The 68,691-nt window shown below is 40.3% G+C and overlaps 2 protein-coding genes across 2 annotated transcripts; one reads left to right on the top strand and one right to left on the bottom strand.

The window, feature by feature from the left end:
• Window positions 1-13,369: 13,369 nt before the first annotated feature.
• On the top strand, window positions 13,370-51,884 carry LOC124151260 (sodium-dependent multivitamin transporter-like). Its single transcript, XM_046523644.2, has 16 exons — window positions 13,370-13,604; window positions 22,800-23,162; window positions 24,633-24,701; window positions 26,642-26,693; window positions 27,327-27,394; window positions 27,905-27,985; window positions 31,987-32,060; window positions 32,677-32,814; window positions 35,332-35,461; window positions 36,253-36,341; window positions 36,953-37,065; window positions 38,067-38,137; window positions 41,834-41,920; window positions 45,547-45,764; window positions 47,627-47,727; window positions 51,432-51,884. Exons 2-16 carry the CDS (start codon window positions 22,827-22,829, stop codon window positions 51,485-51,487), a joined length of 1,683 nt encoding a protein of 560 aa, XP_046379600.2. The 5' UTR covers window positions 13,370-13,604; window positions 22,800-22,826; the 3' UTR covers window positions 51,488-51,884.
• Window positions 51,885-54,779: 2,895 nt separating this feature from the next.
• LOC124142193 (kyphoscoliosis peptidase-like) lies at window positions 54,780-65,608 on the bottom strand. Its single transcript, XM_046510503.2, has 5 exons — window positions 65,276-65,608; window positions 61,322-62,218; window positions 60,321-60,436; window positions 58,654-58,776; window positions 54,780-58,115 (listed from the first exon to the last, which is right to left on the bottom strand). Exons 2-5 carry the CDS (start codon window positions 62,207-62,209, stop codon window positions 56,777-56,779), a joined length of 2,466 nt encoding a protein of 821 aa, XP_046366459.2. The 5' UTR covers window positions 62,210-62,218; window positions 65,276-65,608; the 3' UTR covers window positions 54,780-56,776.
• Between the last annotated feature and the right edge of the window lie 3,083 nt (window positions 65,609-68,691).

The following is a 68,691-nucleotide window of genomic DNA, read 5'->3' as shown; positions in this document are numbered from 1 at the left end:
ATTGCGTGGTGGGAAGGAACACCGCAGTCCGAGACTACACCAGAACCCACAGATTACAGGTCCACATACTGACCAGAACGGACCCACATATTTGCAGTACACAGGGGATGCTTCTAAAACCAATCCAGGAGGGATCAAACATCGTAAAATGCAAAAGAAAAAGGTCCGCGCCTCTGAAAATATCGAACACCCAGAAAGATGCTACCTTCGACTGTTTGAAAAATACAAGTCTCTTTGGTAAGTTTTCGATTTATGCCAATTTATCATATTTGCTCATAACCACGGTATTAAGAAGTACGTGTAGCCTATTTGTGAATAATCGGAAAATGCATGTTACTTCACTCCCTTGAAGAAAACGAAGATCGGAAAATGGTATCTTGAATCGAAGCTAACATCAGTGAGCTGCAGATATGTGAACAAACAGGTATGTGGTGGAAGATAAATGGTATGCATGTCGGATAAAACCATTATCCAGTCTGTGCTGTATGAAATAGTATGGTAATGCTAACTGATGGTAAGAAATCAATGTCTAATTATGACACGAATCTTCATTCTGAAAAGTATGAAATAATAAAATTACTGATTATATTTTATCGCTGTCAAAAGTGATGACATTTGAATCTCCATTTGAATTAAATTAAAATTTGCTCTTGAACAAATTTATACCAAAATATATACTGAACAGCATTGAAAACGCACCACCATGAAACTGGATGTATTTTTATCCGGCCTTAAGTCATATGAAAATATATAAGTGAATGAGTAATATACGACGTTCTGGACGAAGCATGAAGAACAGCTCGTCAAAACACATTCCTATTTTTTTTGTGAGCAAAATCGCAAAAACGCAACAAATTGCGTTCACATCATGGAAAACGTGTTTTTTCACGGGAAGCATGCAGAATAGGGCTATAAAAGACATACTTTTAAAAGCCACATCACTTGTTGCTGCAGACGTAAAGGGTACTGACACAAGTGAGTGAGTATGGTTTTACGCCGCTTTTAGCAATATTCGAGCAATATCACGGCGGGGGACACCAGAAATGGGCTTCACACATTGTACCCATGTCGAGGGAGGGGAGGGAATGTCATGGTGTGGGGCGGCATCAGTCATAACCATCGAACAGAGCTCCATGTTTGTCATTGAAGAGTTAATGCTCTTTACTACAGGAATAACATATTGGCATATCACCTCATCCCATTCTTTCATCAGCACCAGGATATGCACACCTTCCAGCAAGATAATGCAAGAGCGCACACAGCACGTGTTTCAACACATAAAAAAGGTATCTGGAAAATACCAAAAAAATTGAAGGTATCTGGATGCAAATTTTCTTCATGTCTTGTTTCTGGTAAATAATGTTAGCCTGTGCATAAAAGATAACTGTTTTAATATGCTGTGTTACTTTAATAGTAAATATCCTCCTAAAACTGAGATCTATTGGCGTGCATTTTTGGAGAAGACAATTGTTCAATTTCATATATTGTTCTTTTTATTTAATGAACAAACATCAGTTCGGCGACGGTCTGTAAATAATCGAATCTGGACCAGACAATCCAGTGATTAATATCATGAGTATCGATCCACGCAATTGGGATCGATGACATGCTTCAACCAAGTCAGCGAGTCTCATCACCCGATCCCGTTAGTCGCCTTTTATGACAAGCATAGTCACCTTTCACGGCAAGCATGGGATGCTGAAGACCTATTCTACCCCGGAATCTTCACGGGTCTATAACTGTTACTGACAATATCCCACTGCTTTGAACAGTATTCCAGATATATCACCGCCTGTTAGGGCTTTCTTCCCACATCAAGCTAAGTGATGCAGATCTTTGATGAATCCCACGAGCATGGGTTTAACGCTGACAAACCTAGCAACATAATCGGGGCGAACCAGGATTTGAAACCATGACTATAGCTTTCTGCTAAGCCCAAGAGATGCAACTCTGCGCAGCAAATTGTAGTGCCTTAGTGCCCACACAGCGATAAGGAACAAACTGAAGAAATATTGGCACAGAATAATTTCAAAATATTTATCACTCACTGTTGCTCTTCTCTTGTTCCTCATTGCTTCTCTTCTATGGTCTTTCTTTGCATTGATACTGCACAGATGACCACCCCTTTTATTCATCCGAACATTCTACAAACATAAGTAGCATTCACATCACAGAAATGTCCAAACTGTACATGTTGTACATTTGATTCAAATGAACACAGCAAAAAAAATGCAGTTTCCGGTATCCGGATACCTGCCGGATACCACCGGACACTTACCCAAAACGCGTCCGGGTATCCGGTGGCAGATACCTTGCCGGATACCAGATCCGTGGTATCCGGCATGGACACCTCACCTGAAAGTATGCCACCTGGAATCCGGGTATCCGGCACCGGATACCTCACTGGATACCTCAATCTGGGTGTCCAAGGATCCGCACCGGATACCAAGAATCCGGCACCGGATACCTCATTCTGAGTTTCCAAAAACATGTAACAATTTGGGGGTGCATTTTGTTCAATTAAGTGTGAAACACCTAAATATATATTGGAAACTAACCATGAAAATTGAACATTGCTGAAGGTATCCGGCAGGTATCCGGCAGGTATCCGGATGTAATTTTTCGAGATGTCTTATTTCTGGTAAATAATGTTAGCCTGGGCATATCAGATAGCTGTAGTAATATTCTGTGTCATTTTAGTTGTAAATATCCCCTTAAAGTTGAGATCTATGGCCATGTACTTTTGGAGAAGACAATTTTTTTCAATTTCATCTATAATTCTTTTTAGATGTTAAGCTGTTTAATGAACAAACATCAGTTCTAATACATGTATGATGATATCCTTAAATTTCATGTTCAGACTTCCAGATTATTCTGAGTGAAAGTATAAACTCAGCGACTGTGTGCTCACTTGGGCCTTTGGTCCTAGTGAGATGATAATATGATTATTTGTAAAGGTACAAGTACTTGTTATGAGCATACCAGCTTCATTTAAGTTTGAAACACAATATGCCTCACTCTGAGGGTGACATGTACCAGATTTCATCACACTACAGAGAGCTGTTCCTCAGTTACTGTGAACATTTTTACTGAAAGACATTGAAAGCTAATTTGACCTTCAATATCAGTTGCGACTATTTCAAAAACAATTGTAAAGTGCTTCATTCAGTGTAATATTGAGAAACATATGACAATGATATACAACTATGTGTATAAGAGTTATTTAGACTTCTGCGGGAAAAGGCACATTAGAGAACAAGAGTCATCAGAAAGATGACATATCCCCCCGGCAGCTGTCTGTAAAGTAACCACTAGTGCATTTCTGTATGTAATGAGTCAACAGTTGAATGTTCTTTCAGAAGCATACATTGTTTACCCACAAAAGATCCACCATGGTCGCATCCATATGAATGCCAAGTTTCGATCAAATACATTGAATGTTTTTCGAATTCTGCCCCAGAAATGAACCTCATCCCCAATTGAGTCTATGTCCAACTTGATTCCATTAAAAAAAAAAAAAAAAAAATTAGAAAAATCCCAAAATTTGAAAGGCACCACTTCAGTATGTGCATGATAGCTTTGCCAAGTTTCGATCAAATACACTGAATGGTTTTCGAATTCTGCCCCGGAAACGAACCCCATCCCCAATTGAGTCTATGTCCAACTTCATTCCATAAAAATTTTAAAAAATAAAAATTAGAAAAATCCCAAAATATCAAAAGGCACCACTTCAGTATGTGCCTGATAAGAGTTGCCAAGTTTCGATCAAATACACTGAATGGTTTGGGAATCCTGCCCCGGAAAAGGAAATGATTACGGACGGACAGACGGACAGACAGGCTGATCACTATATCCCCCGTATTATATGCCGGGGGATAAAAAGTAAGTGTATGACCTGTTGCCAACTTCTATCCCTGCCCTAAGGAAGAGTTTGGCCATTAACATTTTTTTTGTCTGGCTGTGACATTGACCTTTGACATAGCAGATCAATGTGTTATTCCAAAGATGTCCAAGCAATGCATGGTTTTATACGATAACTGTGGCTATCAAACTGAGGCAAAATATTGGAAAATCCCCATTTACACAGCTGGCTAAAGAAACAAACAACAAACAAATTATCAATTTCTTTTATTTATATGCATATATCACACATTGAACAGTGTTCATATAATGGTTCCTGATGCAGTATGCACTTTCCTCCTATTCTTCAATACTCATAACAGAGCGGGATAACTGTTCGCTTGAAAGCATCAGCAGACCATGCTCACCAGTTCAGAGTTACTTGCCCTCAAACATCCTTTTCCTTCTATATTGCCATGGAAAAACAGGAACCAGGATGAGGGGAGGCCAGATGGGCTCTATCCCTGTTGCATTGTGTAAGTAGAATTGTGAACATTCTATTTGGTGTTTGGGTCCACATTTATAGACAAGTAGTCGCAAACATCATTCCTTTCAAGTGATTACCACATGGCCAAAGACAATAATTTCTTCAACGTCCTTGAAGGATCCCACTCCGACTTGGCATTGGTTGGTCTTCTCACATTAGCCAGACCACCCTTTGTGAGTGTGTCCCAGTGTCAACTGGCATATAACTTCTCGGTAGGCTCCCATTGAAATAACAGGACTCTCCTCATCGCTGTCTGCCAATCACTTCGGATATCTGGAAGGGTCCTTCCAGACTGTCAACCTGTCACCCGGGTATCTCAAGCTGGACTTCAGTTTCTGCAAAATTATGTATAAAGATTGTAGCAAAAGAAAAGAATTGTTGCAACATGTACTTACAGATAAAAGGCAGCAAATTCACTTAATTTATCATCTTTGAGTTTTGTTATATACCAAACATTTGAGATATATATTGTTCCATGCTGATGAGTTGAAACAATCATTAACTGACATCTCTTAAAAATGTTCCTAGCAACCTATGCTTGCCATACAAGCCAAAGTAATAGATGAGGTAGCAAGTGGGCTCATTGAAAGCTCGTAATCGTACCCAATAACATGGGATGTTGTCCATAACAGTCATCATCGGTGCGTCTGGATCGAGCTCATAACATTAATCTCTGGTTTGTCTAGTTGAGATTTGAGATTTGATTAATTTATAATCCTTGTCATTTAGCCGAACTATTGCTGGATGTGGTGTTAAATGAGTGAATTGGGTTTAACGCCTCTTTGAACAGTATTCCAGTTATATCATGGCATGTAAGCTTGATGTGGGAAGAAAGCCCGAAGTGATGCAGGTCTTACATGTTTACCACTTTGATGAAACCCACAAGCAAGTGTATGATGCTACCCTCGATTCAAACCCACGACCATCGGTTTCTGTCAAGCCCAAGAGATGCAACTATGCACAGCAAGTTGTAGTGCCTTTGATAATTAGGCCATCCATGCCAACAGGTGATAAAGAACAAGCAAACTGAAGAAATATTTGCAGAATAGCTACATGAACATGATGAACCAAACAGAATAATTTCAAATATTTACCACTCACTGCTACTCTTCTCTTGTTCCTCATTGCTTCCCTTTTTCCATTGATGCTGTGCAGATGACTGACTCATTCATTCATCCAGACATTCTGCAAACATAAGTAGCATTCACATTAGAGAAATGTCCTAACTGTACATGCTGTACATTGAATTCAATTGAAAAGGCCCCAGTTGAGTTTCCAACTTAGAACTGTCCTTATTAAAATATTTCATCCCAAACATTCAGAGATAAAACATAACCCCATATTTAACAACTGTCAAACAATTATTTGACAACAAAGCCAGGGTCATTCAACATACACTTTACATAAGGAATCACTTGTTGCAAAAAAGATCCTCGCCAAGGTCAGAGTCATTCCATGAAATATTGAATGATTAAGTTATGAAGCTTATACAAAACAAGGACATAACAGTGTAATTATAACAATATCCTAAGCGTTAAAAAAATAAAGTCTTTGGTGGCCATTATTGTAAATTATAATCTGTATTAGCATCCCACGAAAGTTAAGAGTTAATAATCGTTCCTAGATCTTGGTACTTTTCTTCATTATCCATAAAAAAGCGGATTTAATTTGGATCATCTTGTTTTGACCACAAATCCATTACGCCTCTTATGCTAACAAACAGTTGACCATAATACTAAAAAAAGGACCCTTGGCGTTTACGGTAAAGTATGTAGAGCAGGAAAATATCTACATCAATCCGTTCCATAAGATCTCTGCACAGAAATCATAAGGCCTCGAAGCCCTGCTACGTACCTGGCAATGCCAATCGCCTTTCCAAATACTGTTGACTTCCGCGTTGTGGATGGCTGAGAGGAACTTCGGCCGGCATTTCCGTGGTGGAGGTGAATGAGAACAATGTATCGATACACGAGGTAAGCTTATCGTAATCAAGAATCACAGTGTATATCGATACACGAGGTTTGTTTACATCCATGTTCTAAAATGGCGCCCTGGACCGTAGGGGAATATGGGTAAAATGGCTTGTTCCGGGTTAACACCAAGCTGGGCCCCGTCTCTAATATCACATTATTGTTTGGCGCAAGTTGACGACGCGCATAGGGAGCCGGGAACCAGGTTAACACGACATAAGCTGGTCCCCGGCTCTCTATGCGCGTCGTCAACTTGCGCCAAGTTATATTAGAGACGAGGCCCAGCTTATACACTGAACACGATCGGTCATTTCGTCAAAACTGGCCAAATATTGAGATTGCAGCTGAGGTCATGCTGGCAGCTGAAGTGACACATTAAGGTAAGGAATATGTGAATATTACAATGATCACGTATTAAAGTAATTTACCACATGTAAGCCTGTCACATGTGACACATTAACTTTTATAGCCAACATGTAAGTAAATGTATAATTATATTTTTATATGACAAGTAGCCTGTCTATCATATGTTAGTATTTGCTTATGAATATAATGTAGAAATATGTTTACTTTAACTGGATAATTTGTATGCTAATGTGACTCACTGTCTTATTTCATATACTCCCTGTACTCTGTGAGAATGATTAATAGCCTCAACATATTTTTCCAGATGTGAAGAATCAAGAACAGCTTTAATAACAGGGAAGTTTTGCATCAGAGATCATCGTGAAGTGGAAGAAAAGACATTTTAAGGGTATGAACATTTTCACTTGAACTAGTTGAACAATAACCATGATGACAACTTTATCATGGGGGAATTTTTGGTGGTGGGGTAGCCTAGCGGTTGAAGCGTTCACTCTTCGTGCTGAAGACCCAGGTTTGATTCCTGCCACATAGCTGCGATATTGCTGAGTGTGGCGTTAAACATCAAACAAAGCTAACAGCCGCATACTTACTCACGTGGGGATTCCAGGTTGAAGTTAGTCCCCATAAACATGATCAACCTATGCTAGTTGTGACAGATAACTTAATGGATCGGGTGATCAGGCTCCCTGACTTGGTTAATCCATGTCATTGTATCCCAATTGTGTGGATCGATGCTCATGATGTCAATCACTGGATAGACTGGTCCAGACTTGATTATTTACAGACCGCCGTCATATAGCTGGAATATGGCTGAGTGCAGAGTTAAACAACAAACACCAACATGATTCTACAACATGCTCTTGTGGATACCATTTTGAAGATCCTACACATAACTTCTTTTCGGGTCTTAACTATTGCAATATGTTCTACATGTGTTTTAAACATATATTGTTTTTATAGTGAACTGGATTTGCAAACAAGCCGATGGCTTATCTAAATGATGCTGAAATACAAAATAAGTATTAATAAAATACTAATTCTATACTATTGCAAACTATCAGTTGAGCAATAATGTAATCATCTGATTATAAGTAGATAATGAAGGAGAAGTCCATATTGATTAAATGTACCAGATTCTGAGATAAATGCACGTATTGATTGATTTATTTCAATGTTTTCCTGTACATAATTTTCAACAATTCCATATAAAGCTTTCTTATATCATATCCATGCTGTATCATAATACCTATTATTTCTAATAATAGCATAATTTGGACACACAAATAAGTAATGAATGGTATTTTTATAACAGGTCCCACACATGCGGGATAGGTCATTTGACATGAATCAGTTTTATGTGAATTTAAATCACTACAAGCTGATCTGAGTCATGAAAGGATATGCCTTCGATTCTGTGAAAATGGAAATGCTAAAACATCTCCCAATATTAACCATGCTATTACAGAATCTGTTCACTTGTTTTTGTATGTAAAATATTTTTGAAAGATTACATCCATCTAATGATTGTTTGTATGTGTGATATGCCAGTAGAGGTATATGTGTACAAGCATGTGCATACACATAAAAAAAATTATGTTTGTTTGGCTAGGTACCAGTATATGAATAGGTTGTTTAGTGCGACTTGTATATAAGCATCATCATAGTTTCAACAGACAGTTTATGTATATCAAATGTTAAATGTCTTTGTAGGGAGAATTGCATATCAAAACTGTCATTATTTTATTACTTATGAGTAGAACTTTTTAAGTATCTGGCATGATACATTTCCTTGGTCCACAGACACATGTTACCAGTAAACTGGCTTGATAAGTAGCATAACAGTCAGTGTGGTTGGAAACTAATTAAGCCGTCACTACTCAATTAAGTAATTAACAGACAATTGCAAGTGATAATACCCACCTGACACTAATTGCCCTGTTAATCCCTAATCCACCATGAGTTGACATTGAGCTCATCTTGCTAATGAGCTGTTGTGAGCGTAACGTGATGATAAACATCAAAGGTGGGGCAGGCTTTGATCAAGTGTTCTGTAGAAGAGATTATGTCACTTGTTTAATGTTTATTTAGGATTAGCTACATCCCTTGATGCGACCAAGACCATACTTGAGGTTATCAGACAGTTTGTCTGGATACAGCCTGACAATCGAGTTTTTGAAATACTTGACGCCCTCGTTCGGGAAATCCGTGTTAGAGGTGATTGAGAACAATGTATCGACACACGAGGTAAGCATATCGCAATCGAGCATCAGGTGTACAACGATTACACGAGGTTTGAGTGTTTGTTTACATTTGTGTTCCAAAATGGCTCCCTCGGCCATACAGGGAGTTATGGGTAAACTTGCTTGTCCCGGAATAACACGAGTTGGTCACGAATGACGAGCGGTCATTTCTGCAGCAGTTACGGAAAGAGGCGAGGATTGCCGATTACAGTTCATACAGGCCATATTGGGAGCCGCGGGGATTTCGACAGTGTGTATTAGGAAGTATACTTACGGCGTGTATGGAATATTTGTTTGCTTACCATGCCTAGATAAGGCAGTGTGACAAGGGATACCCCATCGGACGTAATATTCCTACAGCAGAAATGTTTCACAACCTCGTCAGAATTGGCGATTGCAGGGAGCTGAAGACGTGACTATAGACTATTATATGGTCTCTGATTCAGGTAGGGAATATGTGAATACTATTGATCACGTATTAAAGTTATTTATCATCTGTAAACCACTTATGACATATTCACTTTTATATATGTTAGTAATTGTGTGATTGTATTTTTGTAGGACAAGCAGCCTATCTATCATATGTTAATCCTTGCTAATGTATATGATGTAGAAATATGTTTGCTTACTTATATTCCTTTAACTTGATACTCTACTGTGACATATTTTCTTATTTCATACCGTACCGACAAATCAATCTGTGGTACTCACCAATCTATGAGAATGATTAATAGACTAAACTTACTTTTGCAGGTGTGAAGAATCAAGAACAAATTAAATGACAGAAGTTTTGCAACGGTGAACATAGTGAAGTGGAAGATAGGACATTTGAAAGGTATTGACATTTTCATTTGAACTATCATGTTGGGAATTTTGGCGGTGGGGATAGCCTAATGGTTGAAGTGCTGAAGACCAAGGTTCGATTCATGTCATTGGTAATGTGTGAAGTCCATGTCAGGTGTCCCTTGCTGTGGTATTGCTGTAATATTGCTAAAAGCAGCGTAAAACCATACCCACTCATGTGGGGATTCCGGGTTGGAATTGGTCCCCATGCTAGATGTAAGAGAGGGTTATACTATATAGCGAAAACGGCACCTCCCCGAAAGCGAAAACAGCTACTATTGCCTGGTGAAAACATCACCTAGTTATTTATTTTACCTTAGTTCTGAACATGCCCTAATACATGAAATGAAACTCGCATGGTCACTTGTAAACACAAATAACTGAGAAATGTTCAAAAAGGTTTACATTAGAAACTAGCCTCTACTCGCCGACTCTGATTTGGAGATGCAACTAAACTTATTGTCAAAATATAACATGCTTTGATTACTCTGAAGGAAAAAAAAGAGAAATTAAACTTGCAAACACAAATAATTGTGAAATGTTAATCACCTAAAAACAGTTTACATTAGAAATTAGCCGCTTCTCAAATTTACTCACGATTCTGATTTGGGAGGTGCAACTAAACTAATCACTGAAAGATCACATGCTTTGTAGTTTTAAGTAGCTTTACTCATATTAACTGATGTCAAGCTGAAACTGAGTCTGGCGAAAATGTCAAGAAATTGGACTACAGGTATACTATATATTTCATATTTATGTTAGTAAGTAGGAAATAAATAGTAATTTTATAGAAATTTCATATATATCTCCCCTTTCTGCCAGGAACCAACATCTCAAGAATGTCTCTCCCGATAACAGACAACGACTATTAGTAGCCCTTTTTGCCAAAACAAGGTGCTGTTTCGCCCGAGAAATCAGTGACATTTTGCTGAGGTGCCGTTTTAGCCTCACCCATACGAGATAACTTAATAGATCGGGTGATCAGGCTCGACCTGGTTCATGGCATCTTACAGTGACCATCTGACTGACCAGTGACTGTGACCATCTGACAGTGTGGATTGTTGTTCACATTATCAATCAATGGATTGTCTAGAATCTTGGACCTACCTTTAGAATACACTACCACAAACTTTTCAAACAGGTCACAGTACCCTGTGATGTAATTTGTAGTATTTTATTGCCTGATACACTTGCAAAACATTGCCCTGTGATGTCAGGGGTCATTGGGTGTGCATATATATGCTCTTTTCAGTGGCCATCGTCTCCACATGCTATGTTGTTGCATAAGCCCAGCAATGTTGACAGTTTTAATTATTTGTTTACTAAATATTGCCTGCGGCTGTGCATTTTATAACAAGTGCTTGTTTATGAAAGCACAAGTATTTTTTATATGTTTTTTAGCTTATTTTTTACTTATTCCAGTGGTTAAAAGGATTATACATTGAAACTTAAAATGTGCAATAAGTGGGTTATAGCCAAAACGACACCTTCGCAAAACGTCACCGATTGGCGAAAACCTCGCCGAAAGCGAAAACGGGATTATTACTTGGCGGAAATGACACCTTTTTTTTTTTTACCTTGGTATAATAAATGAATTTAAACTTGGATTGATAACTTGCAAAGACCAATAATTGTAAAATGTTAAAACAAGTTTATATTAGAAATTAGCCTTAACTCCAACTTATCCTATACGCGACTCAATTTATTGTGATAACATGCTTTGAAGTAAAATAAATGGGTTTAAACACACATTGTCTCATACAAACACAAATAGTTGTGTAACATTAAAACAAGTTTACCTTAGAAATTAGCCCCCTACTCCAATTTACTCACCGACTCTGATTGGCAGACGCAGCTAACATATTGTGAATATATTATACGCTTTGAAGTTTAAAGTACTCAATGTTAAGCTGAAACTGTATTTAAGAATTCTAACATGGTGCTGTCAGATCACAATTATTCACAATGGCCTTTCGATGTGTCATTTGAACATGTTGAAAGGTTTTACAAGAGATATTTGTCAGTAGTGCTGATGCTATTTCTGCCCTTACATTACAATAAATAAATCAACAAATATGGAACTATTTTATTGATATGTGGCAACAAACATACTTCAGGCTGTAAATTTTACAAATGGGTCAATATCTATGTCATCTTGTTTCTCCTAATGTCTGAGCAGGTGCTCGCTACAATTTCGGAACGTCTTTACAGCTACAGACAGAAAATACTAGAACAGTTAACTACTACAAATGAAATACTGTATGGGTTTCACTGAAAGTGTCGCCACAACTGAAAATCTTCAAATACCTGTATTTGGCTATAAATTTGACTATGGTTTCTGTCAAATTATCTATTCCTGCCTCAGGTAAGGATGCAGTGCACACATATATCACAGATATACTCCTGAAGTCTATGAAAGTTATTTACAAGTGATACACATAAGGACTTAAAGGAAGAGAATGTATTGATGTGAACTTATTTATTATGAGGATCACAACATTTCGGAGTATATACTTACTCCTTCATTAGGTGAATATTCACGATTCTGCTCCAATTGCTTAGATCAATATTCATATTGTCAATCACTGGGTCGTCTGGTACAGACGCGATTATTTACAGATCACTGCCATATGGCTGGAAGATTGCTGAGTGTGGCGTTAAACAACAAACACAACATGTTTTTACTACCTGCCGTTGTGGATACCATTTTGAGGATCCTATACATAATGTCTTTTCATGTCATAAGTATTGCCATCTTCTTAATAATATGTACTACTATTGTTTTGAACATATTTATTTCAAATTGTAATGGATTTGCAAACAATCTGATTCCCTATCTATATGCTAATCAAATACACAAAAAGTATTAATTACAATAAAGTACAAGTTCAATACTATCAGTAACGTAATAATGTAGTTATTAAATTGTAAGTAGATAATTTAAGTATATTACCATATTGATTAAATCTAACATATTCTGACATAAATGCATGTATTGATTGCATATTTCAATGTTTTCCTGTACATAATTTTCAACATTACCATATTAAGCCATTTCTATATCATATTCATGTGTACAATAATACATATTAGTTCTAATAATGGCGTAATTTGGAGTGAGTTGAGTGAGTGAGTGAGTTTGTTGTTTAACGCCGCACAACACTATCTTTGGTGGCCTCGGATACCTGTTGTATGTATGTACACTATCTTCGGTGGCCTCGGGTACCTGTTGTATGTATGTACACTATCTTTGGTGGCCTCGGGTACCTGTTGTATGTATGTACACTACCTTTGGTGGCCACGGGTACCTGTTGTATGTATGTACACTATCTTTGGTGGACCCTAATAAACAGAGACTCCATCAACTCAGTTCGAATTGTCAGTTCATCGCTTGACTGAACATACACGAAATTTTATTGGCATGACATCTGTTATCATTTGAATCATCCACATAATGTATTACAGTTTACAGATGACACGCTATACAACTCTAAACTCAAAGAAACATCAAATAATGATTATTGCACATGTTGTCTCGTTTATGCGCCAGGCTATAATATACCAGACAGCGATGCTTCATGGTTCCATGCAGATCATTTGTGCTTGGAGTTAAACACATCACGGCGTACACAGCAGAGTCTCGCCAAGCAGTACGATATCGTCACTGCCGCACGATTGAGTGAATTACACGTTGTTGATATTGAGGATTGCTGTCGCTGGACCCGCGGGTGTGTGGTACCATTCTAAGACGTGATCAGCGTTGCTGGTACGACAACAGGAGCGGACCACCTGTAGCAGGTAGGCTTCCTATGTTGTACAGATCAACAAGTGAGTGAGTGAGTTAAGAATGTAACGTCGCATCGGCATTATCTCAGCCATATAGCGACGAGACCAAGTTAATATATTTACAATTTAGTCATTTATGCAAAGTTGTCAAACATATTTGAGCATACTATATTTAGAAACAATTCATGAAACATTCGAGCATTAACAATATTATATAAACAGTTTTAAAACACGGGCTATAGGCCACCAGTAACCAAAGCTAGGCCACCTCGCTGGGGATGATGGGGACTTACAGTACCTCTGCTTCCTGCATGATACCCCAGCAGGATTTACGTCATCACTTTAGCCACTTGTGGTTGTGCACAATGCTAGCCAATATTAAAAAATACTCATCAATGAGTTGGCTTGAAAACACTGGTTGATGATAGTTACATTGATTATGATAGGATTCCGTGTCACACAGGGGGGCATTATTTTTACGGTACTTTAACCTCCTGGACAGAGCCTTCAATAATGTCTGTTAATAGTAGCATGACACCAAAGTTGAAAACAAGCAATTTATTATTCACATACATATTTAAAGTTTATCATTCAGACCAATTTCTTTCAAGTAATTTATGATGACATGCCCGCTGACATGGGAAAAGAGATCTTTTAGATTTTCACTTTGATAATGTGAATCCCTTGCAATTGCAAAGTCCACACAGTCAAGCAATATATGCTTGACGGTGAACCTTTCATCACAAGGGATACACTTAGGATGTTCGTCCTTATCTGTCTTAAGCAGATATTCGTGTGTAAACCGACTGTGGCCAAAACGACATCGTCGTAAAACGACCTCGTCATGTCTTGACTGACAACCCAAGTAGGTATGACCGATTGTTGGTTTCAATTCGTGTAGTGTATTGCTTCCTACTTGGGTGTCCCACCTCTTTTGCATGAGATCCCGAGTATAAGATTTGATAGTTGGTTTGAAATCACTGTACAGGATCAGTAGTGGAAATAACGTTTTGTCAAGAGCTGCTTTGGCTGCAGCATCGGCTTTTGAGTTACCTGTTATGCCTACATGACTTGGTAACCAGCAAAAGACGATGTCACATTGGCCAGTAGAAAGATCATTTTGAGTTCTAAAATGTCAAGGATAATAGGGTGATATGGTGAGACACTTTAGGTGCCTGAAGGCAAGATAACGAATCAGAGAAGATGATGAAATTTTTAGATTGGTTTTGTTGTTGAATATAGGTCAAAGCTGTTAGGATAGCTTTGGCCTCAGCAGTAAAAATTGAACTAAAATCTGGGATTCTTGAGGAGACAGTTCTGGATCCAATGATGATGGCACTTGCAACTTTGCCACCATCCTTGGACCCGTCTGTAAAAATGGACCTGTGAGAATTATATTTGGAGCGTAATTGGTTATATGATTGTTGATATACCAAAGGATTGGTATCTGACTTTTTTAGATTGGTTAGAGTGAGGTCTTCTTCTGGCTTCACCATCTGCCAGGGAGGAGAAGACAGAAGACAGTGAGGTGATATAATATTTAAATCTATTTTAGCTGCATTGATGTGTGGTTGAATTCTGATTCCAAGTGGTGGAACCAGGTTTGATAGATTTTGAAACAGGTTTTCATATTGAGGGTTGAAAACACAACTGTACGCTGGATTAGATTTATTTGAGTGCAATTTAGTGATATATTGCAGTGAAAGTTTAATGCGGCGCAGTTCGAGTGAAGGTTCATCTGCCTCTACATACAAACTGTCCATGGGAGAGGTCCTAAAAGCTCAAAGACAGAGTCTTAGGCCTTGATGGTGTCTAGTGTCCAATTTTTCTAAATTGTTTTTGCAGGCTCCACGATAGACAATGGAACCATAGTCTAGTTTGGAGCGTATTAATGATCTGTACAAGTGAAGGAGGGTGGTCTGATCCCCTCCCCACTCGGAATTTGAAACGACTTTTAACAAATCGAGAGCCTTCAGGCACTTTGCCTTGAGATATTTAATGTGTGGTAAGAATGTGAGATGACGGTCAAATATAAGGCCCGGGAATTGGGCTCCTCTACTACCTTGATAGGAGTACCATCTTAAAATAAATCTGGATCCATGTGAGGTTTGTATTTACGACAAAAGTGAATACAGTTTGTTTTGGATTTAGAAAATTTGAAGCCATTTTCGTTTGCTAATTTTTGAATTTTGTTAAGACAGAGCTGTAGCTGTCTTTCTATTGTATTCATATTCATACCACGACGTGAAATGTTGAAATCGTCCACAAAAAGTGAACCATCAACGCTATTGTTTAATACTTTAGTGAGACTATAAATTTTGATGCTGAAAAGGGTGACTGATAGTATGCTGCCTTGGGGGACGCCCTGATCTTGATCGAAATGATCACACAGGGTAGATCCAACTCGTACTTGAACTTGTCTGTTGTTTAAACATTAAGATATGAACTGAGTTCATCTGCCCCTCCATCCAAATTCATGCAAATCTTTTAAAATACCATGTTTCCACGTTGTATCATATGCTTTCTCTAGATCGAAAAAGATTGATACAGTATGTTGTTTGTTAACAATGGAATTTTTAATAAACGATTCTAAACGCACCAAATCGTCAATGGTACTTCTGTTTTTTCGGAAACAACACTGGATGTCACTCAGGTTATTGGTCTCCAGGTACCAGACTAATCGATTGTTGACGATGCGCTCCATGGTTTTACAAACACAGCTAGTTAATGATATTGGACGGTAGTTGGATGGATCTGTATGATCCCGTCCTGGCTTTGGAATACGAGCTATAATAGCATTGTGCCACGAAGAAGGGAAATTTCTGGTTGTCCATATTTCATCAAATATACTAAGTAACGTTTCCAAACATGAATCGGGCAAGCGTTTCAGGAGCTGATAGTGGATGCTGTCGGCTCCTGCTGCAGTGTCTTGAGATTGCCCTAGGGCAGTATATAATTCATGGAGGGAAAATGTTTCGTTATAGTACTCCCCGTTATCAGAGTTAAATTGACTTTTTTATTTTCCTGCTGTTCTTGAAACCTCTGAAATTGAGGATTATAGTTTGATGATGAGGAATGGTTTGCCAAAGTGTCACAAGGTTTGTTGGCAATTTCGGATTTAGTAGTTAAAAGTGTATTACTATCTTTGAGATGGTGAACTTCAGATTTGGATCCTTTGCCCTTCATCTTTTGAATCATGTTCCACACCTTGGACATGGGTGTGCGGGAATTGATTTTTGATACAAAGTTCCTCTAGGATTCACGTTTATTCTGTTTAAAGGTACGTCTCGCTTTAGCGCCCGTGATTTTAACGTTATTCAAATTGTGGAGAGTTGTATGTCGTCGGAAATATTTTTCAGCTTTCTTCCTATTTTTCCTAGCTCGTTTACATTTATTATCGAACCATGGTTTACGTATATGAGGGTTTGCAGAGGACTTAGGAATGCTTTCGTTTCCAATAACATTCAATATACCTGAAAAAAGTTGTATAGGATCAGGAACATTCCTGAAAGTGTTTGGAATAAAGACCAATTGGCCTTTGTAAAGTTCCACCTTGTTGACGGTAGATATATGATATTACCATCATTGAAGATGCATAAATCATTGTTTGAGATAAAATCTTCAAGGACTTCTCCCTTATTATTTGTGTCAGTACTCCCCCATAGGGGATTATGACTGCTTGAATCGACCATGATGATACAGGGCTTCGGGAGCTGATCGTACAAAGTCTGAAGATCTGATTGACGGATAGTTGAGGAAGGTGGAAGATACAATGAACATAATGTAAACACTATGTTCAAAGTAACACGGACAGCAACAGTTTGTAGAGTAGTATTGAGTGGAAGAGGGCTATGGATAATGTCCTGCTTCACCAGGATAGAAGAACCTCCTGTAGCTTTATCACCAGGAGGGGAAAACGAACTGTACTGATGGATATCAAATAGATCTGTGTTTTTTAGATAGGTTTCTTGGAGACAAAAAGCTGACGGTTTAAAATCTTGGATTAAAAATTGTATTTCATTAAAATTCTTCTTAAGACCTCTTCAATTCCATTGTATAATGTTTTGTGGATTCATGGTGGTGCTTCCACAGGAGAAATGTCACGCGAACGTGAGGAAGACTTTGTAGTACTCCTATCGGTATCATGTGGAGATGGAGTTACCTCCATGTCCAGAGGTCCAAAGGTGTTATGGACCTCTACTGGGATATCTAAAGGAGAGGTGGCCTTTGGTGTTTGCAGCTGTTTTTGCTGCTTCTTTTTCAATAATTTCTTTTCCCTGTTTGTAAGTTTAGTAATTTCTGGTTCTGGTTCTGTTTCGGGTTCATGTGTTGGTTTAGGAGTCTGAGATTCAACATTTTTAACAGTTTTGTTTTTGGGAGGAGTCACAGACGAGGGTGTCACAGCTGGTTTATGGAGTAGCAGTAGGAAGTGGCTGAACAGACTTGACCCATGTCAGATCAGTCTGGCAGTCGATAGAGGCAGTAGTGACAGGAGGACGAGAGACAGCAGCAGAGTAAGAGAGAGTGGAAGTGGTTGTGGGAAGACCCACAACCCTCTTCTTAGCTTCGTGGTACGAGACATTTTGTTGTGTTTTGACTTTAATGAATTGGGACTCGCGTTTCCACACAGGACAGGATTTTACAGAAGCTATATGGTTCCCACCGCAGTTTGCACACTTCACATCCATCCTGCAGTCAGTGGTCTCGTGTTTGTCACCGCAGCGGTAACAAACAGCGGAGGCATGGCAGGGCTTGGATCCATATCCAAACGCTTGGCAGGTGTAGCACCGGAGGGGATTGGGGATATACACCTCCACTCCGATGTTACAATAACCAGCTTTGATAGATTCAGGGATAGTCGTTCGGGCGAAAGTGAAGAGGTAGGTGTTGGTCGGTCAGACCACACCATCCCTACAGTGAATCGTTTGACAGCTGTGACGGACTGTTGGTCAAGTTTCTTGGCTATATCGTCTTCGGACATGTCGGACAGGCAGCGAGCTCTGTCACGGACAATGCCCTTACACGAGTTCAGTGTCTTGTGCACTGAGACAACAACTTTGATATTGACAAACTCATTTAAATCGAGAAGATTGATAGATCGTTGCCTCCGTGCACATTCTACAAGGAGAGAGCCAGAACGATGCTTTGTGACATTTGCCACCTGACCGCAGATACCAATGATACCTTTGGGGATAGCAAATGGATTCAGTTTGATTTGTTCTTTGTCTAAAGCTTCTATAACCAAGAAACGCGGCCAATAGTCGGATCGAGTGTGCGTAGTGTATTCAACAGTCTGTACATGTCGTCTTTTTGAACCAGGTTGAAGCCATGTCGAAAGGAAAATAATTCAGCACCCCTTTTCCCCACCCACCATGGAGTGTCTACAAGGACAGTCTTATGCTGTAGCGGATCTCCAAGCTGCAAAGACTGGGGATAAAGGGGTGGTATACTCCAGCAAATTTGACATGAAGAGCTATAGCATTCTACCAAATTAAAGGTCAGGCTGGTTCGGCCCTTGACAATCAATTGGAGAAGTACAGAACTCGGAGGTCAGCATCACCAGATTGGCCCATGAGCCACCGCCTTCTGGGCATAAGACTCCAATCAACTTTTATACACTGATAGATATGATATAGACATTTAGAATACATATATTTTTAAATACCAAAATTGTGCGTGAAATATTTAATGCACAGGGCATGACACGACCAGGCGATTGATAGAATCGGGCCCATTCTACCGCCCGTCTAGGCAAAGTTAGGGTCGAAGTGGTGTGTTCGACTAAGGAGCACTATTGCCGGCTCCGTCGCCCTCAACCACCAGAATCCCTTCCTCTGCCGACACAGGGTCGCAGCCCACGCCAAACAGGCTGCCCAATTCGGTCGCCTTTCACGACCAGCATTGGGGGCTGAGGACACATTCTTGTTTACCTTCCCCGGGTCCCCACAGGGACAGATCAACCCGTACCATCTCAGAGTAAATAATGACGGCAGAGCGAGGCGGTTTCCGTTACAACATGTGAGCAGAAACCAGCTATACATCCGGGCCTTTACAACAACATGGTTGAGGAGAGGGTGTTTGGGGGCATAGATCTTTATAATAACATACACGTAATGGATGAATGCGTCAGTCCTGTACACCCCTGGAATCTGTTCATGTATGTAAACAACAAATTCAATTACAGATTACAAAATGCAAATTTGTGGTTATCACAATATTCAAAGGATGTGTGGCAATACATTTCGTGCAGATAACACGATAGATATCTACAAAGAACAGGCATTTTATGTTTTGGGGACAAGAGATTTGGGAATTGGGCACTGTTCTATAAACGACTGTGAAATCATATATTTAGCGTCACAATGAGCGATATGACGTCATAATTGCGACGTGCGGCATTGGAAAGCTCGCTTAGTTTTCTTTAGTGATGCCTACCTCATGTTAGCTTACCAAGCTGCCGTCCTTATATGCTTTCAATCTCTGTCATATGTTTGAGTGAATTACTACGGTGTAAACAAACTGCTTGAGCATATGCAGCGCCATATGTTGTTTAAAAGGCTGTTGTCGGTGATTCCATACTTCAAATCGACAACCCACTCATCACAATGGACTCAACCCATGCCGCTTCATTATGAAAACAGTATTTTTATCTCCTAATCAGTAACATAGCGCTTCAGTAAACGAATGCATACACTGGTGAAGCAGTGATGCAGTGATGGACGCATACACATGGAATACACAGTGAACAGCTCCTGAAGAGGACACTGTCGGTATAACGTCCTGCACGACAATCAGCGGTAGTGGAATTAATTTTCTATTTTACTCTTGTGAAAAGTATAAATGTGACCATATTGAGAAAAAGCAGCTGTACGAGGTTAGTGAAATACAGGAAGAGTTCACAACGAGATGCGCGAGATGTAAGTACACCTGCGAGACAATATTAATGTATCAGACCGAGGTAGGATATAAGTTCACCTACGAGACAATGTATCACCTTGATGTAGGATACAAGTACACCTGTAACACAATGTATCACCTCGAGGTAGGCTACAGGTACACCTACCACACAATGTATCACACTGAGGTAGGATACAAGTACACCTGCGAGACAAAGCATCACCTCGAGGTAGACTACAAGTACATCTGTAAGACAATGTATCAGACCGAGGTAGGACAATATATCACCTCGTGTCAGGCTACAAGTACAACTGCGAGACAATGTATCAACTCGATGTAGGATACAAATACATCTACGAGACAATGTACCACCTCGATTTAGGATAGTACACCTGCGAGACAAAGCATCACCTCGAAGTAGGATACCAGCACACCTGCGAGACAATGAATCACCTCGATTTTGGATACAAGTACACCTACGAGACAATGTATCACCTCGAGTTATGCTACAAGTACACCTGAGGGACATTGTATCAAACCCAGGTAGGCTACAAGTACACCTGCGAAACAATGTTACAATAGACAACCTTTGACAGAGAAAATCCCTATGTCTCTAGCTTCCTTTATAACAAATTTATAACCACTTCCGGTTTAGTAACATCACTTTCGGTTCAAGAAAGCATTTGCCCAAATGCAGTACAACTTTGAAACAGAAAAGCCTTCGCCTGTAGCTGCCGCAATAACAAAGTTATTTCCTATTTTAATTTAGTTACCTTTGCCTCCAATCTAAGCAATGAGATTCCTAGATATCATGTTCATCAAATTTCAGGTATAAATATCGTGTACAAAATATTTAGAGGGCGTCTGCTTCATACCGAGTGACCTTGACTCTCCACGACATCCAATCAAAATTAGTTGCTTAGAGTTCATCATAACTGATTGCAGAAACGTGTGATATGTAGCACTTTGACTGAAAGTCAACAATGAGCTTATACCATGGCCTGGTTGGCCGTCGTCGTTGTCGGCGGTGGCATTATGGGAGCATTTCTGGGATCCCGGTGTTACCATATATACTCAGGCGAGTAAGCAGAGATATACGGCCATAACTGGGTCGTTGACAAGATTTAAATGTACAAGAAAGGTGTTTGCATGACATGCAAAAACAGAAGCGTTTTATCTGAATCACCTTCCCATTAGAAACATAACATGAACCATTTCACCACATCCGGTGATAGGTGTTCTCACACATGACTAAAACAGTACACTTTTGACAGAGAAATTCCTGTGTCTCTACCTGACACTTCCCCAGAGATATATGTGCAGCTACTTCTGGGCCTAATCATATAGGTTTCAATCCGTGAAGGTCCAGGGTAGAATAGGTCTTCAGCAATCGATGCTTGGCGTAAAAAGCGACCAACGGGATCGGGTGGTCAGGCACGTATCCCAATTGCGATGCCCATGATGCCAGTCAATGGATTGTCTGGTCCAGACTCGAATATTTACAAACCATCGTCATATAGCTCTAATATTGCTGAGTGGGGCGTTAAACAACAAACAAACAAACATCATATAGGTTTCGGTATTTGCAATATTTTTATTTTACATTGTGCATTCAACTTTGCATCATCAACCGAAACTTTGTACTGCCATGTGTTTTTCAAATTGTAATGCAAATTGGTACACGTGAAATTAGATGTGCGGCTCCGTTGGTTGCGATAAATTAAATATTTGACGTTTATTTGACACTGTCGTCTACTTCTTCCCACCAATGAAGACACCCAAATATAAGAGGTTCGTGTCCGCCACAGTACCCATAATGAAAATCTATTATTCTGTCCTGTTAAGCGTTCACTCTTCACGCCGAAGACCCGGGTTCGATTCCCGATATGGGTATGTGTGAAGCCAATTACTGGTGTCCAACGCCGTCATATTGATTGAATATTGCTTAAAGAGGCGTAAAATCAGACTCACTCACTCAATGTTGAAAATGATACGAACATTGGTCTATGATGGAGGAGTGGAGAGCACTTAATTCTCTCAATATGTGCTTCAGGCTGTGTAAACACCATCTCCCCAGTTTGCCGCACTCAGCAATATTCCAGCTTTATGACGACGGTCTATAGATAATCGAGTCTGGACCAGACAATCCAGTGATTGATATCATGAGCATTGATCTGCACAATTCGACATACATAAACCAAGTCAGCAAACCTGACCACCCACTATTTGACCTTACAGGAGGCTGCACAATTAAAATGAATATTCAGGTACACAGATATTTTTCTGCAAATCTGTTTCTGGGTATTTCAGTACAGATACAATCCCGGTTAAATCATCATGAACAGCTTCAGCATCGTCGACTACGTGGTGTTCGGCGCCACCATCCTCATGTCACTTGGCATCGGTTTGTATTTTGCCCTGTCTGGTGGACGTCAGCGATCTACATCAGAGTTTCTGGTCGGAGGTCGGAACATGCAGATTATCCCCGTCGCGTTGTCGCTCGTGGTGTCCTTTGAATCATCCATCATGGTCCTGGGTTATCCAGCTGAAGTGTACGTGTATGGCGCCCAGGTCTGGATCACCTGCTTCAGTTCATGTCTGACGGTGTTCATTCTTACTGGTCTACTGGTTGTGCCTTTGATGCATCCACTCAAGATAATGTCTGTTAATGAGGTACGTGCAAACACTACTATATCTAATAATTAAATTGTTAACATAATGTCTATGAGGTACTTGAAGCAGTTTGCCTATTTTATTTGGTCAATGTTAGCTATTATTATAAATATTGCAACTTAGCATGTGCATAAAATGTTTCGTTATGCAAAGGATAGTCTTTTGTTACTAAATATAACATTTGTCAAGTAGCATTGGCCCTTTTCTCAGATAATCGTGACACGAGCTATTAACATACCAAACTTGTTACAAATAATGTTGACATCACATACAAACTATTTCACATGAAGGTCTTACTTGTTGAGTTTATCAAATCCCCTTCACAGAGTCAAAGGTATACTTTGCTTTCTTGTCAAGGTGTCAATCTTATGATGTGAGTGCTTACTTTCTGTAGCAGTGAACAATTTGAAGCTATAAATTTTAAGAATCACCGTGAATAATCTGCATTTTTTAATGAATTAATGTAGAAACTTTATTTCGTATTTGAAAACATCCTATTTTAACAACTTTCGTTTAATATAAAAATACACATTCACTATTATCATAAATGACTGAATGAGAAGAAGGCTGTCTGTTATTAAAATTGTTCAGCAGTCAGGTATAAAGAGGAGGGACTTGATATAATGGATCATGGCCAATCATGCGGAGTGACACAAGGCTTGTCGTCAACATTTTGCATATTCAAAACATGAACAATCAAGAGAAAGCCCTAAATATAGCAGAACTGAATCTCAGGAGCGAAAGTTTAAACGTTCACGTCAATCATGTACAATCTTTGACGAAGGATGTATTTTCTGTTGGGACTATCAAGTGATTCTACATAGATGTTCAATGTCAGATCTTCATGAGAGACTGAGATAAATGGCCACCCTTTTCCAAGATACACCATTGGCCTCACTGCCGGAGGGGATTTCATAGCTACATATCATAATAAGTGTTGGATAGCCTACACAAAATGCTTCAAACATATGGACAGCAAGAGATCAGACTATTCAATTGAATAAGCTTTAACAAATGACAGAATCAAAGTCAGCGATCTAACCCACTTAGCCACCGAGGCTTCCACATAAATGAAAGTCCGACAACTGGTAGTCTAGATCACGTATTTTGTGTACCCAATGTCAACGAGCGTTTAAAGACTACATATGTTTATAAAACACGTTGCTGACATATACTAATGAAATTAAACATTGAACAGTTCAAGTATTTAACTCCCTGTACACCAACAAAAAGGGGTTGGGGGCTGAACAATATTCAGTGTATTCACCATATATAAGACTTAATATCAACAAATATTTATTTGGCTAAGAAGACACTACACCAAGCTATGTCAGACTTCTAAGAATATAAGCTGTTTCGGAGCATGGCCTACTTGAAGTCGGGGAAATCCAGTTGACATAAATAATCAAAGTTTGATATATTTGGATGCAAAATTAATACAAATCGTAAGGCTATGTTCTAATGTTTCAGTATATACAAAGGCGTTTCAATTCCCGTGCAGTCCGCCTCTTTGGAACTTTCGTTGGTCTTTTATACTACGTACGTCATTACATTTATTGCATGCCTGGTTGTAAATGTTATGTCAAATATGCCGGTCAAGGGTCTGTTCCGAGTTGCTTCCATTTCGTGTACCAACATGCACACAACATGTTACATTGTTTTACTTTTCCTATATTATGGATCTGTGACATTGAAACAAACTGTCCCAAATCCGTTATTATGCCATTAACGTATCATAAAGAAATAGTATATTAATTATATATATCCTAACGTGATGTGTTTTCGAGCCCCTACGAAGTATTTCTGATCACATTGATGTCTTCATTGGGCTTTAAAGCATTTACCTTGATTACGTCATTAAGGGCGTGGTCAAATATTGTTAATGGCAAGGGAAACTTTCCTCACAACTCGTGAGACTGTTGATTTGTCTATCCCTATTGTGTCGCCAGTGATTTGCAGGAAACTTCCACTTGCAAAGAAACGTAGGGCTACCAGAACCTGGTAAAATGATTATAAAGAGGCTAATGATAGGTTTGACAAATTTTCAAATATTTCCATAATACTTATATCTACTTTGTTATTTATTTGGCTGCGTTATCATTATGTCTCAGTAAGTAAAGTGTTAATGATTGATATAAGATGGGCATGCTTAAATTAATTAAAAGGTTCTTTTGGCCGGAATCGAACACGCAAAACTGTTCTCTTTAGTGTGCACGACACATTTAGTTTAAGTCATTAGAGTAACTCCCCCTTATGAAATTCATCATGGCTGCCAACGCCAAGTTGAAAACGTATCTTTCTAGAGTGAAGTGAAAGGGATCCATGAATTTACATAACTTTCAATTGTGAAATATAATTACAAGGTTGGTATCATTAGGCTTCATATATGACTTTACCAACAAAGACCAGTGAGATGACCCACGCAGAAGTGCTGGCATTCATTGTAAAGGTTGCCGCTATAAATTTGCCCGATGTGGCGCTATAATTATATGTTTATTTCAAACTAGCTGAGTTTCTAGTGACGACGTGTTAATTATCAAACATTTACCTGTAGTTCAACACTAAGTGCGTGCGATCTTGCAGATTTGGGCTGTATTTCATCTCTCACAAGATCGCAGACGTATCTGATGCTTGCCTTCCCAACTTCTTCATCGCTCATGGATTCGAGGTGTTGAGTTCGTTTTCTGAAAACACGGTCTTTCCTTGTGCGTTCAAACAATATGTTCGCTGCCATGTTTGTTTTTAATGACACGCTAATGATGCCCCAGAACCTTCAATAAGTTAATGACGCGCTAATGACACCACGACGTCATTAAAACGTTAGTACAACTGGATTTAATGATACATTAGTTAATGAAGGTTTAATGACACGTTAATGCATCATTAAAGTTTGATACAACCGGGTTCAGGTCTTATGATTTTTAAAGTGGCATCGCCTCGCCGAGTGAGACGAGTCAGTCGGGCGCCATCTTGTTTCTGTCACATGATTTCGAGCCCCTCCATTACAGTTTAAAATAGAAGCTCAATATGATCAGTCTCATGACATACCGGAACATTTACAAACAACAGCTGATTCATCATCGGTGCATACGATCGTTGTGGTGCACAAATACCATCAGATCAATTTTGATTAAAATGTGCATTAGTTAAAAACTAGATTTTGATGTTTGTTTTCATTACTTATTGAATGTCTCGTGTATCTTAATTCGCAACATAACTTCAGCCCCAATAGGCGAACACATTGATGTCTTCATTGGGCTTTAGAGCATTTACGTTGATAACGTCATTAAGGGCGTGGTCAAATATTGTTAAGGACCTCGAAAAGGATGAGACTCGAAACAAATGACGTTGGGATATATAAATTGCTTTTTTCATACAAACAAAAATATACTGAAATAGAAATATTTTCTTTTAATTCTAAAGACTTAGCACAAAAAGGATTCACTTAATCATGCTCTTACTTATATTTGTATTTGTAGGTATTCTACATTGGAATAGTAGTGTTTGGGACAGCCATAGGTCTCGAAGAAGGTGATTATATATACTCTTTAAAAAAAAGAAACGCAAAGCCAGATTTGTGTGAGGTAGGAAAAAACATTTATAGAAGAAACCGTACAAGGTATTGGTCCTAAATGTTGTGGATATAACTCGTGGTGATTGTAGTCATCTCATGGAAACTATAACACATAAACCTCTTCATTTTGCATCTCTTTGTTCGCTAATTCTGCTTTTATGGCCAAAATATCCGTATAATCTCGTATGTACTGTTATCTATTTATTATTATGCATCAGCTTTAGAATGGCACGCTTGTAATATATAATTGTTTGAAAACTAAACAATACATATCTAATTGGCTTGGTAATAATAAAGCTGTTTTGTGATCAGTGCCTCCATAACGGAAAATTGATTAATTTATAAAGCTTTGTTATTCTGGAAACTTGTGGCATGGACCTTTGTGTTAAAAAAATGTGCAGCATTTTTTTTGCATATAAAGCAATCACTTGTTTAGTTGAATAGTGTGGGTATTTAATTCTTGCCAATAGCTCGGTTCACGGTTGGCCTTTTCATGTGTGTTTAGGAAAGCTAACAATGGAGTTAACATAGCCTTGACTCAAGTAAAACTGTTTTGAAATGATACCCAGGCAAACATATCTCTATTTCAGTGACTGATATACCTAAAGTGTGGTCAATGTTCCTCGCCATCTTTGCTGCCATCATTTATACAGCAATGGTAAACTGTACAAGCAAATCTGTATGGGTAGTGTTAAGATGTGAATGATGAATGTATGAAATGAACATCCCTTCAAGTTAATAATATCAGCGTGAAGTAGTGTTCGACTGTGGACGAGGCTTTACGTCTGCCACTATCATTTGAAACCATGATGCAATGTGAAATATCACACATTATTACAAGTAACCCGTGAAGATCCGGGTTAGAACCCGCAACCCATACGTAATAGGCGACTATGCTTGTCGTAAAAGGCGACTAACGGGATCGGGTGATCAGGCTCGCTGACTTGGTTGATGCATGTCATCGTATCCCAATTGCGTGGATCGATGTTCATGATGTAGACCACTGGAATGTCAACACTCGATTTTTTAGAGGCCGCCATGATCAGCGTCCATTTTCAACCACCATACCCCATGTTCTTTACCCACCCTAAATGTGTTTTTGAGTGAGGCTGTTGCTATGTTAATGAGTTAGTGAGTACTTTGCTGTAAAAATTGTTTTATTGCATAGGGTGGTATCAAAGCAGTTGTATGGACCGATGTCTTCCAGTCGTTCATTATGACCCTCGGGATCCTGGTCATTATCATTAAGGTGAGTTAAACTTCCTGGAGTGTCTTTACACACATGGGAAATGTGTGTCCCAAACGGTAGCACCCGGTCAATGGTTCATGTGGAATCGGTCAACCACACGTGTGCAATCCGTCAACCATATATGTATGCAACCCGTCAACCACTCGTTTGCAACACGTGACCCAACATATGGGAGGGAACAAACCTTTGACAAGTCCAATCTTTTCCTGACATACGAGGTTGTTAACACAAGTGATATAACTGTTTTCAAGAATAAAAGGCTGTGGGTTGTATTTGCTGATTTAAGATGAGATGTAAATAAATTGACTTACGCAAGCATTTACACAAAGTGTGCTCACCGGTTTTTTATATAACGTATCAACATAATGTACAGCTTCTTTAAGGATGTACACACTTTAAAAATATTTTCCCGTATTTGAATAATGATGACTCCCTCAAAAGAATCCGACCTCGGCAATGTCGGACAAGTTCATTTTATGTACAGTGGGTATTGGTATTGGTATTTACCGCATATTCTCACAATCCTCACATCGATTAACTGTACCTTTAATCCCAGTACCGAGTGTCATATCTTTCGCACTTTCGATCCGATTGTTTGGCCACGGCATTTAAACCTATGGGGAACAACTAGGTCGATACAATATACGACGTCATCAAGTTCATATGCGCATGTTCAAATCTTTAGAAATGACGTCATGCCGGAACAATGTTTCATCGTGAACTAAACCACACTTCGTCATTGGTCTTTCCGAATTTTCGCGGAGCTATCAAACTGTACACAACAGTACGAAATCAGTGACATCCTTCTTTTCTATTTTCAAGCAACCAAGAAACAGTAGTTTCAAAGTGGGCGTGGCCTGATTTGTTTTCTGTTGATGGAAACATAAGAAACGCAAAAAAGATTCTTGGTTAGCCAATCAAATGCTACGGAATCACTTGCAGTTTATTTATTGTTGGAAAATTTGAAAGATTTCAATCAATCACATTGTCCTTAATTCAAAGAAAGTCAGTCAAAAACTGTTATTGTGGGAATTCATGACTTGTCATTTACCGGTTATGAGGAAATAGGTACTTAAAACATTCATGGAGTTAGCACAAAGGTGAAGGGCGTTATATTATTGATGTACTAATTGTCTCTCTCAATTGTCTGTAACTAATTAGGCTTGACTTGTTTGTTTGGCAATTTTTCTCGCTGAACGGTGCGTGCTACGTGATAAATCATGGTCAAAACGATTCTTGCTTTCACCATTGACTTGGCGAAGGAATTAACGAAATTCGATTAAGACCATAACATATATTTCGATATTTACTGTGTGATTGTTATAATAATAACAATCTTAATTAGCTCTCCTTTGTTGCACTGACATGCATATGTGTCAATATAAGTGACAAAAAATTCAAAAAGGCAGAGTCCATTATACGATTCCGATTCACACTACATCATGAGCAGATGCTTATGAATCACAAAAAAATATTCAGTACATAAAACCCATTTTGTGCCCAGCTGTAGATTAAATTACTATACTGAACCGCAATAGAAACGTCACCCAAAGTAACATTGCATGAAAAGTTGTCATTTAAATATCTGGGTAATTTTTGTCAAAGTTTCTAAAACTAAACATTTCCTTGTCCGGAAAAATGAAATTTGATGATAAAAAACAAAGCAGATGACAATAAAACCGATCGCCCAAACGAATCACGGTAACGGCCATGGTAACCCGATGCACGTGAGTTCCGTGCAAATTGAAATGCACATACGTTCCCCTATTTCTTGCCCTATAAAAATCAACCCAGATCGGATAACATCCATTCGTTATTCAATTGCTAATTCATGTCAACATTGACAAGAAATCAGCGACACCAAGCCCTTGGTCGATTGCAAGCTGGACAAACCGCCCGGCAAGAAGCCAATGCATTTCAAGTCCGAGTAAGGACCATATACAGGCTCCAGCAACGGTACCAGACCACCAATACCACAGATGACCGACCACGTAGCGGAAGACAAAGGGAGACTACCTGACGTCAGAATCGTCAGATTGTGCGACAGCATCTTCAAGATCGCTTTCTTACTGCTGCGGAATCTGCTCGACAGACCATGGGGACACACCAGCGACACATTAATGCGGACACCATGCGTCGACGATTGACGAGCAGACACCTCCACTGTCACAAGCCACACCGAGGACCCATTCTGACACCACGCCATCGCCGGGACCGTCTTCAGTGGGCAACACAGCACCAGCATTGGCGCCACCAGCAGTGGAGAAGAGTCCTCTTCTCAGACGAGAGCCGTTACTGTATGCCGATGGGAACGTTATTCGGATGCTTGTGTTGTTGAGAGAGACTCGTGGGGTGGTCCGAGCATCATGGTGTGGGGTGAAGTTGGTCTTGCACAGAGGGACAGCCCTGTGGTCTTCCAGAACATCGGTCCAGGTAGAGGCAATAGTGTCACAGCAGCTCGGTACATTGATCTTGAGACCACACGCTATACCTCATTCGGCACGTCGCCGCAACCACGAGTTCAGCATGATAGCGCCCGTGCCCACGCTGCGAGAGCAACAAGAGACTTCCTCCAGCAGTATTGCATCAGAACCATGCAGTGGCCTGCCCTCAGTCCCGATTTAAATCCCATTGAGCACCTGTGGGACGAGATTCAAAGACGGCTGAATGAAAAAGGCCGACAACTTCAGCTGAACTGCGTCAGGCGTTCCTCAGAGTGTGGGCTCAAGTGCCTTTGGCCTTCATCAACAGCCTCATCCATTACATGAAACGACGTTGCACGGCAGTCGTCAATGTACATGGCGGACACACGAGATGCTGACTTGTGATGCCATTTTCTCAGGGAGACTAGAGTTGTGTTTCACTTTAAGAACATTTGACACTTTAATTTCAACCTTGATGATCAGTTTTGCCAGGTTCACCTTTTTAATATATCTCAACGTATGTTTACAGTGTTTGGACAAAAAAGGTTTCTCATATATCTATCCATGGTGACGTTTCTTTTGCGGTTCAGTATACATTAACAGGGATACGGCACGTAATTGATTGCGATATATCCTATTAACACTGGTTATTCCCTTTTGTCAGACAGGCAGTTGTCAGACAGGTGATTAATGAAGACAGTATCTATAACTAGAATAGGGCACTCCTCGTTAGCGGGTTCTACTCAGATGTTCTTTGATGATCAGACAGGTAGACTGTCATTTTCCTCCATCCGATTTTTAATATTTACCAAAACACATATGCCAAAAATTAATAATAAAATCGCTATTAATGTACACATTCAATGTTATTTGCGGTAACCATAAAGATAAGCTAATTCATAATATATTCGTGGATGAACACATATATTTTTCTACTGAACATAAACTACTGATCAAAGTATACATCGACTTGAGCTGCATATGGAAAGGAAATGAGAAAAACATGTACACCTTTAATTTGAAATGTATTTAGAATTTCAATCATTTACCGTACAAGCTAAAATACAACTTGGGTGAATTAACATACTGCAATGAAGCATATGTGGGATCATACGTGTCGCTTTTCATAAAAATTCACAGATGATGAAAAGCTGATAACAAAACCTTTGAACACGTCCATAGCACCTCGGTCGCAAAAGGCAACTAACGGGATCGTCAGGCTTGCTGACTTGATGCATGTGATCGTATCCCATTTGCGTAGATGGATGCTCAAGATGTCAATCACTGGATTGTCTGGTCCAGATATTTACAGACTGCCGCCATATAGCTTGAATATTGCTGAGTGTATTGTATATGTATGTGTATTGTATGCAGCACATCTCTACAGCTGTGTTGTACTCACGGATATTATCTCTTTGTACCCTTGTTTTGTGTATGGGCCGGAGGCCTTAAGTGCAATAAAACCTCTCGATCTTGATCTTGAGTGCGGTGTTGAACAACAAACAAACAAACCACACCGGCACAACATGGCTTGTCAGCTTCAAAATTGTCCTTATTGCACCACGTTTCACTTTCCAGGGTACCTTAGATGTCGGGGGAGTGGTGGAAGTGTGGTCTGCTGCATCCAAAGGCGGAAGATTTAACATGTTAAAGTATGTACATTTTTCTTTCAACCCTACGATTTCAATGTGTAACTCCCTTTCATATACGCCTTTCCCTGCTCCCAAATACAATTGCTTCTCCCTCAAAATAAATAGACACACCAATTCACAAATTGACATGCGACACTTTCAATGAGCTGAACTCACTGGTTGCCAATCAATGTAAGACGCTGCAAGTCACTGTGCAAAGTCGAGTCCCTCGGAAATTAGAAACCAATGATCGTGGGTTTAAATCCCGGTTCTAAGCAATTTGAGGTTTGTCAGCTCCATTCCCGAGGTTGTGGGTTTCATCAACGTGGTCACTTCAGCCGTTCCTCCCTTATGAAGCTGACACGCCGTGATATAACGGGAATACTTTTCACTCACTCACTCACTCATTCACTCACTCATCTGTTATTCTTTTCAATTGTTAGCAATTGTTACCGTATTAGATACTTAAAATTTCCTGTGACAGGTACAGCAGTACAACGGTATGCATGCATGAATATAGAAATAACATGTTGGGAAAGTTTATAACGAACTCAAAATTGACGATTCCTTAATTCCTTTGTGACAAGATCACATCACGGAAGAACGCATTACCGACTAACATCTTATTAATTTACAGCTTTGACCCTGACCCCACTGTGCGCCACACGTTCTGGGGGCTGTACTTTGGGTACCTGGCAAGAGGACTCAGTTTGTCATTCAACCAATCAACCGTACAGCGTATATGTTCAATGAAGACGCAGAGGGGAGCACAGAAGTATGACTTGTTAACAAGGCAATCAGTTTCAAAGATGCCTATCTTTATTAGTAATTAAAGTGTAAGAAATGAAATGCATGTTCTTCGTCGTTGAGATATGATTGAAAGTTTCTAATAATGACAACTATTTGTCTGCCAAGAACATAAATAAACGATAGATAATGACTGGATATATGTTTCTTGCTTTCTTGTTTTCAGAACCACCCAAAGTATTGTATGGTACGGAAATAAGCATCTTACATGCGAGATTATTCAACAATTATTCCAAAACAGCCAAAATTGTGTTCAGAATAACTTATATTGATATTGTCCTGTTAAAAGAATGTATTTTTCTACACGTGTGGGATTATATATCTTCTTCAAAAAAAAGAAACGCACAGATAGATTTTTAGTAAATTTATTGAACCTAATAAAGTCCATATATTTGATTTAATATCACAGATACAAATATGAAATTTAGACACATGTTGTCGTTGTACAAAGGCATTGGAAGCTATTCATTGTCATGTCACATAAGGCCAAAAGTTTGCGCTGAACTCCCCAGGCAGCATACACGGCTTTGCATCTCCCCGCACTGACTGGATGAGTGTACAAATTCTGTCCTGCTGAATTTTGCGCCATTCTGCTTGTAAGGCATTGGCCAGTTAAGGGAGTGTCTGCGGCGTGTTCTGACGTTTACGTACACGTCGATCGAGCTCATCCCAGCGGTGGTCGATTGGGTTGAGATCTTAAGATCTCGACTGCCCGGGCATTACGTTGAGGTTGGCATTATGAAGCGTATTGCACCATGACACCAGCTGTGTGCGGTGGAGCGTTGTCCTGTTGGTGGTCAATAATTGGAAGAAGGTGAGGTTGAAGAATTTGATTCATGGAGCGATTTGCTGTCAAATTTGCCTGACCACAACCAAGTCAGATCATGTCGTGTAGGATATAGGATATGTCCCCCCCCCCCCATATTATGACGCTACCGCCACCGAATTTGTCGAATTCACGTACACAATGTGGGCCAAAACGCTCATTTCGACGACCATAAACACGTTGTCTTCCATCTGGCCGTTGAAGAAGAAATCGTGATTCATGGCTAAACCACACTGTCTCCAGTTTCGCATATTCCAAGGCTGTAAGGTATGGCACCAACCCAAGCGTCGCTGTCGATGGATCTGTTGCAAAACGGGGACGATAACTGGTATTCTGGGTCGGATTCCAGCCTCGCAAAGATGGTTCCTGTCAGTCTGGTCGGATATCCTCCTCAAACCAGGGATGCACCCTGTACTCTACGTAGCTGTGACATTGCGATGACGTAGGTGGAACAGTCGAATGCAGCGATCCTGTGCAGGATCGGTAACTCTAGGTCGGCCGGTTCTCGGACGGTCTGCAGGGTAATTGAACTGTGTGTATCGCTCACAAAGGCGGCAAATGGTGTTGTGGTGGACGTTGAAGTTGCGTGCAACAGACTGCCATTCCTGGCTTTGGATACGTCCTATGGCGATGTCGAATGTTGACAATTGAATGACAAATTATTATCTGCTTGCCTTTTTATAGCCACAACCACGAGTTACGAATGCCATAACGTGCACGTACATTTTGCTTTACTGTTTTCCTCCATGACAGTTTTAACAAGTGTGAAAACAATGCCGTTTAAGACATTGCAAATCGACAATGGCTGTGTTCTGACACACCGTTTGTCGAATATAAGGCCACCAACATTTTCAAATAACATATATTCAATTAATATTCCGGATTTTTTATGTAGTCAGGTTCATACTACATACCACCTGTGCATTTTTTAAAGAGTGTATGTGTATTAGTAAATATAGTGACTATATTATCCTATTTAGCATATGTATTGCACAGCCAATGTCATGTAATCATTGCACCAAAGCACCATTATATATACAGTGTTAATAATAGATTGACGTGTCAGGCTACAGGAGTAAGGAAATGATCATTAGGGAGGGGACTGTCATGGAGAAGAATGGTTCATTGTTAAAAATAACAAACGCACTCACAACGTTGTGGGTTTCAAATTTATCAATATCTCCATGTGGAGATCAACTTCATTATAAAATAATATTAAAACATTGTAATTATTACTTTGAAAGAAAAACAATATTAATAAATTTAACACTGTAGATATGTCGATGTCAACAGTGCCCTTTATACTACGATTGTGTCAACGTGGCCGTGGTCCTTGAAAACAATAACACATGTTTCAGGAAGTCATCGTTTTGAAAACAAAATATTAGTTTTGTTTTCATAATATGTTTGTTTTTTACTTTTATATGACATAACTACTTATACTGAAATGTGACATATTCTCATTCCTGATTCTGAAGGAACCACATGCAAATTACAACTTGTTTTATCTTTTGGGTTACACATGTGTGCTATTTATGACACTATAGGTTCTAGCATTCATAGACAGGTATGCTACAATATTAATTTCTTTGCGTCCTGTTGATCCACTTGATCAATTTTTTTCTTGTAATGACTCTTGTGACATGCTTCCTCCTCCAGAGTTACCTTTCTCGCCGGTCCAATCTACTGGCTGTCTTCTACACTCTCCATGCTCATCGGTATCGAGGGCTATTACGATCATCTGGGGCGCGATCCGCTTGCTTCTGGTCAAATCACCGACCCAACTCAGGTACCAACCTGTTTCCCGTCTAGAACTGACCCATGTTTGACTATTGTGTCTTACTTTCATATTAGGTGTATAGTATGGAAAAACTACGCCAAGGTGTTGTGTTATAAGCACGTAAGCCAACTGCGGAATCACGGCAGATTGTAATATTGCCAAAGGAAGGGAGTTAACTGACATAAAAAGTCCAATTTCCACCCTTGCCAAACTTGGCTGGAATTTCTAGGCTCGATCATAGATCCACCAGTGGCTATGTCTCTTGTATGTCCCCCCTACTGACCAATCAGATTCCACCTCTCATATATCTTGCACTTGCTTTAAACAAAATGGCAGCGAGTCAAGACGATTTCATCGACAATAATGATCTTTATTGTAATAAAACGAGGATTCTACCTGCATCGAATCACTTGAGCAACTTGGTTAAAAAACATGAAAAGATTTGGAAAATATCTGTGGACACCCAGTTGACGGAATACATCCAGCAATCGAACGAATATGGCACCGTGGTTTGCCATGTTGTTTATAAACCTGACATCGATTTCGTTACAGGATTTTGATTGGACTATGCACAGACTCGCTAGTCCAGCCAATACATAACTTGATAACTCCAGCTTAGTTGGGCCAGGGTAGATACTGGATTTTTGTAGTCAGTTAATTCCCGTGCCTAGGGAAGATGGCCAGATGGCAGCGATACACTCTGATGACGTTAATAGGTATACTAAAACACCAACTGTTTTTGTAAATTTGTTTTGCACAATGTCAGTTTAAAGCACTGTGGGCAAAATGATACTTTCCAGATCCTTCCCTTTCTGACTGTGGACATATTCAAAGGTATCCCTAGGATGCTGGGACTGTTTGTGGCAGCTGTCTGTAGTGCCTCCCTGAGGTGAGGGAATGGGGGGATGAAACTTGGCCTAACGTCGCAGTCAGTATCATTGCGCTAATATAGCGACGTTCATGCATGCTGTACTTGTCCGGACTTATGCACGTTTTATAGTGCTAGCCCACTGAGACATCATACAGGACCTTAAAATGGATATTTCACTCAGACACAGCATACTGATTCTGAGACGACCAGTCCTTGTTCAATCCCATTAACACCGAGCACTGGCCCGGGAAATAGCAAGTTCCATCTTTTGTGGAATGTGGCGACCAGGGATCGAACCACTGACTTTCTGCTTTCTGAGGAGAAGCTCTTTCCAATGCAGCCTGGAGAAGGCAGTCCCACTAAAGACAACTGAAAGTAAAGACTCTTGGCTTCTATCATTATCAGTACACAGCTGAACGTCAGTTCTCTGAAGTAGAAGTAACAATACTTTGTGTATGAAGATATAACAAATGTTGTTTGTCCCATGAAGAAATTGTCACATAGTATATGTCCATGCAGGATGTCATCTAACAAAGGCCGACATGGATTATGTGGATGTTAAGGTATTAAATAATTCTTTGTATGGCGTTTGTTGAGATTGAAGTCTACATTTTACATAATCCCTCCAGCACTATTTCCTCTGGGCTGTCCAGTCTGTCGGCCACAACCTGGGAAGACATCCTCAAGCATCACCTGCCAAACCATTCCGACTTCAAGGCAACACTTGTAGCTAAAGTAGCAGGTAGGATGTTTGGAACACATGTTTGATATGTGTGTATAATTATGTCTGTGTCATTTTTTGTCTACCCATACCCGTCTTCCCGAGGCAAGCGTGTCCACTAGCCTATATCAAAGCCTAGTTTCTACCCTTGCCACAACAAGGCCACTTTCCTTGGCTCAACTCTGGCGCCACCTCGCGTAGATCACTAGTTGAGCCCCTCGCAATGAAAACGCGATATCAAATCAGATCACTGTTCTTATATCGTATAGCTTCACAAAGATGGCGACTACCATAGGCGACGACCAAGTCGATCAGTCAACGAAAACAATCGCGATTTCATCCCTGACACAAAACATAGGCAACACAAAGTAAACTTACAACAGCCTTTGAACTACATATGACGCTATATACCCTCAAAGAGTTTGTTTACACCGTATTACTTAGGTCGAACTTATGACAGGCTCTGAAAGCACGTAGCACGGCAACTTGGTCAGCTTATATCATGAGGTTGGCTCCCCTGAAGAAAACTAAGCAAAGCCTTGCATTTGTTTAGTTCTACACCGCGTTACAATTATCATGTCCTATCACTCATTGTGACGCAAAAGATATGTCGTCACAGTAATTATATATAGGCAAAGGCCAAATAGCAAGCTCTCTGTTGTCCTAAAAACTTATAACTAAACTAAAAGCATATAATTATTAAAATATGCCTACTCACACTGACAGTAAAAGAAGTACTATTCTAACAATATAGCCTCCGCGGTGATGCGACCGTCAAATCGGTTGTTTTAAACAAAAGGGGGTTATTGTGATTTGATTACCTCTGACTGACCAATCAAAATCAGTATTTTCCAAATTCATGATAAAATGTTTGGTAAAACACGAAACAAACAAACACACACTTGTAGAAAAACTCGTTCTCGCAAGGAAAATACGGGAACTGGGACACTTGTGTCGCAAACAAAGAATGACACTCGTATAATATCCACTATATATCATATACATGTCTGATCTCCTTTCAGTGATCATCTACGGAGTGTTTTCCTTTGGGGTAGCCATCCTAATATCATTGGTCAGTGGAACATTGTTGCAGGTATGAAAACTCATCGTAATATGGTGTGGACTCACTTAATCAATTGACAGTTCCTTTTCTCTAAACAGGGAAATAAAGTTATTTTACGTTGATTTTCTAAAATTGATTCATCTCAAGGCTCTGTTATCTGCATGTTATGAAACAAGATTAATACATTATTATTGTTTAGCTCACCAGACAAGTGAGCTTTTGTTGTGGCCTGTGTGTCCTAGGATCGAATCTGATTTTACACTTTCGACAGTTTATAGACATTTGTTTTAAAATAGTAATAAAATATTTGGTACACGTGTAATTAAAACTAGGGCAAAAAAATTGTGCCCGGTAGCATATTGTCTACTATTACTAGGTAGAGTCCCATATATTTTGTGTGACAGATGGAAAGTAGTATGTTATTGTCTTTGATAGTGAGTGCGAGGTCGACAAGCTCCGCGTGTGTGTGCGCGTGCTTGCGTGCGTGCGTGCGTGCGTACGTATGGTGAAAATACCATTTAGCTACTGTTTTGTCTTATGGACCAAATCGTCTAAGTAGGTAGATTCTTAAAACGCATTGTCAACCATTTTGCAACAAAAGTTTTGAGATTCAAAGTTTAACACAAACGATAAGGTGTGTTCAAGAAGATTTATTTCTTTTTACCCAATTATAAAGGTAAGCAGTTGTGACCAGTCCTATAATGTGTCATATCTTAGACACGGTATTAAGTGCGTTGAAGGCATCATAGTGTACAAAGTTTGCGGTCAAATATATGGTGGAGAGAAAACATGTATATATTGTGGACAAGAAACTATAAGTTCAGTCCTGTTCATGTGATCAGGACCGCCTCCGTTGTCTAATGGTAGAGCGTCCGCCCGGAGAGCGGAAGGTCCGGGGTTCGATCCCCAGCCGCGTCATACCAAAAGACGTTAAAAGATGGTACTTGTTGTTACCCTGTTTGGCGCTCGGAATTGAGGGGCTAAAACAAGGACTGGTCGGCTCGGAGTCAGTATACTGTGTCTGAGTGGGGTATTCATGTTACACTGCCGCATGGTAGCTAAGTGTGCTAGCACTATAAATCAGCATCAGTCCGGCCTAGTACAATCAGCAGCCACACACATACATACACGTGCATGCACGTCGCTATATAAGTGCAATAATCTTAGACGCGACGTTAAACCCCATTTCACCTCACCACCTGTTCATGTGATCACCAAATGAAGGACAGCATTGGCTTACCTGTGTGCAGGTTGTTTAGTATAAATATTTTGAAAGTAAAACAATTACTGACGTCAGTAAGGTGGTGTTATACCTGAAATCTAACAATTATTTCTTCCATATTCACATGCTTTGTTTCATCACAGTGCGGGTTAGGTAGGACAGTTCCCATACAAAGCCACCACAGAAGGTACCACATCTCTGGTTTGTATGTGCAAATGCCTTGGCAATGTCCATAAGGCATATATCATAAGTGTCCTCTTTATAAATGTGCAACAGCATGATAAATTGTGTCTACTTTGTCAAGACGTTTCTGTGGCAATGTACGTCTTAGATGTGTTTTCAGTCTCCTAAAACTTGAGAATGATCGTTCAGATGTTGCAGTTATGATCCGTGTTATCAGGTAGATCTTGAGTTCTGATCGCCTCAAGACATGTTGTTGTTTTTTTGCTGCAGATCAGTGTCTGAAACTCAGCAGAGTAAACTGAGTGCCTTATATTAAAGGCCCGCACATTTCAAAAACTTTAGGCCCACTGTAAAAACTGTAGGCCCATACATTTAAGCTGAAGCAGGAAGACATAGTCTTGGAATATAAATAACAGCACACAACAAGTCAACCAGGAATGGAGATTTCATTAATTTATTTATTAACGATTTCTTTGAAACATCTTTATATTGCTCTTTGACATGTTCAATATGGATCCGTTTTCGAAGCATGGGTCCCAGATTTTTTTTTTTTTTAATAACATGGCAGAAAATAGTTCATTTTTTTAATTCTATTGATAAATATGATAAATTGAAATCAAATACATATTTTCTGACTTTTTGAAAAGTGATAGATTTAATAAATGAATTATTTTGACGTGGCTACGGTGTGGCTGGTACGGTGTTGAAAGAGTTAATGGAGACCATTGAAGCTGGCCCTGTTTCTCAAAGCAATCTCAATGTTTCCCGTAACAGGGTCAAAGGCAAATTGCCATGTTTTGAAGTAACATTGGCACCAAAATGTTTCCTTGCATACAACTGTTCAGGATTCACGAAAACCCATGAGAGAACAGTTTATACATTTAATTTTATTTCATACATGTAGCTTTGTTTAAAGGACACTTAAACATAACATAGCAACATCATAAATGCTTGACTAAAATCAAATTTGAAAAACGGTTGCAGAATTTGTCGCTCTGTGCAATTTGAACGATCGGTTGGCATCTTGATCTTTTAATCACATTCACGGGGATTTTCTGCTTGCACATTCGTTTGATTACCGTGTCCACAATATGAGCTCTGAATTAGTAACAACATAGAAGATGCAGTTGTGTACTCAATTCTCAATTTTTAAACATTTATTTTATCAGAGATTTACGATAATCATTGGGAGCAATCCCTGACACAGTAGACATTGTCTTCATTATAGTGATATAATTATAAGGAGAATAAACTGTAAAAACATAACATATGATAAACCTTTACTGAACATGTCAGTTCCAAAAATATTGTTTGATTTTGCTTTACCAAATAAACTGGATACTGAAATTCTTCTTCAACATCACTGGGACATGTTTTCTATCTTGAACATTAATACCCGCATCACTTCGGGCTTTCCTCCCACATTAAGGTGACACGCCGTGATATAAAAGTAAGACTGTTAAAAGAGGCGTTAAACTAAACTCACTCACTCACTCATTGTTTGTGTATGACCAAGCGATGGTGCGTCGGCAACGTGCAGAGCGTCTATGGGTTGTGGGCATGATGGAAACTGTCAGAAGTCAGCGTGCAGTGACCAATATGTTCAATGTTTCACAGTCCGTAATTAGCAGACCATTCTATTGTACATTCTTTTATATTTTAATGGGCAGCGTCCTAGCCCAGCAAACTCCACTGCATTACATGTAGACACCTGATAATCGCTTACAGAAGTCAAGGTGTGATCGCTCAACATTATCTCCCTTGAGGAAACCAAGGTTAGCTGATACCTGACATAAAACGCTACCAGTGTAACTATCGAACAATTTCCAGATGCGTAAAGCTATCAACAACACCAATATTTGAATCATCACAGCACCATTTCTCCACTGACTTTACTCGCCACCTTTTCTAAACACAACGTTTGTGTTTTGGGTGTTAAATTCAAAGCCCCAATGATTTTCATTAATAATGTATCTAGGATTATTATATTCGCAACAAATTCAAAATTTCCACTTTATTTTCACTTTAAGACTACTTTGAAAGACTGAATCTTATAAAGTGTACAAAAGTAAATAATAAAAAATGATATCCCAATGTCACAGGTGTTTTCTTTAAAAGAAAACTCGTTCCAGCTCCTATGTGTGTTTATGCAGGAAGTTATATTTAATATCAATGTTGGCAGCAACTTTTTGTAAATTTTGTTAAGTGTCTGTCTTCGTTGAGCTACAGTGCCAAAGCACTATTTTGGCAATTAAAGCATCCTTGGTAGCGAAAAGCGCATCTATAACTATTGACAATGATGAATATGTATGTCATTGAAGATATCCGTAAGTGTCGTAGCGGCCTTTACCGGACCTCTGTGTGGATTATTCATCATGGCAGCATTTTGTCCTTGGGCTAATGCAAAGGTACGGATCACACATCATACGGTTGGTACTCTCATTGGTATGTCAACTGAAACACTTTAACGTTTAAGTGATGATTTTAGCAGGCATATGTCTCAGACTGACCAAACTTTGTGAGAATCATGAGGTTTAGGTATTGTTTGTTTGTTGTTTAACTCCGCACTCAGCAATATTTTCCAGCTATGTGACTGCGGTCTGTATATAATCGAGGCTGAACCAGACAATGCAATTCAAATGGGATACGATGACGTGCATCAGCCAAGTCAGTGAGGCTGACTCTCCGATCTCGTCAGTCGCCTCTTACGACAAGCATGGTAGCCATTTACGGCAAGCATTGGTTGAAGACCTATTCTACCCCAGATCTTCAAGGGTCAGTATCATGAAACAAAGGCAGAGTTACCCTATATTTGTCCAAAATGACTTCGAATTTGGGACAAAACTGGAAATTTTGAGACCGAAGGGGAAAGTAAAAATTAAAAATAATACAAATAATACATATACAGTAATAAGAAAAAGTGGGCCCCTTTCAGGGAAGGACATTTTTGATATCTCATCAGAAAGGGGTTACTGAAAATAGAGTTCCCACATTATCCTCTTTTAGTCATTGCTGCCATGTAGTTGTATTGAAAAGGTCATTTCTTTGTCTATTATGCCATCATGTTTTCATTTTTGTAATAAAAAATGTGATATTGACATGCCGTGATATAACTTGAATACTGTCTGCTCACTCACTCACCCACTCTTACTCTTTGCAATTGTTAACAATTACTGTAACAAATACTTAAATTTTCCTGTGACAAATACCAGAGCATACATTATTGAATATAGTAATAACGTGTTGGGAACGTTTATACCAAACCCAAATTCAATGATTGATTCAAATAGTTACAAGCTCAAATCACACTGATGACGTTTCTTGGCCTGTCAGCACTACACCTGTGCTCGTGGGTTTCACCAACGTAGTAAATGCCTGAGCCCAAAAGTCTAGATATTCGAAACGAGCTGAGATAAATCTGAACAACTTACGTTCAAAGATATGATACTATTTTCGAAACTATCAGAAACCTGTCGCAGATCGCACAAAGATATGATAACTATCGTAACTCATTTGTGTCAGAGAGTGAAAAAGTAATAATAATGTTGGATTGTCAGGTCACATTGTTTAACACGCAACTATTAAAGTGACATTTCCTACAATCCTACATATGTCCTTCGTGTAACTGTGTTGTTCTTATATATGATAAATGATGCCATGATTACCCAAATACAAATAGTGAGTGAGTGAGTTTGGTTTTACGCCGCTTTTAGCAATATTCCAGCAATATCACGGCGGGGGACACCAGAAATGGGCTTCACACATTGTACCCATGTCGGGAATCGATCCCGGGTCTTTGGCGTGATGAACGAACGCTTTAACTACTAGGCTACCCGACCGCCCCTCCAAACACAAATAGCATTCGTGTGTCATGTAAAGGCATTTTTCAAACCCAATAATGCTGGCTTTTTGCGTTTATGTCAAAAGTCAAGTTTATAAAGAAAACACCAACATTATATCTGGAAACACTCAAAACAAAAATTGTTCAGGAAGCAGCGCACCCATAATGACTATATATGTTTCTTTTGTTGTTTACATATCCAATATATTTTTTGAATTTACAAAGGACTCAAATTCAGTATCAATCTATTTGTATTTAAATTATGTAATTTAAAAGAAAATCTGTCTAGAACTAAAATTCTTATCAAAATTTCGTTCACAAAGGGAGATACTTTAGAAAATGTCAAGTTATGTTGTCTCATGGAACACGCCACAAGTTAACGTGAACATACATATAATGTAGTCTTTTTCTATTATTTTAAATTAAGTAGAGCTAATAAATGGATTTGTCGGATTTGAGTAAGTGAGTGAGTTGGGTTTAACGACGCTTTTAACAGTGTTCCAGTTATATTGCGGCGTGTCAGCTTAATGTGGGTGGAAAGCCCGAAGTGATGCAGGTCTCAGACGTTTACCACTTTGGTGAAACCCGCGAGCACGGGTATGGTGCTGACAAACCTAGCAACATAATCGGGGCGAACTGTTCGAACTGTTCGAACCCACAGTCATAGGTTTCTGGCGTGACAAGGGACGCAACTCTGCACAGCGAATCGTGGCGCCTTAGACGAGTGGGCCACCTGTGCCCGCTTGTCTGATTTGATTTAAATCTCTCTGAGGAGAGAAATATTAACATTGTAAACGTGCGATATCTATTCCCAAACGTAGTTCGATGACGTTTGGCTTGTCTGACAGCATTGCTAAGGGTCATCTAATAGTACTTGTCCGGTGACCCTATCCTTCACAATGTTTTTATTGTCTGAACGGTCTCAAGTACCTATATTTTATTAATTTAAAACTAGTTAATGTACACTTAAATTTTAACAAGACCAACATCGACTATTATTTTCAAATCGGTCCATTGAATGCAAAATTCAAAGATGATCGTGGTGAAAATGTCTATTTTATACTGATCAGAAAATTTGATTGAAATGAACATTTTCTGCGAAAATATATTGAAAAGTGATTTTTGGAAAATGTTCAAAATACGTTACTTTATGTTGATATTTTAAACCCATGGGAACAATTTTTTTTTCTTGATTTCACATATGCAGATGGATGAAAATTTATAACATGCAAAAAATAAAGACAAAAGCATTGCCACTTATGCAATCCAGAAAATATAACAGCGGAACTCTGTGCTATATGAAAACTGTAACATTGAGCAAGGTCTCGCTGGGCGAATACAAAGGGAAACCACTCTCAGTTAGAGTATGATTAGCTGACTCTGAGTTGACAATAAGGTCACGGTCAGTACTATAGCCTGCCGACACCTTCTGTTTTTATCCTTCCCAAATTATCGAAAAAGTATGTTGTTTCACACTTCTTTAGCAAGGACTCGGATAGAAATATATTATAAGCTATCGACTCCATAGTTATGTGGATCGCTGTTGTTATTAAAAACATTTCTGACGTGAAATCTTTGATGTGTGAAACCTTTTATGCTTTCTTCGTGTTTTCGAAGTGTCAGTTTGAATCCCACGGTTTGTCAAAGTTTGAACTTTGAAAATTGTTTGCAAAGTATGCCGCCATCTTTGATGAAGATAAAGTATACTTATGACAGGTATGCGGCTATCTTAGATTTATGACAACCTTTCAATATCTTAGGGCTACGATAGTTTTGAAAATAGACTACGATAGACTGCGATTTCCATACGATAACTTAATGATTCTTTTAGGGCTACGATCATTTCGGAAATCTAGGGCCTGTATCACTTCGGGCTTACACCACACATTGAGTTGACACCCTTTCCAGTGACAGACCCAATATTATACATAACTGAATACAGAAATAACATGTTTATAAAGTTTATACCAACCACCAAACCCAATGATGCAAATAGTTCCTTTCCTTCAAGATCAAATTACACCTAGGCCTGTGTCTAGGCCTGTCAGCACCATACCTTTGCTCGTGGGTTTCACATGCATCATGTCGGGCTTTCCCCCAATATTTAGCTAACACGCTGTGATATAACTGGCATACTGTTAAAAGCAGCAATAGATCCAACTCACTCACTCACTCATTCTATGCATGTGACAGGGGGCATTCACCGGTACACTCGTGGGTTCAATAATCATGATGTGGATCTGCCTGGGTTCTGCGTTTTCCGATGTTGTGAAGCCGACACCATGGCTTCCTCCTGCATCAACTTACCAATGCATGACTGCAACACCACCAGTGGCTTCGAACACGTCTACGTGGACGACGTTTACACCATCTGTGCACAACACATTAGTGGCCGAAACCTTCCGAGAGCCGTATGTATCAAATCAATATAAAAAAGCATGTGAGACAGCACTGAAATGAAATAGCTTGGTGACATGTAATACTTACAAGAAGTTCAAGACCATCATTCATTCATTTTACTATAGTCAGAATGTCATGCCTTGGCAAAATAATCAGGTGTGATGTCTTTTTAACTTATTTTAAATTGTAAATTTAAGTGATTCAAATGATATTCTACCATGAAATTGAAGAATGCTTGATTCTGATTGATTAAAAAGATGTTTTCTTTTTGCTATGGAAACCTCTTTTAAATTGACTAGCCTTTTCACACAAAAAACGTGCGCATGAAGACATCGATACCCTGTACAATAGATTCATAAAAAATGATTGCCGATCACCATAAGGATTTGGCAGGAGGGGATTTTGAAAGTCCATCAGAAAAAAATGATTTTTTAAAAGAGCACCGTTTTTAAAAGCGTTGTTGCCGTCATGGTAGAATGGAGATAAACCTACAGTGTTTTGAAATTTGATGTAGTCCCTCTGTAGAGTAGATACCTCTTATTTATTCATTTGAATAAACCAAAATTTATAAAAGAGGTATCTACTTAACAGCAGGTCTATATCAAATTTCAAAACACGGTAGGTTTATCTTCTTATTGCAAATTGCTTTTGTATTACTGAGTGTTAAAAGGTCTGATTCAAAACCAGTTGATTATTAATATTTAGTTCAGATAATAATGTACATTTTTTTTACCAGTAAGGTAGACTGATCGAGCTGTGTGAATGTGGAGTATTCGTGTATTTGAGAGTTTCTAAATAAGGCTGGTCACGTGACGACACATTGTTCCATTGTGGAAAATGATATGATAAGGCGTCCTCCTTTGTCAAAGCGTTTGACCGCTGAGATCATATGGCATACCATTTTCCTGTATTGTCGTTCATTGACTCACAATGGGTAATCTTGTCATAAACTATTTAAATATTTGGCATTATCTATGTTTATATTTTCCCATTTGTCAGTTTACGCGGCACGAGAAAGGTGACTATGTCGACCATGGGAAAATATTATTGAGAAACAAATTTCAACTGATGAATTATTTGATGGTCATTGATCAGAAGTTGCTGGATGACAGAGTAGACAACAACAATTTATGGACAACAACTTTATTTCACTGTAATAGCGACGATTCGGTATAGATCCTTATATACGGTATAAGGATCTATACCAAAACGTCACCATTACAGTAAGAAAAAGATGTTGTTATCCCAATCTCATTAAATTCAGATCTTTGTTCTCGCTTCCACTAAAGAAAGATCTGAGGACATCCCATTGCGGGTCACGTCAGGCCGACCTTGCGCGAACTTTGACCGACGAATGGAATGACCAATCAGAAGGTAGCTTTCTCATTTTTACGGCACAAATTTCAAATTGGCGAGTACGCTTCAAAACATATTTTGACGATGGTCTAGATTGTAAGGATTCAGTCGTTAAACCCGTAACTATCGTTCAGAATACACAATGTTAAAGTTTTCGAGATTTCATGACTAGAAATCACATTCCGACTGTCACTTTCATAATCTGGTAAGCGACGCATTGATTGGTCCGATGAAAGGTCGTTCTGACGTGACCCCTAATGGGATGTCTTCAGATCTTTGTCTAGCGATAGAGAGAACTAAGGTCTGATTTTAATGAGATTGCTGTTATCCATAAATTGTGTCTACTTTGAAATCTCCACTGGGACGTGTGATTTTCAAACTGACATATGAATCCATTCTCTGAATCGGTGTAATTAAATAGCCAATTCAGCAGCGATGTGTGCACCTGTTGTCATACACAAATGTGAGTGTTGTATAACTATTTGGATTTTTTGCATCTTGAGTGAACATGCTTTAGCACATGGATAGAGGAAATCTACCGGCTCTCTTATGTGTGGCTTGGACTTCTCGGCACTTGTTTGACTACACTCACTGGCTTCGCTGCCAGTTGGATCACAGGTAACAACATTATCAGATAAACCTTGGATAACTTAACTTTGGAGTTTACACATACACGTGTTTACTTCTTATAATATTTCCAGGACGCATGAATGGCCTTGTCATTTGTTTGACTACACACATCGGCGTTATTGCCAGTTGTGTACAGGTAACAGCATTATTAGGTAAAACCATGCTTGCTGTTATAGGCGACAATGCTTGTCCTAAGAGGCGAATTACGGGACCGGGTGGTCAGGCTCGTTGACTTTGTTGATGCATGTCACTTGATTTTCTGGTCCAGACACGATTATTTAGGCCTTGTCAACTGAATAACTGTAAGGCCTTGTGCGATCCCCTAATCTTTTCAGAAACTTTACATGTCTCAAACTATACTTGACCTTTAGAAAACCAAAACGTAAACTTTATGGATGACAACTCTGATTTATTGCACATAGCAAGGTTTCGATGTAGATTCTTACACCGTTTTTAGGCTTGAGGTAGAATTTTTTTTAGAAAAACGTTCAAGCGTCAAAGCACTCGGACGCAAGCGTTCTGGTGCATTTACTAAGAAGTTTAGGGCAAACCTATTCTTTATTACACATGGGGATAGAGCTAACTTCTTTAACAGATAACAAAATTGTTATCCCGTCTAACGAATACGTGTAGCTGCAATATTGCCGACACGGCTTTAATCAAGTTTTGCTCATTTTCTAACTGTTTTCGAAAATGACAACAACAAAAAATGAAGAAATATGGGGACCTGAAGAAATGTTGGGATCTGAAACTTTCAAAGGGATAGTTTTGATCCTATCATCACAACAGTGCATACAAGTCAAACGGGATTATTTCGCCCTAACATGCTGCATACAGTATGAATATCATCTCTGATCATAATTTTAGGTTTTAATCGCAACAGCCCAGTAGATCCCAGGTACTTGGTGCCTGTAGTTTACAGACTGTGCTGCTGTCTTCCCAGATCGACCAGGGCTTTCCTTTCACGAAGAACAAACGAGGATAGCATCACGGTAGTCTGAGGATAATGTTTCTGTATGTCAAGGTTGATTCAAACCTACAACCATATGTTATGTGAGCTTTCGGTGTCAAATTCATATTGGGTGCTTAGGGGAGGGAAGTTTTACAAAAATGTCCTCTTCAAAGAAAGAAACCGGAAAGCCAGATTTGTGTGACGTAGGAAAATACATGTATATGAAGAACCGTACTAGGTATTGGGCCGAAATGTTGTGGAGAGAACATCAGTTAATGGTACATAGGAAAGGTCCAAGGTGAAGGTCAGCTACTATCAATAGCGCGTGTGTACCACGTTGGAATCGATAGCGGCCTGATATCTCATGCACATGGAAGAGACAAGTACGTGAATAACATCCTGGGGAATGGTAGCCCTCTCAGCCTGCAACGCATATGCAACCTACTGCAACGTTTGGGGTTGTGGTTGACGTCGGAGTAGCCGTCTATCCGATTCATCCAACAAGTTCAAATCAGGGGATCTGGAGGGCCAGGGGAGAACATCAACGTTGTTCTTGTGTAGACAGGCTCTTGTGATCCGTGCTGTATGCAGTCGAGCGTTGTCCTGCTGGAATACACCATGGCCGTTGGCTGCAATTGGGAGGACGTGTGGCAGGAGAATTTCGTTGATGTATCGTTGAGCCGTAAGACTGCACTGGATATGGACCAAACCTGTCGTGCCATGATGAGAGAGAGCCGCCTACATCATAACGCTACTCCCATCAAAGCTGTCCACTTCCAGTACGCAGTTTCCAGCGTAAAGTTCTTCCCGACGTCTGTAGACCCGTGCTTTTCCATCCCCTCAACGGAGGAGAAATCTCTATTTGTCACTGAACCAGACATCTCTCCATTCCGGTTGAGGACATACCCAGATTTGACGACACCAAGGCAGTCGTTATTGACGATGTTGTCGACTGAATATGACGCATCAAACAGGACGTCTTGCTCGTAGAACTGCTGCTCTTAAAAAGTTTCGTACGGTCTGGTCGGAGACTTTCGGAGTCCGGGTATTTGGGATGCGGTTGGGGTGGCTGTGATCGTCCTTTCACGTAGTTGTTGCAGTCGATTACTGTTGAAACCAACAATGCTGTTGAAACCGATCCCATAGCCTTGTGATTGTGCTGAGCGCTACATTGGAAACCTTGATCGGGATTCCCTTGCCTTCAAGCGGCCTATGACGTTGTATCTTGGCATGTTGAACTGTCACTTTTCGGTTGATGCTGATGCCAGGCAATCACAAACCCTGCACTTCAATACCGTTCATAATGCTGCTGCACGTGCAGTGCGTGCAGCTCCATGGCCCTTTTAGTTATGCACTGTGTGCGGTTTTTTCCGAATCGTACGTGTTTCCCGACTAATGGTTTGTCTGGAAATTTGTCACTAACACTATAACACATTAAACCTCTTAATTTTGCACCTCTTGGTCCGCTTATTACCCGTTTTGCGTTTCTTTTTTTTAAGAGAATAATCAATTCGTTGAAATTACACATTGTACCTAAATATATCGATTAACCATACCACCATAAACGCAGCAAATAGTAAAGTTTAATTCACATCAAAATATTCAAACCTGTTTCTAGAGTACTCTGCGGAGTTTTGTGAGGAAAAGATTATATTCATTTCAGCAATATTTTACATTTACAGATAATGCATGGAATGTAATTATGTCCGTTGTAGACAGCAAAATAATATGTTCTGCTGCTATATACTCTGCGGAGGTGGTGCATATTACGCGGGTCAAAACGTATTTCCAATTTGCAAATTTATGCTAATAATCCATTGGTTGTCGAAATTAGCTGCTGGTTGCCCAGAGAGAAACAAAATTTAAGCGTTCGTTCGAGGGTCGCTTAATCAGTAAATAGTGAGAAAAAAAATTGAAGCTAACATAACCTCGCAGTTTAGAATGCATAAAGTTATAAAGTTTAGAAGTTATTTAAAAAAATATATATAGAATACTAAACTCGCTCCCGTGTAATACCAATTTTTATGAAACGAGTGAACAGTTGTGGTATCTGACTCGCTTTCGTTCGTCAGATACCACAACTATTCACGAGTTTCATAAAATTGGTATTACACGGGAGCGAGTTTAGTATTTTATTTATTACTTGCCATTTATAACGTTTTTTTAATTATACTGTTGAGTATGAATAGGCTGACACCTACATGATCCACGGCATAGTCCAATTGAGTTTAACAGAATAATACTTCAAACACGTCAAAAGTTAAAACATATGAATTTAATACCATACAACACAAAATTATCGTAAGGCTAAGACTATCGCAACTCATATACTTTAACTTAGACTAACGACTGTCGTTGCGCTACAATACCATCGCCTTGTGGAACGGGCCTTGCACCTCAAAGTTTACAAAATCGTCACAATACCCGATGACGTAATTTGTGGAATTTTGTGGAAACAATGCCATGTGACATCAGCCTAGCAACAAGGTTGCTGGGGGTCATCGAGTGTGCATAAGCTCCTCTCAGTGATCTATTAACTCCACACGCAATGTCGTTGAATAAGCCAAGGGATGTTGAGAGCTTTCAATATTTGTTCCTGAAACGTGTTCCGAGAGTACATAAAGCACGCGTTTTGGTATTACACAATGTGTAATACAGCTGTATGTTTATTAAACGGGTGATCTCTCTTCACGGGCAAGTAATACATGCCTTTATTGACAATATTTATTGTGTGTTGTAGAGTGCAGTGAATCTTGCTGGGCCTCGGCTGATGACGCCAACAGAGGGAGGACATGAACTACCGCTGTCGGTCAGAGGGTCGGAGGAGTTGTCTCCCTTACAACCATGCAGCAGGGTCGAAACTATATGATATTTAATCCGATGGATGGACGAACACTTCTCTCCGCGTTAAGACTCACTTAAAAATAGACTTCCTGGTATAGTTTGGAAATTCAGTCGGAAAAGAACCAATCTCTTGAACATTCAAACCACCTATCGAGCCTGAAGGCCGAGAATGAATTAAACAGCTCGTCTTGTTTCCACAAATTTCATGTCTTCTGGTTTTATTTCTTACTCGCATTTTCCCAACTGTGTCTTCCCATTCTCATGGAACTATTGTTTGAATCTGACCGTTACTGACCATGTCATTTGAATCAGCTGTCTTCTCCCTGACATATTTGTTCCAGTTCGTTGTATACAGTCTGACAGTTGCCTCTTGCCTGACAGGTCCTTTGAACTCTGTTTGATGCTTCTCATCGTTGATTGGCTGCTGACTCTATGGGCGTGTCAAGTTATGTGCATGAATTAAACAATCACCTGATTCATGTAACAGGATATTGTATCGTTTTCAAGGATATTGTTTTAGCTTTTTAATGTCAAGTAGTTTTTATCTTTATTAGTTTTAGTATAAGATTTATGTGCTTGGGTTAAGAGTCCAAGCGGTTGGTCCATTTTATTTAAGGGTGGACAGGTTATTCTATTCCTGTTACTTTGCATTTGCACACTTGTAGTGATTCTGCTTATAAAATCTGCACAGACAAGACATGGATTGGTTTGTTTGTTGTTTAACGCCACAATCATCAATATTCCAACTATATGACGGCGGTTTGTAAATAATCGAGTCTGGACAAGACAATCCAGTGATTGACATCATGAGCATTGATCTACGCAAACAAGTCAGGGATCCTGACCACCCGATCCCGTTAGTCGCCTCTTACAACAAGCATAGTCGCCTTTTACGGTAAGCAAGGGTTGCTGAATACCTATTCTCTACCCGAATCTTCACGGGTCGGCAATACATTGACAACAAATAGCACAGCAATGCCAATATCCTATGTTCACGATGTGGGTTTGTAGACACACCCTGGTGTCCCCCACAGGGGTGATTGATTGATAGACTGACTCACTCATTTATTCTGTACACTTTACCATGTCCGATGGAATAAATGTCACCTCAACACACACCCGCAGCTCGTGATTTCTCGCCATACACTTCCCTGCAACATTCACAACCTCAACTTGCCCATTTCAATCCAAAGCCAAATAATGGGAAACTGTTATCCCAAAGTTACAAAATAAACAGTAGTAAACAACCTAATATTTAAGAAAGTTAACTAGTTCTAAATTTCACTCAGGTGATCCGAGTTTCAAAATGTGTCGATTCGCGTTGCATCACATGAAAACATTATTGCAGGATCAACTCAAAGGTTTTTATCTCTTTCACTGCCGAGGCTTAAACTAATCAGAATAACAAATATTATGAGACAGATGAAAAGCCGGCGTCCCTGGGAGATGCACATATGACACTATAATGTGGGAAGCGCACGTAGTATACCTACAGAATACGAAGAATCATAGTTCTACTAATATATGAGTTTCATTTGCTTGTTTCTTGTTTAACGCTGTCATCAGCAATGTGCAGTCTTTGTTACGACAGTTTGGACAAGACAAAACATTGACTTAAGATGTAGATAAAGTCTCACACAGCCGGTGCGATGCCGCGCAAGCATCGAGCCTGCCAAAGCGATAGGTTGGCAATCTGCCAACAGAGGGCTTGACGTAAATAGCCGAAAGTGAGATTGATAGTTTGGTCGGCTTTTACGACTGGGACCCTTTCCACCCCACAATCCACACGGGGAATATAGGCTATAAAACTGGGCGAAGATATATTGTTAATTATATAATTATTTAAAATAATTGATGAAAATAATGTCCAAAACTGAAAGTGCTAAGCTTGCTTCAACAACAACGAAATGCTAAAATGATTAATGTGACTTCCTGATACGAGTGAGCGGGTGAGTGAGTGAGTGAGTGAGTAGAGTTTATACGTCGCCTCTAGCAATATTTCAGCAGTATCAAGCTGGGGACACTTGAAAAGAGATTCGCATCTTGTAACCATGTGGGACATAGATCCCGGGTCTTCGGCATGAAAAGTAAATGTTTAAAACCATTCGGCTACCCCAAGAAGATTTTCGTTAAAACATTTGTCACACATTTACTGGATATGTGTTTCTGTTATATATACTTATGTATGATTGATAGCTATATACCCATCCAACCAATTACGATGTAAGTTTCTTATAAAACAATTCTATATTATGAGAAAGACGATTATCAAACGGATGACATTCTTATTGTTTCGACTGCTGGTCTGACTTTATTTCCCCCAGACACTGAGAATAATAGAAGGTGCCAACTAGATAAAGATAGACTGTTTGTAAACTTGGTACACCAAGCAGCACCAGCGTATTGCATTTTAAAGAAATGTTTTCGACCTACCGACCCTATTTATTGTCAGAAAATCCATAAAGCAAACTAGGCTGGTCTAACTGGGCATAATACTAAATTTCTACAGATTTTCACTGTCCCTCATGTACAATTGTACACGGAGGAACCGGCCGGTAGGCAGCTACAGGGAAATGATGCGATATCATCACACGATCACTGACTCGTATTGTGTACAGGTGCAATGTATGACAAATATAATATAAAACGCCAACGCCAGAGAATAACCCGTCTCTAATATCTGCAAAAACATATTCCATTGGGCGTTTAAAGCAAACTAATGATGAAAATTGTATGAATAGATCACTGAAAATGAGGGACGAAACCAGATGTCTTGCCCTACTAGTAGCAACCACCTTCTACACAATTTGCATTAAGAAATATGTTCTTGTTCCGGAGGTACCATGCGGTATGATTATGATGATGATTATGATTACGGTTAACCGCTGTTGTGTTTGATAGTGACTCTGTTGTTTACAGAAGGCCCGGTCTCTATTGGCCGCATGGGTACAACGTGTGCAGCCCATTTCAGATGTCCCCTACCGTGATTTTGCTGGAATATTGCTACAAGCGGCGTACAACCTCACTCAATCACTGATTTTGTTGGCTGTCGTGATATATCTGGAGTATTGCTGACTTTAAACAACATTCCATCATATATACCACTGCACTTCTGACAAAACCAGTTATTATTTACAATATGTTTATGTTTACACTATTTTAAACTGAAAGAATTGTATCCTCTTTTACATTGTCGGTGCACGTGGCAAATCTTTGTTTTCATGATAAATTAAAAACAACAAAATTCAAAAGTAATTTTATTTTCATGTTCCGGGTCAATGTTTTGGAATGTCTTCATATGCAGCACCATTCGTATATATGAAGGTCACCAAAGCAGTATCATTAATACGACTGGCCTAACACTCATATACAGCCCCGTCCGAACATAAGAAGATCACCAAGGTATCATTAATACAACTGGCGCAAAGACCCATAGACACAGCTCTGACCAGAAGCCATGTAACCAATCAGAACACTGCTATCCTTCACTGCCGACTAGCCTGTCACTTGGGCGCCATCTTGTACCCAAAGCGCTACCGGTATCCAAAAATGTTACCGCCACGTGTTGCATTTCTGTGCGGAAGGTCCTCAAAGACGGTTATTGTTGTCAATTTTATGGCGACCGAAAAGCAGGAAGTACACAGCACATGAGATATCGACGGGTTGGACTCGCATTTGCTGGTTGAGATGATATCTGGTCGGATGAACCTGAATGGGCTTCAAGCTCATCATCAGCTGATAAATTCATGAAATATTGTCGGCTACAGTCGAGGCCTACATGGACTTAATGGTAGCCTCACTAAAACGTCATTGAGGCCAACCTGTTAGCATTTCTTATTTTATATAAAGGTCATATTTTTTCGTTAAGCATGAATGTTGGAATTCGTACTTAAATGCTAGCTTTTCCTTCACGTTGACTAGTCTGACTACAAGAACTGTTACAACGATTACTACAACACATCTAGCTACGTCCTAGATGTCGCTAGGAAAGTATTGGAAAATATTTTGAATTTTCAGAAGCTCTACTGAATTTAATGGGCAAATGTCATCATTGTCGGGGAAGATTTCTTACTAATTAATATACGTAGCTTAATCTACATACATAATAGGGAAAGTGTAGATATTGAGTGACGGGGGGAAAGGAGATATTTTCACGCGAGTGAAAATATCACTTGTTCCACCGTCACGAGATGAGAGAAACATGATATGTCACGAGACACATGGAATATCCTATTTAATATATACTTTTTGTGCAGCTGTCTACTGGAAAATTAAACTAGTTCATTACAAATGTAAAACCTTGAAACGTAAATTCTCCCTACCCGACACACAGGGACGGTTCACCACCTTGTATTTGCGACTCAAAAAGTAGTTTCGTGTTTGAAAAATCTTTAAAAATATACACAAACGTATCAAAACATATTTAGGGTCACGATAATTTGATATCATACATCTCTATATGATTATATACAAAATCCACTTTAACAAAAAAATATTTTTGCCTTGTCAATGTGGAACTAACGTACAAAGAACGTAAACAATTGTGTTCGGGCTAGTCACTTACGACAAAGGGAGACAATTAAAGGGGAAGTAACTCTTGTATGACAATAGTTCCGTCACTGTAGTGAAATATCAAGTGTTATGTTCACTGCAATGGAAATATCACTTTTCTCAATTTCAGAAATCTCTTTCATGCTAAAGTATTAAATAAATTACTGCATCACCCTTGGATCAATAGGTACAAATGGTTTAACCGACTGACTGTAACACCATTTCTTATTTGTTATGACGCAGGTTGCCCAGTGATCCAAGGCGATGGAAATCTCCTTGCAGAGATGCATCCGTTATTTGCGTGGGGATTCGCTGATCGTTGGCCTTAATCAAATATTTCCCCTGATGATAACACTTGGTTTGTCAGCACCATATCCGTACTCGTGGGTTTCAACAAAATAGTACATGTCTACGCCCGCATCATTTCGGTCTTTCCGCACGCACTCACTCACTCACTCACTCACTCAACCACTCAACCACTCTCTCAACCACCCAAACTAACCAACCTACAAACCAAGTACTTATTAAAGCACTCCCTGACTCAAACCCTCATTCACTCAAACATCCTCTGTCCAGTATCTCTGAAATATTATGCCACCGGTATCATATTTTGTTTCACAAAGCAGCCGAATACACCAGCAGCGGTCATTCATAAACCTTTCACCAAATCAGAAGGAACTTGCAGAAACTTCATACAACAATACCCTCTCGTGTTTCAACTACAGTGAATCGATAAAGTTCATCATAATTCATGCTGCCATCCAGGTTGCCATACAAACTGACGACAGCACCTGCTTGTTTAGGCTGAATTTGGCCTTGAAACACGGACGGAGACACCGGTGAAGCTCCTCGCCCGTCCACGAGGATTCGCTTCATTTTCACAGAATCCACAAGGAAATCGATGGTCTGCCCTGCTGGAATGAACCCGCTCTGAGGTTCGACCAATGTGGCCATGCAGGCCTGGGTGAATGGGAAAGAAGTTGGGAAGGGTTGACAGTCTTCTACAGCAGTCTTGCATTGGACAAGGTAAACTGCAATCAAATCAACACTGTTTCCGTCGGTGCCAGGTGGCTTTGCAAACAGGGATATCTTATAGTACCCCACCTTTGGGAACCGCGCCCTCACCCTCATACCACTGTAGGAGTACTCTGATGTGACAAAATCGTTGAGATCGGGGATGTTCTGAACGGCATGTTCCATCTTTAGCAGGGTTGTAGCATTTTCAACCATGCCCACCGAGAATTCTAAAATACCACTGTCCGTCACAAAGAAGTCATCTTTATAAACATCATTGACAAAACCATAGTTCTCTGCGACCGCCTTGACACCCCATAGTCCATTGTTTTCGGGAAATGGCTTCATCCCTGGTATAAAAGACATACATTTTATTGAATATGAGATCAGTGCGCAGTAACGATACTCCTCTCCATGCGCTTCTCCGTATACTTGCAGCCTGTAGGTAGCTCTTGCAGGAGGGTACACCGTTATGCCAAACGAACCGTCTTTCTTTCGACGAGGAACAACATACTTGTCACATTCTTCTCCAGTGTCGGAGTTTTTGAATTTGCAAACAACATTCACAAGCATCAGTCTGTTGACTCTGAACTCGATCTTCACAGTCCTGTCCACATGGATGACACAGTCTTTGTGAGTCAGAAGCTCCAATCCCCACTGCAACGCTGACAGGGTTGGTGACACCTTCTTGTTGAAGAGGTTCAGATTCAGAGGGGGATTCAGCAGCTGGTACTGGCAACTGACATCAAGTCCTCCACGGAGGTACGGGTAATGGCTCCACACAAACTTCTGTGGGTCCATCAGGAAATAGAAGTCGTTGAACATGGGACAGAACTGGTTCTCGTCATCAATGTAACCAGATCCCCATGTGCAGTCGACTTGACGCCATTCCCCGTGAACGAAGACGATGTTCCAGGTGTGGTTTACGTCATCAAATGATTGGAATGGGGTGTCCGGGTCGTAGAAGTAGTCTTTGGAGAATCCCGGCACAACTCTCGCCACGATGTCAACTTCTCTGAAATAAATGCAGCTAGCGCTCATCACGTGAACAAATAGCATGTTTTTAATAATCAAAGTATTTTTTTTAAGAATGAAGAAAATGACATTGGAAGATAATGCATATATATTATATTACTCAAAAGAAGTTAAGGATCACCGGATTCCTTCATATTATCATTATATGCATCGCCTCAAGCTTAAGGCCGCCCGGCCTTCATCACGCACACAAAGAGTGTATATGTATGTATTTATCTGAATTCCCCAATGGGAATGAACAAAAAAGAAGTTTCATATAATTAATCTGATATGGCATGACGGCTCAACTAAAGTTATTCTCTTTTATATTATGTGATAAAAACGTTAAGCATTGGTTAACCTAATGGTCGTTATAAAGCCTTAAGCGGCATTTGGGACAATAATTGATTGCTACGAGCGTGATTTATAATTATGAAAACATGTTCAATACTCAACTTGGGTACATAAGCAATTGAACGAAAATGTATTGTGCAAACTTGAAACTGTACTGGGTACGTTAAATGTACAGCTAATGTTACCTGCAAAGAGCTGTGAAAATATTTGAAAATCCATGACACACCGCCTTCCTTGTTAACAAAATAGTTTGGGGGTCACAAGGCATATTCCTGTAAGTGCCGGAGAGAATCGAGTTGATATCGTATCTGAAACAAATATCAATTACATACAGCTTAATGAGATAGTCCTTACATTAAAATAGTGAGTAAGTTAGTAGGAGAAAGCGTTTAATATATTTGAAATTTGTGGTAAATTAAAAAAGTATGCTGGTTCTATGCTGCTTTGAACAATATTCCAGTTATATCACAGCGTGTCAGCTTAATGCGTGAGGAAAGCCCGAAGTGATGCAGCTCTCAGACGCTTACCACTTCGTGAAACCCACGAGCACGGGTATGGTGCTGACGAACCTAGAAACATAATCTGGGCGAACCGGGATTTTAACCCTCAATCACGTTTCTGGCGTGCCCAAGGGACGCAACTCTGCACAGCGAACAGCGTCGCCTTCAGACAACTTGGTCACCCGTATCTGTCAGCTTAACTGCATTATTAAAATAAATCGTCTATTCTTTTGACAGAGTTATCCGAGTTCACGTTTCGTGTTGGAATCGGTCACGAGCAATCCAGCAATCCAGCAATGAAGGTGAAATTGGGTTTAACGTCGCATCCAAGATTATTGCACTTATATAGCGACGTGCATGCACGTGTGTGTGTGTGTGTGTGTGTGTGTGTGGCTGCCGATTTATAGTGCTAGCACACTGAGATACCATGGCGCAGTTTAACATGAATACCCCACTCAGACACAGCATACCGACTCCGAGCCGACCAGTCCTTGTTTTAGTCCCTTAATGCCGAGCGCCAGACAGGGTAACAACAAGTGCCATCTTTTAACGTCTTTTGTATAACGCGGCTGGGGATCGAACCCCGGACCTTCCGCTCTCTGGGCGGACGCTCTACCATTAGACCACGGAGGCGGTTTGTAATTATGGACGCACTGTATTCCGAATAGTAATATATATTAACACCTATTACATGTGAGTGTCGTCGACGGAGAAGTGTCTGGCAGTGTTGAAGTCATGCATTGGTTAGTTGGAGCAAGAGGAAGCCATGGTGTCGGCTTCACAACACCGGAAAATGTAGAACCCAGGCAGATCCACATCATGAGTATTAAACATGATGAGTATTGAGTGAGTGAGTTGGGTTTAACGCCGCTTTTAACAGTATTCCAGTTATATCGCGGCGTGTCAGCTTAATGTGGGAGGAAAGCCCGAAGTGATGCAGGTCTTAGACGTTTACCACTTCGGTGAAATCCACGAGCACGGGTATGGTACTGACAAACAAAGCGTTATCATCAGGGGACAAACCTAGAAACATAATCGGGGCGAACCGGGTTTCGAACCCACAATCATAGGTTTCTGGCGTGCCCAAGAGCCGCAACTCTGCACAGCGAATCGCCGCGCATTAGACGACTGGGCCACCCGTAACCCCTGATGAGTATTGTTAATTCCCCCTGTCACATAAATAAAATAGGTGAGTGAGCTCACCCCGCTCGGTTGTATCACAACATGCAGGTCTGAGACGTTTACTACTGTTTGGTACAGAGAATCCTGAAACACCATAAGGGTGATCTGTCATTCGAACACAAGGGCAAAGGTTTTTGTGCCTGAGGGACAAAGGCGGAAGTTGTACCCACGTGATGTTGTGAGTAATCCACCGGTAGATGGCCCTCACACGGTGCAGATCATCCGGGGCTTTGTGTGTGAGATATGTAGCGAGAGATCTTAGACTGGAACATGACGTCTCCGGACACTAAAACATTCATCGAAGTGTAAATTAACTTTAATGGATAAAAGACGCATTCACAAAATGAATAAAAAACATAATAAATGACTGCAATCAAAACCTAAGAACATCATGTCGAATCTGTAAAACAAGTAATTCGAATGCATCTGAAGAGTCTCAACGGTTGTTGGTTGGTTCGTTGTTTAACCATGCTTGCCGTAAAAGGCGACTATGCTTGTCGTAAAAGGCGACTAACGGGATCGGGTGGTCAGGCTCGCTGACTTGGTTGATGCATGTCATCGATCCAAATTGCGTGGATTGATGCTCATGATATTAATCACTGGATTGTCTGGTCCAGACTCGATTATTTACAGACCGCCGTCATATAGCTGGAATATTGCTGAGTGCGGCGTTAAACAACCAACCAACCAACCAATCGTTTTTTAACACCGCACTCAGCAATATTCCAGCTATATGAGGCGGTCTGTAAAGTAAAGAGTCTGGACCAGACAATCCAGTGATTGACATTAGATCATCGACATGCATCAACCAGGTCATCGAGGCTGACCACCCAATACCGTTGGTCCCGTTGGTCGCCTCTTACAAGCATAGTCGCCTCTTACGACAAGCTTATCTAGTAGGCACCCTTTTACTATTCTCAGTTTCTGGGGGAAATAAAGTCAGACCAGTAGTCGAAACAATAAGAATGCCATCCGTTTGATCATCGTCTTTCTCAGACTATAGAATTGTTTTATAAGAAACTAACATCGTAATTGGTTGGAGAGGTATATAACTGTCAATCGTACATAAGTATATATAACAGAAACACATATCGCGTAAATGTGTGACAAATGTTTTAATGAAAATGGTCCAGGGGTGATGCTATCAAGGTTTCTGAAGATGATAACCCACCTGTAGAGCATGCCTATCAGTTTCTTCGAACACAGCAGCATTCCTTATTAAATCCTTTCTCCGAGAAACTGGAGGTACCAAGGCAGGTTTCTGTGGGCCAAACGTATAACCGTTTGTTCGTATTTCCGAGTTGCTGCTTCTTCTGACGGTCACGTCCTTTGGCCTCACGTTTTTAGTCGGCGGGTTGGAGATCTTCATGGGTGTCGTCACAAGTCTCTGACCTGTACCAATAATTGGTGCGTGGTTGGTTGTCGTGACAACAACCTTGTTGCCGCTTTGTTTCACCGGCGACGTTTGACGTTCCGTACGAGTTTCCATGGAGGTGCTGGAGGACAACCTCTGTCGTTCCCGCGATCGCCTTTCAGTTCCGTGTGTCGCGTTATGCATCTTGCTGATGGATGATTTCTGATTTGATGACATGGCAACGACTTTCTGGTTGCTGGACGATCGAACCATATGTGGTCTTGAGCTTTCTGTGCGAGTTTCAGTATACTGATTTGAAGACTGTCGGACATACACCTCCTTTGAGGTTCCTTCAAACACATGCATGACACTCGGTCTGGTTCCTGCTTTCCCGGGGTTCCTCTGCATAACGCCGACGTTAACAGGTGCCCCAGTGTCGGAGGCACTGAAGACCATTATTCCCCTAGAGCTTTCTTCAGACCCTCTACTCCTCCGGCCGGGACTACGACTCCTACTCCGAGTTCTGACTCTTGGCATGGAATGAAACTTATTGACCACTTCGCCATTCGTTGGGGGAACAGTGAGTATCGCTTCGTCACTTATGAATCTGTAGCCACGTCCAAACGAGCTGCTGTTTGAGGGGACTCTCAGGATCCGTCTCTCTGTCCTCTTCTTATTCCCCTTTTTTGATGATGACTGGCCCATGTTTTGTACCTGAGAGGAAACACGATTATGATAAAATGCTAGGTTCATAGTGTTTGTTTGTTTGTTTGTTTGTTTGTTTGTTGTTTAACACCGCACTCAGCAATATTCCAGCCCGGAGAGCGGAAGGTCCGGGGTTTGATCCCCGGCTGCGTCATACCAAAAGACGTTTAAAGATGGTACTTGTTGTTACCCTGTCTGGCGCTCGGCATTAAGGGGCTAAAACAAGGACTGGTCGGCTCGGAGTCAGTATACTCTGTCTGAGTGGGGTATTCATGTTAAACTGCGGCATGGTATCTCAGTGGGCTAGCACTTTAAATCGGCATCAGTCCGGACTAGTACGAGCAGCCCCCCCCCCCCCCCCCCCCCACACACACACACGTGCATGCACGTCGCTATAAAAGTGCAATAATCTTGGACGCGACGTCAAACCCCATTTCACCTCACCTCACCTCATGTGTACGTTTTTAGAAAACATATGTAGGTGTTTAAACTTACACAAACTAAACATTGTAAAACATAAAAAAGATATTGTGAACGTTCTGTCAAGCGGTCTAATGTCAACACCTGCCAGTGATTCACTATAACAGTGAGTGAGTCATTTAACGCCGATTTTAGCAATATTACAGCCATATCACGGCGGGGGACCCCAGAAATGGGCTTCACATGTCGTGAATCGAACCCGGGTCTTCGGCGTGACGAGCGAACGCTTCAACCACGAGGCTACCCGACCGCGATTGACTTTAACAACAAAAGGTACATCAGTTACATTGTTACGTATAAACGAGAGAGTTAGTGAGTTGGGTTTAACGCCGTGTTTAACAGTATTTCAGTTAAATCACGGCGTGTCAGCTTAATGATATAGAAAAGCCCGAAGTGATGCAGGTCTCAGACGTTTACCACTTCGGTGAAACCCACGAGCACGGGTATGGTGCTGACAAACCTAGAAACATAATCGGGGCGAACCGGGATTCGAACCCACAACCATAGGTTTCTGGCGTGCCCAAGGGACGCAACTCTGCACAGCGAATCGCGGCGCCTTAGACGACTGGGCCTACCGTGCCCCCACGTATAAACGAAGTAGATGGATAATTATATATATAGTTAATGCTGTCAACAAATGTAACATAATGAAGAAAGATTGTACACTCGCCGACACATATGTTATTTACTGTGTAGCACGAAACATGATCCACGCTACAACGTACAGTTACTCCCAACGAAATACGATTGTGCTGCACAGTGTGTCCATTCACACAGTGGGATATTCACAATGAGCACCGCCCACGTCGTCGCCTTGGTGTAACAGTCGTGTCTGAACTCCAACATGTGGGCTCTCGTGTGCTGAATAAACTAGTGTGGTTAAGCATGTCATGTCACCTCTCATTGCATTTGTGCGAATCTCTGACGATATCCAGGCGTTCCTTGGTGCGTTAATACCATAGACATAGTTTGAAAATTATTTTTCAGGTACAGACAAAAACAAACAATGATAAACACCTGCAATCGCTTTCAGCTTGTAATCGCAGCGTGGTGTGGGTTAGAGGTGAGGTTAAATTGGGTTTAACGTCGCGTACAAGATTATTGCACTTATATAGCGACGTGCATGCACGTGTGTGTGTGTGTGTGTTTGTTGCTGCTTATACTAGTCTGGACTGATGCCGATTTATAGTGCTAGCTCACTGAGATACCATGCCGCAGTTTAACATGAATACCCCACTCAGACACAGTATACTGACTCCGAGCCGACCAGTCCTTGTTTTAGCCCCTTAATGCCAGACAGGGTAACAACAAGTACCATCTTTCAACGTCTATTGGTATGACGTGGCCGGGGATCGAACCCCGGACCTTCCTCTCTCCGGGCGGACGCTCTACCACAAGACCACGGAGGCGGCGATGTGGGTTAGAACAGGGTAGAGGAAAGCGAATTGTTACTGAGTACATGGGAGTGAGGGAGAGAGTTATTTTTAATGCCAATAAAAACATTCAATGAAAGAGTGAGTGAGTGAGTAAGGTTTTACGCCACTTTTAGTATTATTCCAGCAATATCACGGCGGGGGACAGCACACAGGGGCGTGACGAGCGGAATGCAGAGAAGGGGTGTTGTGAAGGAATTCCAGGATGTAGCATATTACATACAAGACAAAGCGTGAAGAAGGGGAGGAGCTTCGGAATGGTAGCTGAGCTCCAGATAATTTTTTGAGCAATTGATTTTGTCCTCGAAGATTTCTATTTTTATTGGGTTATTACATTTTTCATTGGGTAACCAATATTTTTTTCCACTCATCTAATCATCACTCTTATCGGTTTTTCCTAAAATGAATAAGCATGTTGAGATTTAAAAATAAAGGAAAGAATGTTTTAGATGTATATAACGGTTCTCAATATAGGCTTGACTTGGAAAGTAAATTAGCTCGTAAATGTGTTTCAGAAATTAGCTCCGTCCAGCTTCACCGGCTTTTTACGCATGATGAGTTTAAATATTTTAGTTTTTCATTTAATGCATGCGTTTCTGTACGCAAGTTAATTGAAAGTAATTTGAAAGGGGGGGGGGGGGGGGGGGGGGGGGGAGAGTTCAAGGAAGTGAGGTTGGGTAGGGTGTAGGTATGTTTGAAGGAACAGTACGGTATCAGAGAGGAGGCGAAGGAGGAATGATGAATTAGCCGTCTCCTTTAAACTCTTATTGGAGGTGTTTGGATGAATATTTTTTTTCCGGAGAGAGAGGAGAGAGGTGCTGGTGAGAAACTACATTGGTGTTAGCATGTGAGTTGGGGCAGGTTTGAAGGATCATTATTCAGTCCAGTAGCGAGTATGCCTGAAGGAGGGCGTGGTCGAGGGGACAGAAAGACGTGACTTGACGAGAGGGAGACGTTTGAAACAGAAAACCATACAACAGAAACACCTATACAACAACCGATGTCATTGCAGGAAAAAAGTGATCCTTAAGAAGTGAGATCTCAAATAATGTGGTGATCTTTGCCTGCATGATAAGCCGCCTATGTAAGAGAAATACCAGATATTAAAAAGCTTGCAGTGATATTGTAATTAGAACATGATAAAGTATCTTACCGGTCGTATTCCCAACTGTATATCCTCGTTAACACCTGGATTATCACGGAAGTCAATAAAACAAAGGCAAACTGTCACTCGTGGGAGCGCTGCGCTCCACTGGTCATGACACCGTCTCGATGTGGACGACTGCAACGCATTCCTGCACGATCCGCATAATATGAATCGAAAATGATCCGAATCGGGACGTGAAAAGGCATTCACGAACACAAAGCCATTGACATACGAGTTTTGTATGTGACACAAATCTGAAAGGGAACGTCAGATCCTCTATGAATCATGAACGGTTCAATACATTCTCAGCCCGTGCTTGTGTTGTCTGGCTGTGCATTGCCGGCGAGCTTGAATAATACCGTTTGACTGACAGGTGGGTTTTACTTTCCAAGGGACGCAAACATAAAGGGGATAGCTTCGATTTTTCTTTACTCAGACGCATCTCAAAGCCCAAGAAAATATCTCACGCCCTGGGTGTGTAAAGTTAAGATACTCTGTTGAGGTTAAGGCTTATGTTGGCGGTGTTCTGTTCATAACTAATGTTCTTGTAAGACACACATGTTGAACAGGTGAAGAAGCTGTTATACCTGAATTTCCCTGTGGTTGAAATACAATCAAATGCCCGTTAGTAAACACGCCTGACCTGCTGTAGTGTGTTGTACGCTATTCAGGGTGTGCACAGGTTTCATACATGATATAACAAGTCCCGTAACGTCCCGTGTCATGCCTTAAACCCCCTTTGCATATATGTCACGGTGAATAACACGCTTGTGGGTCCTATTTTATCAGAGAGCAACATCACCCCTTGTACACAATATATACAGACCCGTCAAATCCGGGTTAGAATCTTCAGCAAACTAGGTTGTCGTTAGAGGCGACTATGCTTGTCGTAAGAGGTGACTAACGGGGCCGGGTAGTCAGGCTCGCTGACTTGGTTGATGCATGTCAACGTATCCCAATTGCGTGGACCGATGCTCACGATATCAATCACTGGGTTGTTTGGTTCAGACTCAATTATTAACAGCTCGACATCATATATCTTGAATATTGCTGAGTGTGGCGTTATATAACAAACAAACAAGATATGTCTATATTATATGTATGTTTTACATGCAATATACTATTTTAGATTAACGGCCTTTGGTAATGGTATGATTATGGACAAATAACATAATCGGGCATGGCTATATATGATCAGGACAAGTATTTAACAGGCAATGTAACGCTCCAAGATGGACACAAACTGACCGTTGCCCCAAGGTTATTCCTCCGCCAAGACTGCAGGGTAAAGGGTAAAGTACAAAGCTTCTCCCTACCGGGGTAGAATAGGTCTTCAGCAACCCATGCTTGCCGTAAGAGGCGACTATGCTTGTCGTAAGAGGCGAAAAACGTGATCGGGTGGTCAGGCTCGCTGACTTGGTTGATGTCATCGATCACAATTGCGTGGATCGATGCTCATGATATTGATCATTGGATTGACTTGTCCAGACTCGACTATTTACAGACCGCCGTCTGTATTGCTGAGCGCGGTGTTAAACAACAAACCAACCAACCCGACCCTATCACCCAGATCAGTTTTTAATTTTTTATTCAGATAACTATGGTTTCACGGCACCGAATCATATCTCAATAACTGGTTGAACACACGCCTCATGTACAGATGATTTCCCAAGGTATCCGACCATGGCTGGGCTATTTATGCTGATGGCGTGTCATCGCGCCACGTTGTTGGGTATCGCTGCTAATAATTTCATTCACTCTGCCTGGTCCAGATTCGATTATTTGTCGTCTTTATACTGCTGACTGCGACGTTAAACAGCATTCACTCAGTCACACTTTGCAACATGTGATATAAAAGAAGCGGGTCATTACATTCCTCATATTTGTAATTTAATTGTCACATTTACAGAACATTGTAAGGGCGACACACCATGCAGATAAAGAGGCCACAACAACGCCTCAGTAACGATCTAACACAGAAACGCACATGTGTTGTTAACGAGGATGCATGTACGTCTCGAAACTGTACAATATTTTAGTGGGTGGGTAATAAAGCTATATTTCTACAGGGGACACCAGAAATGGCCATCACGCATTGTGAAGGAAATCGAACCGGACCTTCAGTATTCCGAGCAAACACTTTAACCACTAGGCTACCATTGCTACTGTACCATGAGGGAGTGAGTGAGTATGGCTTTACGCCGCTTTTAGCAATATCACGGCGGGGGACACCAGAAATGGGCTTCACACATTGTACCAATGTCGGGTATCGAACCCGGGTCTCAGGCTTGACGAACGAACGCTTTGACCACTTGGCTACCCGCCCGCCAAACCATGGTTTTAATATAAAGACCCAGTGATTATTTTCCAAACTTAACTTTAAGGACAAGTTTTTCAATTTGAGAACTATTTAACGATTCTCCATGACACGCGTCACATCTATTGTAAACTGCCGGACAAAAGAAAGTGTACACCCATGTTTGATGGTGGCTGTAAATGAAAAAAATACAGAAATGGTTATTCGATGATGATGTATTTTATTCGGGTATCATTGTTGTGCTTTCGACTTGACGTTTTGTTGTGTTTCGGAGGCTTTTTGATAACTTTATTACGTTTTTGGTTGAATTTTGCAGTGAATACTTTCTTTTGCCCCGCAGTTTATAGATATCAAATTCCACTACAAAGATTTATCTGCTAAAGGTTGTATTTATAGCCACACCGCCAATCTCACAAGAGAACACGTGAGGTCACTTCAATGAACGCCACAGCACTTTGTTTACCCTCGATCACATCAAAACTCACGGAGGTCACAGCAAAAGAAACGGGGGTCACAGCAAAAGATACGGGGGTCACAGCAAAAGAAATGGAGGTCACAGCAAAAGAAACGGAGGTCACAGCAAAGGATACGGAGGTCACAGCAATACATAAGGAGATCACAGCAAAAGATACGGATGTCACAGCAAAAGAAACGGAGGCCACAGCAAAAGATACGGAGGTCACAGCTAAAGATACGGATGTGTCAAAAAAAGATACGGAGATCACAGCAAAAGATACGGAGATCACAGCAAAAGAAACGGGAGCCACAGCAAAAGAAACGGAGGTCACAGCAAAAATATACGGAGGTCACAGCAAAAGATACGGAGGTCACAGCAGGACACACGGAGGTCACAGCAGTACGCAAGTAGAAAATCAGTAGACAACATCACAACACATTTACACCAACAATATAACTATTTGCACAGACATTGTGATTGTTTCCCAGAGTGTCGAAGTCCACAGATCAGCTCAACGAAGTTTAGAATAGCATTGTGCTGGGTATTCATTTGTGAATGTATACACGCTATTGTATTGGATTGTACAGAACATGGCCCTCATATCGGCTTTTCAGTGGACAGACTTGGTGTTGAAAAAATGTTGATAAC

The sequence above is a fragment of the Haliotis rufescens genome, unplaced genomic scaffold (genome assembly GCF_023055435.1).
Source record: "Haliotis rufescens isolate VD_foot unplaced genomic scaffold, xgHalRufe1.0.p SCAF_47, whole genome shotgun sequence".
NCBI lineage: Eukaryota > Metazoa > Mollusca > Gastropoda > Lepetellida > Haliotidae > Haliotis > Haliotis rufescens.
This window is presented reverse-complemented; position numbering and strand designations above follow the sequence as displayed.

What these genes read in the sequence shown, in the direction of transcription:
- LOC124151260 (XM_046523644.2), top strand. Translation starts at nt 22,827, where the DNA reads ATGAACAGCTTCAGCATCGTCGACTACGTGGTGTTCGGCGCCACCATC. An exon ending in CCATCATTTATACAGCAATG is followed by an intron (nt 27,395 to 27,904) that starts GTAAACTGTACA and finishes TTTATTGCATAG; the next exon opens with GGTGGTATCAAAGCAGTTGT. An exon ending in ACTTGTAGCTAAAGTAGCAG is followed by an intron (nt 37,066 to 38,066) that starts GTAGGATGTTTG and finishes ATCTCCTTTCAG; the next exon opens with TGATCATCTACGGAGTGTTT.
- LOC124142193 (XM_046510503.2), bottom strand. Translation starts at nt 62,209, where the DNA reads ATGGGCCAGTCATCATCAAAAAAGGGGAATAAGAAGAGGACAGAGAGA. An exon ending in CTGATAGGCATGCTCTACAG is followed by an intron (nt 60,437 to 61,321) that starts GTGGGTTATCAT and finishes TGAATGTTTTAG; the next exon opens with TGTCCGGAGACGTCATGTTC. An exon ending in ATTTTCACAGCTCTTTGCAG is followed by an intron (nt 58,116 to 58,653) that starts GTAACATTAGCT and finishes CATTTATTTCAG; the next exon opens with AGAAGTTGACATCGTGGCGA.